This window comes from Heterocephalus glaber, unplaced genomic scaffold (genome assembly GCF_053883595.1).
Source record: "Heterocephalus glaber isolate CG9 unplaced genomic scaffold, H.glaber_assembly_v1.0 deba00001429, whole genome shotgun sequence".
NCBI classification, from domain to species: domain Eukaryota; kingdom Metazoa; phylum Chordata; class Mammalia; order Rodentia; family Bathyergidae; genus Heterocephalus; species Heterocephalus glaber.
The window spans coordinates 10,791,204-10,852,151 of record NW_028258294.1 but is presented as its reverse complement, the minus strand read 5'-3'; the positions used below and the strand labels follow the sequence as shown (position 1 = coordinate 10,852,151).

Below are 60,948 nucleotides of genomic sequence, written 5' to 3'. Positions count from 1 at the left end.
CTTCTCTTGGATCACTTGAACAGCCTTCAGTCCTGTTGCAAACCACATTCTCTCCATCCTCCATTCACATGCTGGAGTGTTCTTTCTAAAATGCAAACCTAATCATGTCAGTGTCTTCTTTACACCTTTCCATGCATTCCTGCTGCCCCCAGGAAATTGTTCAAATTGTTGGCATGACCTATGAGGCCCTCATGTTAAGGCCCTTATATCCCTCTCCAGCTCTCTCTCCACTCATCTTGCATGACACGCTGCTCACCTGCATGCCTGTGAATAGACTATGAGTCCTTTTCAATGGAATTCTCCATATTCTACCCCCTTCTTCTTCCTCCTCCTCCTCCTTCTTGTCCTCCTCCATAAACTGTCTCCTGATGGTCTGTCAGGACTGAGTTGAGGCGTCACATACTCTGGTAAGACTTCCCTGACCCTCCAAACTGGATAATGCACCTTATATTTTACTATGGTGGCACTTATCAGCCCACTTTCTAATTGTTTATCCACAAGTTCGGCCTATGTATTTGTAGTTCAAGGGGATATGGAAACTGATGCCTAATGCCCCTAGAAATATCCCAAACTGAGACGTGTCTGGAGTTTCCACTTGAGGCTGACAGAGAAAAGAGGACTTTGATGGGAGGGGTCTGTCCTCCAGGGTTTGAGTGGGACAAAGGGGCAGGCTTTTCCCTGGGACCAAGTGGACAGTGTGGAAAGAATCTGGGCTCGAGTCCTGTACTGGGGTGTTAGCCCAAAGGCACTGCTCAGCAGGGAGAGATGAGACAGTAAAAAGAGCCCACACCAGCTACCTTAGAAAGAAGAGTTAAGGGTGTAGCTACCAGTAGTCAACAAATTATCGCATCTCTTACTCCAGACATTGCCATGGTGGGAGATTTATACAGGGGTCTCTAAAAACCTCATATACAGGAAAAGAAAAGCAATTACGCACTGCCAGAACTTGCCCAAGATCTCACAGAGACAAAGCTGGGTTTAGATCCTGATTCCAGAACACAAAGTCTTAACGACAAGGTCAGGCAGGTGCATGGCAGGGAAGGGTGACTGAGAGAGACGTCACAGTAACAGTGAAAACAGGTGAGTAAGATTTCTGGGGGAGGTAGGTGGGAGACTGAAAAACAGCAAGGCTAATAGTAATACCCCTTACAGGTACAACTTCTAACTCCTCTTGGCAGAAAGCTCAACTGTTCCCCTAAGGGGGCCCAGAGTGAACTTCCTCATATCCTCTGATTCTTCAGTCCATCAAGGGAACTATTCTAAAGAGTTTCCTTGCAAAACAAATTTCCCCAGTTGCGTTGCTGGGGACTTTCAAAGAGTAGTAACTTGGACGTCTCTGTCTCTATTTCATCGCTTGCCTTGTTCCCGGATCCACCAGGATGACTTTGCCCACCTCAGTACTGAAACTATGCCAAGCTTGCTGCTGAGGTGGAAACAAACAGAATTGATCCTTGCTACTGAAGGAGGAGACTCAGCCGGACCGAGGCTTGCAGTTGGCCCCACTTGATTCCGACTCACCTCCCTAGGTGCTTCTGCCCACTTCCTTTAACCAGAGGCTCAGCAGAAACCCAGAGACCGTGTGCTAGAGAAGTACACGGGGCTGGGCGTGGGAACAGCAGCCGCGCGCCTGGCACGGTGCGCGGAGCCAGGCTTGTCAGCCCCAGCGCGTCACTGTCGCCGCAAGAGACGCTGCGCTGCCCAATAGGCAGAGGCCCCCCGCTAGTACCGGGTGGGAGCAGAGATATAAAAGTGCGGAAAGAAACCCATAGCGCGAGGACGGACGCAGGACTCCTCGGTCCCGGACCCTACGGCGCGACAGCCGGCGCGCCCTGCTCCCCGCGCCCGACCGAGCGCGCACCGAGACCGGTGGGGACATCTGGACAGCACGCTGCGGGGATCCGGGCTCCGGGCTGTGGCGCGATGTTCCCTTCCTGCTTGCTGCTCTTCCTCCTCCACTCGGTGCGAGCCGCCGAGCGCCCCGAGAGCCAGGCCCACGAGCAGAGCCTGGAGGCTGCCCTGGCGACCCCCAACGCCTCGCGCTTCTTCTCCTGGAACAACTACACCTTCTCCGACTGGCAGAACTTCGTGGGCCGGAGGCGCTACGGGGCGGAGTCCCAGAAGCCCACCGTGAAAGCTCTGCTCGTCGTAGCTTACTCCTTCATCATCATCTTCTCGCTCTTCGGCAACGTCCTGGTCTGTCATGTCATCTTCAAGAACCAGCGAATGCACTCGGCCACCAGCCTCTTCATCGTCAACCTGGCGGTGGCCGACATCATGATCACACTGCTCAACACCCCCTTCACTTTGGTAAGCCCTGCCCTGGCCTTCTTCTGTCCTCTCTCAATACTCCAAAACTTTCCCTCCTGCCACACCCCACCCCGTGTGGATGCCCCCCACCCCCAGTCTCCCATCCCTACTACTCTTCCTCATTCCTGTGACCTCTGCCCATCTTAAAGTCTCTTTGCTCTGTTGTCACTCATCTCTAATTTCTCATCCCTCAACTCTCTCCTGTTTTTCTTTGTCTGATGTCTGTTTCTTCCCCCCCTCCCCCCTCCCCCCTCCCCCTCTCCCCCTCTCCCCCTCTCCCCCTCTCCCCCTCTCCCCCTCTCCCCCTTTATCTTCTTTTCTTCTTGTAACTCTTTCTGCAGTTTCTCTCTCTCCCCACATCCCATACTACACCCATTCCCTCTCTCCCCTTTTTTTTTTTTTGGTACTGGGGATTGAACTTGGGTCCTTGCACTTGCGCAGCATGCGGCAAAACCAGCTAAATCCCCGGCGCCCCCGTCTTTCTTCTTTACCCTTCTTTACCAATTTTACTTTCTAAGCCAGATCTTCTGCAGCTTATGGCACTGGGTCAATGATTTGAGAATCGGCAGCCCCCTGTGGGTGACCATCTGCTGTTTAATCCCATTGGATATGGGCTTTTTTTCTATTATCAAACAGTAGCTCTGAAATGTTAGCAGAGATTAGGGCACTGACCCCCACTTAAGTGCAGCTTATGAAATTCCTTTCCCCACCCACAGGGCACTGCTTTGTGTTACAATTGACATAGCAGAGAATTGCTAATCGTTAATGGATCCTTAAGTGCCTTTCCCCAGACCGCTTATTCAAGTTGCATTTCTCTTCTGTGCTTTGACAGTGAGGCTGTGTATGAGGTCTATGCTGGGGAGCAGTGAGAGTGAAGTGGACTTGGACGTCAGACCGGGGGCAGGTCTGGGGCACTGCACACTGGTGGTGGGTGGCTTCCTCCCCAGTCCCTCGCTGCCTGATACTGGTGCCATTTCTGTCCCTCTGTGACCTAGGAGTGCAGTTCTCATGGATGAATTGGAACTGTGAGGACTGACTGAATAATTATAATGCAGTTATATAGCATGTTTCTTTAACCTGAGCTAATTTTTTCAATTTATTGATTAACTTTATTGTTATTTGAGTTAATACAAAAGCAGATTATTTATTCTCTCTGTCTCTTTCCCCTCTCAACACACACACACACACACACACACACACACACACACACACACACATACGGGGGGAGGGGGATAAAAAGAAGTGGATGAAACCCTGCAAGCCCATCTCCCTGCCTGTGTGGATGTCCTTCCAAACCTTACATCTTACAAGTAATTTTACATTCCTGCTCTTATTCTCTCTTATGAGAACATTAATCACATTCTACAGATAAGGAAACTAAGGCACAGAGAGGTTCAACCCCTTGTCCAAGGCTACCTGACTAGTAATAGGCAGAGCCAGGATGAGAACTTTGTCCCCTATCTCAGGTCCAGAGGTCTGTACAGGAGACAGCCATGGGAGTGGAGGACTCTCTGGACCATGTCAGCTTCTACTGCTCAAAATCATGGATTTTTCCTGCTCTTCTTCCAGCCTATATCTTTTTTTTTTTTTTTGGTACCAGGGATTGAACTCAGGTCCTTGCACTTGTGCAGCAGGCGATGAAACGACTGAGCTAAATTCCCGGCCCTCCAGCCTATATCTTGATGACCACTATGAATTGTCTAGGCACTAACCAAGGAAAAAGGGGCTTCCAAGTCACACCCACTCTGGTGCCTTGATGCATGAGAAAGCAGATCTCTGGCTGTACTTGGCTCCTTCCTTGATTTCTGACCTGAGAATGGGCAGTGCTGAGGTGGGGCTGGGCCACCCAGGATGGGAACCAGAAGGCCCCCAGGTATGGCTTGCTGCTTGTTTCTAGAGCCAGGCTGCAGTGCTAGATCTTCCTCAGACACAAGACGTTTGAGGAGACCCTCAACCCTCAACAAGCCATAGCTGAGAGTTGGAAACCTCGCCTCAGAGGATTTCCCACAAGAGAGGATGTCAAGGTCCTGAAAACTCAGCACACAGCCTTCTACCCGCCCCCACCCCTCAACAAGGATGAGCCAAAGCATCTTGGCTTTGAATTAAACCCATGGAACTGCCCATTCCAAACTCTTCCTAGAATTTAAAAAGTGATGGTAACCAGGGAGAGGGAGGGGTCGGGGTGGTCTTCTCACCCTTCAGCCTGCTCAGCACACATTCTGAAGTGGGTTAAGACATCTGCCTTCAGCTGCCTGGTGACAGTGCCCACCCTCCCTGGTCTCCCTTCCTAGTCACTTCACACTGCAGTCAGCATGAAGCTCAGCTCTGATCATTGAGAGAACAGTGAACAAGAGACATACATAGAACACAGTGGAGCCTGGAGGAGGAAACCTTTTATTCTGATTCCCCAGAGTCCCATGAGAGGGTCAAAGGAGACTTTGCAAAGACCATGACATTTTCAATGGGGCCTGAATGAGTTGGAATTTCCCAGGTTGAGATGAATGTTCAGTGTAGCCAAGGGCTGCAACAAACAAAGGCAAGGAGGCCTTCAAGTTCATGATATGTTGAGGGAATATTGAGTGGCTCAGTTTGGCTGGAGCAGAGACAAAAAGCACAGAGGAGGTTTGGGCAAGAAAAGACAGGCCAGCCAGGGAGGCTGGGACCGGGTTTGCATGGCTGGATGTTCCTGAGGCATCTGCCTGTGTCCTGAGAGCATAATGATGTTTAGCTGGAAGCTGGCAACAATCTGATTTTTCAGTTAAGAAACACATCAGGCTGAATTATAAGGGATCAAGACTGGAGAACAGGGAAAGCTGCTAGGAGGCTATAACAGGGCCATTGCTTTGGGACTGAAGAAGAGGAACTAGGTTTGAAATCTGTTTGAGGTTTGGATTTGGTCACTGCAGGGAGAGATGCAGGAGTAGCTGAAAACATCTAGCTCTTAATGTTGCTGAATTGTTCAAAAGCCTCAAATGGCTCCTCTCTGATCCCCCACCTCCATCCTGCAACAAATAAAGCCTGCGGTCTGCTGTCGTCAGTTCATGATCCTGGCCAGACTTGTCCCCACTCTCATGCACACATTGCAGCCAAACCAACACATTCCTCATTCCCCAAGCAGGTCCTGGGATTTCTGACCCAGCAACAATGCCTTTTGTTCTGATATCCACATGTATAAATCCTTCCTCATCTCAGTGTTCTCTGTGCTGTCACAATGTCACAATGGCCACCTCCTTAGTATGTACTCTGTCTTGTTTGATTTTCACAAGAACCCTGTGAAAAAGTAGCCCTGTTTTACAGATGAGGACAGTGATGCTCAGAGGGCTCATGTGCCCTGCCCAAGGTGACAGTGTAAGTGGCAAAAACTCTGCTGTAAATCTCTACACCATACTCTTCTATTGGACTGACTTTCCCTGTCTCTATATCTATCATCACTCTCTTCCTCTGCCCACTCCCACCCCACCCAGTGACCCATTGTCCTCTGGGCCTATGTAAGGCATTGCCTACTTTCCATCTTTCTGTCAAGTTATCTGAGTGCTTCTCTGCCTGGGTTGGAAGCCCTTGATCAGAATCAGACTTTATCTCTCCTGGGCAAGAGACATTACTCATAGAAGCTGCTCAAGTACTAATTGCATGAGCCAATAACCCTAGATGCTTCGGAGGAGGACTAGACTGGCTCCTAGAGCCCTAGCTCTCCCCATTCTGAGCCATGCCTCTCTAACCCCCTGGGTGTCCTTCTCAGATTAAGAGTTGCAAAATTGGCTTAGCCTAAATTTCTTAGCACAGCTCACACACTGTGGCTTTTCAGGTATGTTTTCTCACTAGACTGAACTCTCTGGGGCCAAAAATGAATTTTATTATTACACATAAAATACCTATTACTGATTTCTAATAATGGCCCTCTAACAATTTGCCAGATGTTTTTTCCACCTTTTGCAGACTTTATACTAAGCCTATAAGATAGAGACTTTGAAGCTTTTTTGTTTTTGCAAATGAAGAAGGTAAGGTTCAGAGAGGTTACATATATTGCCTAAGGTTGTGCATCAATAAACTACTACAGGGAGGAAGCTCAACTCTAAACAAAACCCATGTCATTCTGAATCTCTTCTGACACTTAATAGCCTTAAAAGCATGATTAAGGTGTGTTTAATTGAAGAATGAAAATAAGAATGAGAATGCTGGAGAAAAATCACATGTGATTCACAATTGGCACTGTAGATGGAAAGAAAGGAGGAGGTGGTAGAGCTGGAGAATCCTCCTGAGGGTCAGCTCCTCAAAGATAGATCACTGAGGAGTGGAGGTGGGTGTCAGAGTCAAGGCCTTCCTGTCTCCTAACCTCTGTTTGCTGGTCTCCAGGTCCGTTTTGTGAACAGCACATGGGTGTTTGGGAAAGGCATGTGCCATGTTAGCCGCTTCGCCCAATACTGCTCCCTGCATGTCTCAGCCCTCACGCTGACCGCCATTGCTGTGGATCGCCACCAGGTAAAGACACCTGCACCCAACACTCGTTCTTTCCTGCTCTGGCCTTGCTTTCTTGGAGCCTGTGGGAAACACTCTCAAGATAGTGTCTTAGCCCAGTTTTCAATGATGGTATTTGTGTTGTTATTGATCAGCATAAGCATGTAGATTAGGGATATCAAACCCTTTTTCCTGCTAGTTGCAAAAAGTTATTTCCAGTTGGTTGTTCTAATAACTTGCTGATGGCATTTTTCTGCCTCAGAAATTGACAAATTTGTTTTTGAGAAGCAAACCTGGAAAATCACAGTTGAAGAGTGCAGGAAATGATTGTAGGTCAGAGATAAGGCTTTTGAGTAGGAGATGGATATTCACTGTCCCAGAGTTTTGAGAAGAAAAATAAGCCAGGATGTCCAGATGGCAGGAACAAGCATCATAATGGCACTGAGGTGAGGACCTCAGAAACACATGGGTGGATATGATGGTGGGCATCCAAAGAGGACCCAAGGGTGACCGTCTTGGAAGAGTATGTCTCCATGCCAGGTGCCTCACCCATACTAACTCAATGTACCTGTATTTTATGCTTAGAATATGCTAAATCAAAGAGAAGAGGCTCAGAAAAGTGCATGCATGGCTTTCTCAAGATCAGATGACTGTGAGTGATGAAGCAAGAATAAGGGCTGGCTCTGAGCTCATGCAGTGATCACTAGACTACCCTGCTCTAAGAAGACTCAAAGGAACCTACAAGGCCAAAGTCATCAGGGTTACCAGGACAAAGTGAAATGAGATTTGCCCTGAGTAGAACCAAGAGGTACAACAAAGACCAAGGGATAGGGGACTTCAAAGATGCAGACACAAAGGTGTAGTTCAATGTGAAAAATGATTTCCTAATAGAAATGTCCAAAGATGCAAAGCTATCTGGGAGGTAGCAAGTTTCATGTCACCAGCCGTAGCTAAGTGAAGTCTGGATGACAACTTGACAGGAATGTCTTCAAAGGGATTCAGGCGTATGATAAGCTATTGGATTTTATAAATTTTGTGATCTCTAGAATTCCAAAATGCTTTTATTTTGTAAAAATCAACTCTTCATATATTTGTAGGTATTTCAGAACAAAGTGTGAAGATTTGAATACAAATGTTTCTTGCTTTTTCTTAATCACCACTAATTCAGTAAGAGCTCTGAGTTAGTTTTACCTGGCCTACTTTTAACTCTGTTTAACACAGCTAAGTGAGAGTAGACCCATGGCCTAAGAGTGGGTCTGAGGATCAATATTATTCATGCTGACTATGTTGCTGTGACGTATACTCAGACATAGAGGCTAGACCGAAAGCCAGTGGAGTCGTTGATCAGTGTTTGGGGTCTCTGGCTCAGACTGCCACTTTCCATAGTGCCTGAACCCAGGAGTAAGAAGGACAGGGATGGCACCTGATGCCTCCACACATCATCCTCCCATAAAACTGTGAAAATATTGGGGGGAAAATCCCTGAGGACACATCCAGAATGTCATATATTTTGGAATGCCATCCTGAGGGAACAGAAGCTCTGTGTGACTCCTCTCCTCACTCCTTGGACTCACCTATTCCCAAATTTTTTTTTTTAAGAAGTAATAACTCTCATCTTGCAATGAGGATGCTTTAAAATTCCCAAGTCTTGGGCCGGGGATTTAGCTCAGTGGTTCCGACACCTGCCTTGCAAGCGCAAAGACCCGAGTTCGATCCCTGGTACAAAAAAAAAAAAAATCCCAAGTCTTTATTTAAACCTTTGAGAGGAACTGATTGACATACAGTAGCAATTTCAAAATGCATTTCAGCCTGAAGCCTGTAACGTTGGCTTTATTATAGGCACATGAAAGTTGGGCTCTATGCAATTTTAGCAACAGCTTTCAGAAATAGTGTTATGAGCTCCCAAATAAGTGTCAGTGCTGCTTTCCATGATAGGTACTGAGAGCTTGCTTTTCATGTCCACCAGGCTCAAACCTTTTCAGAGCCCTTCAGTCGCTTGGGGCTGTAGAGTCTCAGGAAGATGAGATCTGGAGGAGGTGGAGGCTGAGCATGGGCTTGTCCTCTGCCAGCTTTGCTGAGGGAGCCATGCAAGCAGAGCTCTTCCCCAGCCCCTCCCACTGCAGCAAGAGGCATGTGAACAGCCAACTCTTTTTCAACCCTGGAGGTGGGCTGTGTGTAGGGCATACCAGCACTGGGGGCTCAACAATGAACAGAAAGGATCTTAACTTTATGAACAGGACCTGCCTTATGTGAAAAACGAGCTGTGTCATCTGGATTCTTATTTGCTTCGGTCTTCTTCAACTAATGATGCAATTTGCTTGTTTTCCAGGTCATTATGCATCCATTAAAGCCCCGGATCTCAGTCACAAAGGGTATCGTCTACATTGCTGTGATTTGGATCATGGCTACGTTCTTTTCACTCCCTCATGCTATCTGCCAGAAATTGTTTACCTTCAAGTACAGGTGAGAGGAATTTGTAAGAGCAGCCTGGGACTCAGAGGAACTTGCCCATCTCTGCCTTCTCCCAGCTGACTGGGACCTTGGCAAAGGACTGCTGGAGTCCTCTCTGGATACACGATTCTCAGAGTTATGAGTACCTGGCTCGCTGAGCTATGCTCCTTACCCTTCTCCCATCTCTTGAGCTTTAGCCCACGCTCATTATCTGCATTTTTCTGCTCTTTTTCTTTTTTCTTCTCAACAATTTTACTTTCCTCCTTGCTCTTTCCAGTTTGTCTGCAAGGACAAGGTGGCTTCTGCCACCAGGGGGCATGTGCTCGCACGGATTGAGTTGGGAATCCGCAGGAGCAGGGTTTAAACTCTCAACTGACTTAGAAACAAAATACATATGTGTATTTGTGCTGGAGGGAGGATTATCTACCTCTTCCTACCTTTCATTCATGTTTATCATGTGCTCTCATCAAGTAAGGATTTCTTTCATTTAAACACTTACCTTTTAAACAGTTAAGCTAGTTCACTTATTCCTAAATCCCTCTAGATTGTAAATTTAGAAAGAGTTGGCTGCATTTTGGATTTGCTACCTCAGTGATTCCAACACCTTGATTAACTTCTCTGCATATCAAGCCCTAAATCTACATTTACTGAATGAAGGAAGCAAGGAAGGATTGTAGAGTTATTTAAAACATTTTATGGTTGTTTTAGGTGAGGTTCTTTAAAAATTAGTTCTGAGATAAAGACAGGTACACATGGAAGTGGTTTATGAAGGCTACAATCCCAGGAACGATGGGAGAGGGGGTGGGGAGGCAGGGCAGGATGGGATGGGGCAGAGACCACCCAGGGTTTGATTTCAGGGATATCACAGGGGCTCTGGAGCAATCTGATCAGCAGTGGAGCTGGGCTTTCACATTCTTTATTTGTTAATCATCTGCTCTAGGCACTCCTGAGCACTTCTAGCTCTAGGTAAATCTGTGGGAAGTGGTCTGAGAATAGTTCTAGGAACCTAGAAAATTACAGGTGCCAGCCAGCTGCTTCTGGCTCTGTGGGCAGGAGTTGGGGGCTGGTACTGTGTCCGGTAAGGGATCGCTGGGAATTGAGGCCAGTGCACTGCCAGTATCACCATTTGCTGTACTCCAGCACATTCACTCATGCTCCTGTGACAAAAGCAGAGTCAAGAGAAACAGGCTCTGAAGGCTGATTTCAACTAGCTTATAAATGAATCCTAGGATAGTGGAATGAATCACACACTCAGACCTCCAACATTCAGTTTCCCTACCTCCCTTTATACATGGAAACCTTTTTTTCTAACAAAAGCAAAGGGATTTTTCTCTTCTTTTGTTAGTGACGGTCACCAGCACATATCACAAGAGCACCAAGCCACATGGACATCCCTAAACAGCACGAAGAGGACCAAGGTACATCCTATGAACTAGATCCTTGTTAATGAGTAGCTGAAGGAATAGGAACACAGCACCATGGAAAATTCTAAGATTTCCTCAAGGATGATTCTATTCAGAGTAGGAACTTTACTACTGTTGTATTCATTAAACAAATATCTATTGGATCTCTACTATGGGCAGGAATCATGCAAGGGTAAGAGGATACAGAGAGGTTTGAGTGTCTTCCTTATCTTTAGGAACTCCTAGACTTGTGGGAAACCAGAAACATGATCAGATTATTAGGCTATGGCATCAAAGGTTCAGAAAGAGACAGGTGTGCCTGGAGCCCAAGGGAGGGATGAAGCTTTTCCACACCCATATCTCTTCCCTGTCCTGCTCTTTCTCTCTCCCTCCTCCCTGCCCTCAGTGAGGACGTCGTGCGTTCCTTGTGCCTACCAGACTTCCCCGAGCCAGCTGACCTCTTTTGGAAGTACTTGGACTTGGCCACCTTCATCCTGCTTTATATCCTCCCTCTCCTCATCATCTCTGTGGCCTATGCCCGTGTGGCCAAGAAGCTGTGGCTGTGCAACACGATTGGAGATGTGACCACCGAGCAGTACCTTGCCCTGCGGCGCAAGAAGAAGAAGACCATCAAGATGCTGATGCTGGTGGTGGTCCTCTTTGCCCTCTGCTGGTTCCCTCTCAACTGCTATGTCCTCCTCCTGTCCAGCAAGGTCATCCACACTAACAACGCCCTCTATTTTGCCTTCCACTGGTTTGCTATGAGTAGCACCTGCTACAACCCTTTTATCTACTGCTGGCTGAATGAGAATTTCAGGGTTGAGCTGAAGACATTACTGAGCATGTGCCAAAGGCCACTCAAGCCTCAGGAGGACAGGCCACCCTCCCCAGTCCCTACTTTCAGAGTGGCTTGGACAGAAAAAAGCAATGGTCAGAGGGCTCTGCCAGCCAATAACCTCTTGCCTTCCCCTCAACTCCACTCTGGGAAGATGGATCTATTATCTGTGGAGCCCTTTGTGGCAGTGAGTTAGAGGAGGTTGGGAAGGGGCAGCAGGAGGGATCTATCTCTAGCTGAGACTGGAAAATAACCTGTCCTCTAACACAGGACCTGTACAATGCTGTAAACAAGCTCCTGCAGAAGCAGTAGGACTCCCGATTTCCTGGGAAAATTCCCAGCCTCCCAGCTCCATTTGATGTGAAAACTAAAACACAGCTATCAACGAGACATCTGTTTATAAATTCCTACTTGGGAGATGCTGTGAGCTGTCACACCCTGTATCCTTGAGCAAGAGAACCAAGGGCAACCCCCACTCCAATGGGGGTAGAATCAGTCAGCTGCTGGGCAGCTGTCTTCAACCCTTCCTTCTGCCTACTGAGCATTCACAGAGGAAACTTGAGTCATGCTTTGAGTGTGGCTGACCCAAAAGCACCGCGCTCTGCTGAAAACAAGTTCACTGGTCATTGAGATGTTAGCAAGCCAGAGTGGACACAGAGGTTTTTCTACCTTGCCTTCCAGAGTCCTTGGAACTAAGATGAGTCATTAGTCTAACAGTCTGGCCCTACACAAAACATGAAAGAACCATTTAGTCTCCTTACACTATTATTACCTATTGTTAGCACTTTGAAACATGCAGAAAAACAAAAAGAACAGAATTAAAATTGCCCCCTTATCTCATTGATTTGTGATAACTTCCGTTAACATGCTTTGGATTTCTTTGCAGCTTTTTCCTTTGTGTGTGTGTGTGTGTGTGTGTGTGTGTGTGTGTGTGTGCACTTTTTAAAAAAAAGTTGTAAGCCACACTTTACTGTTAAATTGTAATTATCAGCAAGAAACAGAGGTGTAGCTGAGTACTTCTGAACCTTTCTCCAAGGAACAGTGTCCACCACAAGCATTAAGGAAGAGGTGACAGAAGAACTTAAGATGAAGACTGTCATGAAGTGGACAGAATCTGCCTGTCAGTGGTGGACAGAGCCTGGCTGAAGTCCCTGCCTTCATTTGGAGGCCATCTTGATGAGCCAGGGAACAAGACTCAGCCACAGGGTATAACTCCTTTTTTTCCTGCAATTATACAAAAACAAGATGGGGTGGAACATGAGGAGATGAGGAAGCAGGCTTTCCAATGTGCTGGAAATAATTGTGCTTAGGCACCACATCAACCCAAGCTGTCTAGATAGGCCACTTTTCCATGTTGTCTGAATAATGAGATTTTTTTCACACCAGTTCCTGAAAGGAGACTCACTATCAACATCACCTTAGCAATTCACGTGTCACTTCCAAAATCTATGGAATCCTTAAAGAAACATTTTTTCTTCAGGGCTCACTTGCCAGAGAAATCTCATTCCAGAGACTGAATGTTTTCATCACTTTCCATCTGGTCCTGAGTGACTCATGGTGTCACCCAGAGAGATAGACGTGTCAGGAAGAAAGGAGCTTAATTCCCCAGCCTAGAGCAATTGCTTTTGTTGTGTTGGGCTATTTTCCTTCTGGCCCTGCAGAGATCTGGAAAGCAAAGCATGCATTTGTAGCTGAGTAGGAAACTGAGGTTCGGAGGAGATGGAGTTTGTACAGTATTTAACTAGATTTCTTGGCTGTTAGTTGAAACTGAACTTGGTTGCATTGTCTTTCTCTTTAATAAACAATAGGAGTTCCTTACACTAGTCTGTTAGAGGCTATTAGAAAATTTTCAAGATAGAAAAAATTTTAAATTACCTATTGAACTGTGAATTAAAAGAAATTACTTTCATGGGACAGAGAGCATTTTCTCAGTTCAAAGGGATTTCCCAAATGGGATTTTCAGGCCAAATGGCTCATGTGCCTATCCTTGTTGTCTTTGTGATGTCAAGAAGTAGCTATTATTTTTTTATCTTGATGCTGCCATAGAAACTCTATAAACCAAAATGAGAACAGGCCAGCAGGGATGCTGAAAACTGTCCTGTCCTGGGACTTATAGGGAAAGGTTCTTTTTCTCTACTATGAGGGCATCTACAAATACTGCCAACTCACAGTGGAAACCCTCAGGTCTGGGCCTCCGGCTGGTACCTGTCTGCTGCCTTTCCCATGTTCCCTATGTAACTCAGAGCAAAAATGACTTGTAATTGTGAATGTGAAATCTGTAAATCTTAAGTTTTTCCAATGTGCTGCAAAGAATGCATTGTTGTCAATTGTTCTAGTCACAATAAAAGATCCTTTGGATGTACGGACTGTGCCTGTTGGACTTGTGACTATCATCGTTTGATACTTTCAGCAGGAATGGAATGGAGTACTTGAAGGGAGCATTGAGATTATCTGCCTATAGCCTGGAAATTCAGATGACAAAAACTTAAGCATTAAGAGGGTAAATAACCAATTGAGAAACCTCTGATTCCTTATCCAGAGGCTTTCCCCCCAAATTTACTGCCAAGTCCCATCTTTTGTGGTGATAAATCTGTGCTGCATGTTTGAACCCTGAGCTCCATCTGCTCCTTTGTAACTCAGGAGGAAGTAAAGCTGCCACTTGAGCTTGGCAAGCCATTTGTCACTTGTAGTGTGTGATGATCATCACCTTCCGTGTGTTTTCCATGATTTCTGCCATACCAGGCTGGAGATTCCAGCAGGTAAAGCTGGGTGGGAGTTTTCACTGCATACATAAGTACCCTGATGCCATCTAGAGCATCTGTAAAATCAGTTTTAAACAATTTCATAAGCAGTTGTAAATAGGAGTGATTTGCTGAGCTTGGAGGAAAATTTGAAAGAAAAATGAAAGGCAAATGAGACAGAAAGAACAAGATCTGTTGGCAGTTTCTGTGTGCAGTTCTGTGCTAAATGCTTCTGAGCTCATTATCTCATTCATCCTCCCAGCAGTCCTCCAAGGGAGGACAATGTTGTTTCTACTTTTTAGATAAGGAAACTGAGGCTCAGCAAACTTAGATGACTTGCTAAAAATCATACATCTAAATATTACCCTCTTAGAGTAGAGATTAGATTCTGAGAAAGTGTGTAGAAAAGAATCTTACTATAAAAATATTCCATGGTTCTCCACATTTTTTTGATTGTGAGATTTTTTTTTTTGATAAAATCTGTTATCTTCCTGAAAATCCACTGGTGCTTGAAATACATATTTTGGGAAATGCTTGACTACATGAGTTCCAAAGGGCCTTGCAGCTCAGTGATCAATGGATCCATGGTTCTACCTCAGGCAGAATCGTGTGGCTGCCTTGTCAGCTCAGTTCTGGTTAGAACTGTTTTCAAACAAGCTTCTCAATTATTCTCACATTGCTGGTTCCTACTTGACTGACCATGCTAGGTTGCTAAGGTAAATATCCATCCTGTAGTCAGCAGAGACCTCAAGATCATCAGGTAGCAAAGGCGCAAATCAGCTAACCCCTCATTGTTCCCAAGCTTATCGTGACAGGACACTACAGCCTCTATGGTGTTGAGAGCCCTTTGTGTATCTGGGACCAGGAAGGAATTTGAGAAGACTGGTACGCTTGAAGCATCCATGGGGAAACACACTTTTCTTACAGTGTAGTCCGAAGAGGGTAGTCATGTGCTACCAGCTTTCTGCTGCTGTGATGGCTGATGATTAGCATCTTGCTTCAGCATCTCTGTGCACTCATTCCCTGCCAATTCTCTTTCATTTCAAAGGACAGTTAGGGAAGGGGGAAAAAAGTAAATACATGCAATACTAAATGCATTTGGAAAAACAAAACAAAAACCAGCAATATTTAATGTCAGAAAACCCTGGGCCTAGTCTTCTCCTTCCTGAGGTATCAAACTATGTTGCAGAGAATAAGCTCTTTGCTGTTTCATGGGAACAAAGTGCTTGAGCTTAACAGCTTCTCCTCTACTCATGTTTCTAGTACATCAGGTCTTCAGATTGGTCACAAATTTAAGATGCACAGTTTAAATATGAGAGAAGGAAAGGAATCATGAAGATGGGATGTAGTATATTATCGCAGGAAGGGGAGAAGGGATAACAGGTTGGTGTGAGATTAGGTGGGGACCACAGGATTAAATATAATTGTCCAAGTTTGAGCTTTTGTTTTGGACAGTGAGATCATGGGTGCTGATTACATATTACATGTAACTAATCATCCAGATAACTAAAAGAATTTCATATACAGACCAAACAACATTAAGAGTGCCGTAAACCAAAGATTATAATTAAGCCAATGTTGTATCCCTGTAGTCTATAAACAAATCTAAACAATAAATCAATGGAAATGGAGATCTAAAGATCCAAGCCTTCACTTTTCTTCCCTGCCCACTTCCAGTCAAGTCATACATAGATCTGTATTCTTAAAACATGCAAATACAGTTCACTGCCAGGACAACCGGGATATGACAATTACTTGTCCTTTTCAAAAAAACCTTGTTTTTCTGGAGTAAAAACTTGACTGTTTGTTTCTTGACTTAATTTTCTTTTCTTTTTTTTCTTTTTTGGTACTGGGGATTGAACTCAGGACCTTGTGCTTTTGAGGCAGGTGGCAGCCCCGCTGAGCTAAACCCCCAACTTGACTTAATTTTCTATATTACATCTCTAATTTTTCCTCAGTTTTCAAAATTTGACACTGCACATGTACCATGTGTTTTGCCACCCGCTGTGTTGCACCCCCACTGAACTCCTGAGCTATCTGTGTGGCTCTGCTCTGGGCTGGTTGCTCCACTTGTAAATGCCTATTCTCCTAGGACTTTTCTGCCACCCTTTCCAAGGTTAGAGTTAGTTCAATTTTCTAGAGCCCTGTCTGCTTCATTTTTGACTTACTCTCTTACTTTGGAAGATCATATCTTTCAGTGGTTTCTCAAGAAAAGGTACATAAGAACATATTTCTTTGGAGGCCTTAACTATCTGAAATGTGTTTAATTTAAACTCATAATCAGTAGTATGTTTGAATATAGGATAATGGATTGAAAATAAATTTCTCTCAAAATTTTGAAGACATTTGTAGTAGCTTTATATTACTGCCATGACAAATTACCACAGTCAAAAATTGCTTAACAGGGGCTGGGGATTTAGCTCAGTGGTTCTGGCACCAGCCTTGCAAGCGCAAGGTCCTGAATTTGATCTCCGGTACCAAAAAAATATTGCTTAACAGTTCTACAGGTGATCAGAAGTCTGACACAGAAGGGTTGTGTTCCTTTCCATTGACTCTGGGTAGGACCTGTTTCCTGACCTTACAGCTTCTATAGGCCATCCACATTCCTTGGCTCTTACTTTCATTCCTCTAGCTTTAAAACTAGCAGTACTGCATCTGAGCTTCTTCCATAGTCAAATTTTCTGCTGAGAAATTGGATTCTTTTCTGATTCCCAGTCTTATGAATGTGACTTGAGACCCATCTATTTTTGGTTGAGGCCAAACCGGTGAGTTGAATGGGCTATAAGAGGAATCACAAGTTCTATTCCTGTCAAGAATTAATGTTGACACCAGCCTCAGTGATGCTTTTAAGTATGTAATGCTGCTTTTGTTTCACTATCTTCCCATTGAGGAGGTAGTTCAGGGCTTCCACTTGACACTACTCTACTATAACTGTTCTCTAATTCAACCACTTGTTAAGTATTCTAACTCTATACTTAACAACTCAGGATTTAATCACAGAATAGACTCATGGACCCACAATGAGTGGGACATTAGCTCAAATGCCATTTATTACTGGACAGCCCCCCCCCAAAGTTCGTGGGAATGTAAAATGATATGTGCTTAGTCACTGTATGCTACGGAATACCCGTACCTCATCCTGCAATGATTACCAGATTCTCATTGCCCTCAAACCCTATGTGAGAAGATAACTAATTAGATTCCCATTTCCTTGAAAGTCTGTGGCTTGCCACCATTCATGGAACAAATTCTTTATCAATCAGGGTCCCCTGACGTAGAAAACAAGCCAATCTATCCAGTTAAAGTCTAAAAGCATTTTATTACAGAGAGATTTATTACAGAGCAATTTATTAGAGAGAGAGTACAACGTTCTCAGGATTACTAGGGCACAAGTTTGGATGTTTACAAGCAGAAACCATGTAGCCAAGAGAAATGCCCAGTTATCCTCTGGGACTTTGCTAGAAGAAAGGCGAATTGGACATCTTGCAACACTTAGAATCTCTGCCAGAGCTGCCACAAGTGAGCCAGATATACCTCCCACTCAGTGTGCACTGGAAGATATCTTTGACTTTGATGTGGCTTGTTTCCCATAGCTCACTTTGCCTTCTAAATCTCTTTTTTTTTCCCCATTAAGTTTATTGGTACATTTTAGGCATAAAATGCCATTACATTCATCATTGGGATCTTGTACCATTACATGAGTCTCTTGGTTCTTATTTTTTTCCCCTTCCCCTCCCCTCCCCTCACCCCCTCCACACCTCCTCACTTGCAAAGATCCCGTTTCCATTTTTTTCTTTTCTCATATTTTTTCCCCTTTCCCCTCTGCCCTCCCACCTCCCCCAGCCCCCTAGACCTTTTCTTCCTGTTACACAATATCAATTATACATTTTTAAAATTAAAATATCAAGACCTAGGCCACATTACCACAGATTTTACAGAATTTAAAAGGATATAGAAAGCATATTTGAAAAATCTCTTTTGAAATAAATTTGACAACTTCTAAGAAGTACCTTGGAAGACAAATTAATGAAACTAACTCTGGAAGAAATAAAAAATTTGAATAGCACCTAATAAAGAAAGTATATTCCTAGCTTGAAAACCTACTTATATGACAACAGCAGGCTCATATACATTTTAACTGATAAATTACATCAAACATTTAAAGCAGAAAAAAGAAGGAACACTTCTCCCCTTATTTTAGGAACTCAACATTGTGCGAATCCTAAAACTGGATAAAGATAATAGAAGAAAAAAGTATGAACATAGATAGAAATTTGTTTAACAAAACACACTATTAGAAGTCAGATCTGGCAGTATGTAAAAAGTGGTTTTGTTATAGGGATGGCAGTGTTGGTTCAGCATTGGAAGATCCACCTCCAAAAGTCATCATTTTATTTATTTATTTATTAATTTTTTATGTTTTTTTCCTGTGATAAACCTAATTTATTTATTTATTTATTTTTTAAAATGTATTAAATTCTTTTATTGGTACATTGTAGGTATACAACACAATTACATTTCTCATTGGGAATTGTACCTTTACATAATGCAACTTGGTTCTTATTTTTTCCCCATTCCTAGCCCTCCCTTCATGCCCTCCACCCTTCCCTATTTACAAAGACTTTATTTCCATTTTTTCCATTTCTCATCATTTTTCCTTTCCCTTCTTTCCTTTCCCCTGCCCCTCCCACTACCCCTACCCCTTTGGACCTTTTCTTCCTATTTTACATTATCGATTATTCATTCTAATCATTGGTACATTTTAGGTATACAATATAATGACATTCATCATTGGAAATTTGCACCTTTACATAGTCTTTCTTGGTTCTTATTTTTCACCCTTGCCCAGCCCTCCCTTCAACCCCTCCAGTCCTCCCTATTTACAAAGATTTTGTTCCTATTTTTCCATTTTCTCATATTAATCCCATTTCCTTCTACCCTTTCCCCTACCCCTCCCACTTCCTTCCCCTTTGCCCCTTTTCTTCCTATTTCACATGACCTATTATACATTTAGTCCTTATTTACACTTTCAGTTTCTCACACCAGAGAAACTATTTGGTATTTATACATGTGTGTCCTATTTATTTCACTTAAGAGTATCGCCTCAATGTGCATCCACTTAGCTATAAATGTCTGTAATTTCTCATTTTTTATGGCTGAGTAGTACACCATTTTATAAAAAAACCACATTTTCTTTATCCAGTCTCCAGTTGATGGGCATTTGGGCTATTTCCAAGTTTTAGCTATTACAAACTGTGCTGCTATGAACATTGGTGCACATATATCACTGTGGTATGATTCTTTTAATTCTTTGGGGAAGATCCCTAGCAGTGGAATAGTGGGGTCAAATGGGACTTCCAGTCCTAGTTCTTTGAGGCATCTCCATACTGATTTCCACAGTGGTTGCACCAGTCTACACTCCCACCAGCAGTGGAGCAGGGTTCCTCTTTCCCCACAGCCCCACCAGCATTTGTTATTGGTTGCTTTCATGATAGCAGCCATTCTTTCTGGAGTGAGGTGGAATCTCAGTGTTGTTTTCATTTGCATCTCTTGAATGACCAGTGATGTTGAACATTTTTTCATGTATTTATTTGCTATTTCTACTCCTTTGTCAGAGAAATGTCTGTTCATTTCAGATGCCCATTTTCAGATTGGGTCTTTAAATTTGGGAGGTGTGATCTTTTTAAGTTCTTTATAGATTCAAGATAGTAGACCTTTGTCTGAGGAAGAGCAGGTGAAGATTTTCTCTCACATTGTGGGTTGTCTCTTCCCACTGCTGGTGGTTTCTCTTGCTGTGCAGAAGCCTTTTAATAAGAAGAGATCCCATTTGTTGACTGTTTGTGCTAGTTCACGGGCAACTGAGGTTTTGTTCATAAAATCTTTTCCTACACCGATGTCTTCAAGGGTTCTACCTAACCTCTGTTCCAACTGGTTCAGAGGTTCTATTTTAATATTTAGATCTTTAATCCATTTTGATTTTAGTTTAGTGCATGGCAAGACATATAGGTCTAGTTTTAATCTTTGGCAAGTTGAAGCCCAATTTTTCCAGCACCATTTATTAAAGAGGCTATCTTTCCTCCAGTGAGGGTGTTTGGCTCCTTTATTGAAGATGAGATGGCTGAGTGTGTCTGGAGTTGTTTCAGCATCTTCTAATCTGTTCCACTGGTCCTCAAGTCTGTTTCTTTGCCAGTACCATGCTGTTTTTATCATAGTAGCTTTGTAGTATAGCTGCAGGTTGGGGATTGTGATACCCCCTGCCATGTCTCTGTTACCTAGAATTGCTTTTGCTATTCTGGGTCTCTTCTTGCTCCAAATGAATTTTTGGATTGTTTTCTCAAGATCTATGAAGTATGCTGCTGGGATCTCAATTGGGATTGCACTGAATCTATCTATCTAGCAGTTTTGGAAGTATGGCCATTTTCACTATATTAATCCTTCCTACCCAGGAACAGGGGATGTCTGTCCATTTTCTGATATCATCTCCAATCTCTCTTTTCAGAGTGCTATAGTTTTCAGAGAAGAGGTCTTTGATTTCTTTCATTAGGAAGATTCCTAGGTATTTCAGTTTTTTGGATGCTATTGTGAAAGGAATTATTTGCCCTGTTTCTCTCTCAGTGAGTCTGTCATTGGTGTAGAGGAAAGCTATTGATTTTTGTGTGTTGCCCTTGTAACCAGTTACTTGACTGAATTTGGTTATTAAGTCTAGAAGACTTTTGGTGGAGTTCTTGGGGTCTTCTATATAGAGTATTATGTCATCTGCAAGTAATGACAATTTGATTTCTTCATTACCTATCTTTATTCCTTTTATTTGTTTCTCTTGCCTAATTGCCGTGGCTAATGTTTCCAGAACTATACTGAACAAGACTGGTGACAGTGGACATCCTTGTCTTGTTCCTGATTTTAGTGTGAAGGATTTCAGTTTTTGACCATTTAGTATGATATTGGCTGTTGGTTTTTCATAGATGGCTTCTATCAGTTTGAGTTAGAGACCATCTATTCCAATTTTTTGTAGGGTTTTTTTTTATCATAAATGCATGTTGGATTTTGTCAAATGCTTTTTCTGCATCTATGGAGATAATCATATGGTTTTTATCCTTAGCTCTATTGATATAGTGTATTACATTGATTGATTTGTGTATATTGAACCATCCCTGCATCCCTGGGATGAATCCCACTTGATCAGGGTGTATGATCTTCTTGATGATCTTCTGCATTCTGTTTGCCAGTATCTTAGTAAGGATTTTTGCATCTATGTTCATTAGTGAGATTGGCCTATAGTTCTCTTTTTCAGTTGGGTCTTTCTCTTCTTTGGGGATCAAGGTGATGCTTGCTTCCAGGAATGAATTTGGGAGTATTGCTTCCCTTTCAATTTCATTGAAGAGTTTCAACAGTAGTGGCAGCAGTTCCTCTTTAAATGTCTTGTAGAATTCAGCAGTGAAGCCATCAGGGCCCGGGCTTTTCTTAGTTGATAAGTTTTTAATTATCTTTTCAATTTCATTGGTTGATATTGGGTTGTTCAGAATTTTTAGGTCTTCTTCGTTCAACTTTGGTAATTCATATGTATCTAGGAATCTGTCCATTTCTTCTGTGTTTTCCATCTTATTGGCGTATAGGTTCTGGAAATAGGTATTGATGATCCTCTGGATTTCTGCTGGGTCTGTTGTAATTTCACCCTTTTCATTCCTAATTGCATGGATTTGGGCCTTTTCTTTCCTTTTTCTGACAAGGTTGGCTAAAGGTTTGTCAATTTTGTTGATTCTTTTGAAGAACCAACTCTTGGCTTCATTGATTTTTTGTACTGTTCTCTTAGTCTCCATTGCATTGATCTCTCCTCTGATCTTTATAATTTCCTCCCTTGTATGAGCTCTGGGGTTGTCCTGCTCTTCTTTTGCTAGAAGCTTGAGGTTAAGCATCAGGTTGTTTAATTGGGCTCCTTCTATTTTCCTAATATATGTATTCACTGCTATGAATTTCCCTCATAAGACTGCTTTCATCGTGTCCCATAGATTCCGATATGTTGTGTTGTCATTGTCATTTAATTGAAGGAACTGTCTGATTTCTTCTTTAATTTCCTCTGTGACCCATTGGTTATCCAGAAGTGTGCTGTTCAATTTCCACATGTTTATGAAATTTTTTGAGTTTCTTTTGCTATGGATCTCCAATTTCGTCACACTATGGTCTGATAATATACAGGGGATAACTTCAATTCCTTTGCACTTACTTAAACATGTTCTATGTGTGAGTATGTGGTCTATTTTGGAGAATGACTCATGTGCAGCTGAGAGGAATGTGTATTCTGATTTTGTGGGGTGGAAGACTCTGTAAACATCTGTTAAGTTCATTTGTTCAAAAGTTCGATTGAGTTCTAGTATTTCATTACTTATTTTTAGTCTAGTTGATCTATCTATTTGTGACAGTGGGGTGTTGAGGTCCCCCACTACAATTGTATTAGTGCATATATGACTTTTCATGTCCATTAGTATTTGTTTTATATAGTTGGGTGCACTAGTGTTTGGTGCATAGATATTTATGATTGTCATCTCTTCCTCTTGGATTCTTCCCTTTACAAGGATGTAGTGTCCTTCTTCATCTCTCTTAATTAGTGTTGGTTTGAAATCTATTTGATCTGCCAAGAGGATAGCTACTCCTGCTTTTTTGGGGGTTCCTGTCACATGGAGTATTGTTTTCCACCCTTTAACTTTCAGTCTATGAGTTTCCTTTTGAATTAAGTGTGTTTCTTGTATGTAGCATATTGTTGGATTTTGCTTCTTGACCCATTCTGCCAGTCTATTTCTTTTGATTGGTGAATTGAGACCATTAACATTGATGGTTATAACTGAAATATATTGACTTGTCATTGCCATGACTTTTTATTTTTGTTGGGTTCTCCCCCTTTACATTTAATTTCTTGTCATCCCAGATGGGTTCATTCTGCTTTGCTTCCTGGAGTTGTTATCCTCAATGTCTGTTCCTAGGATATTGTGTAAAATTCTTTGGAGTGCTGGTTTGGTGTTCACAAAGTTCCTAAGGTGCTCTTTGTCATGAAAGTATCTTATTTCTCCATCAATTCTGAAAGATAGTTTTGCAGGGTACATCAATCTGGGTTGGAGGCTGTTTTCTTTTAGGGCTTGGAATATGTCACTCCAAGCTCTTCTTGCCTTGATGGTTTGTGTTGAGAAGTCTGCTGTGATTCTGATGGGCTTTCCTTTGTATGTGATTTGTTTCTTTTCTCTGACTGCTTGGAGAACTTTGTTCTTCTGTTGTGTTTCTGGAATCTTAACAATATGCCTATGTGTAGATTTTTTTTGATCAAGGCTATTTGGAGTCCTATATGCCTCACTTATCTGTATGTCAAGCTCTTTTCCCCTGCTTGGGAAGTTTTCTGCCATTATTTCTGTGAAGAGATTTTTTATGTCATCTGCACTCTCTCCTGTTTCTTCATTGAGCCCTATCAGTCTTATGTTATTCTTCTTTGCATCATCTAGCAGCTGCTGGATTGATTTCTCATGTTCCCTTATAATTTTGAAGCACTTTTTCTTTTCCTGGTCACTAATTGCAATCTTATCTTCTATATCTGAAATTCTTTCCTCACATTCGCTCATTCTGCTGTGTAGACTTTCAATGGAGTTTTTCATGTCCTGGAAATCTATTTGCATCTGTTTTATGGATTCCATTTGTTTCTCATGTTGGGATTCCATCATGTTCCTGAGCTCCTCTCTAGATTTATTAATCATGCCTTGCACTAGGGGCACAATTTCTCCTGTTATCTGAGAAATTATTTCTGATTTCATTTTTTCCAGATCCCCTTTTGTTGACAGTTCAATGGGTCCAGGTGGTTCAGTATCAGAATGGTCCATCTCATTTCCCTTTGGGGTTGCTGTAGGTGATCTGGAAGTCTGGTTTTGAGACTTATTTATGTGCTTTCTCATTTAGACTGGGGCGGGGGGCTGTTAGCACCTGCACAGATTACCTCCTCTGAGCTGGGTGAGGTGGGACAGGGGCCGGGAGCAGCGGTAGGGATGGTGACCCAAAAGCCCTTTCCTGTGGGCTGGGAGCAGCGGGAGGGATGGTGGCCTGGAAGCCCCTTCCTCTGGACCAGGAGCAGTGGGAGGACAGCTCAGAAGCCCCTCCCTCTGGGCCGGGAACAGCAGGACTCAGTACCTTGGTCTGGTGGTCTGGTGTCCTCTGCATCTTTGTAGTGAGGAACCAGGTGGCTGCCTGTCTGCAGAGGGGTGATTCGGTGTCTTCTGCGTGACTGGGGACCTCGGTAGGGCGTGGGCAGACCTGCCTGTCTGCAGCAGGCTGATTCGGCTTGCTCTGTGCGACTCATGACCCCAGCAGGGCGTGCAAAGACCTCCCAGTCTGCAGCGGGCTGATTCGGCGTGTTCTCTGAGACTCAGGACCTCGGCAGGGCGTGGGCAGACCTGCCTGTCTGCAGCAGGGTGATTCGGGGTCTTCTGCATGACTCAGGACCTCGGTAGGGCGTGCACAGAAGTTTCTGTGTGCAGAGGGCTGATTCGGCATAGTCCGTGCTACTTGGGACCTCGGTAGGGCATGGGCAGACCTGCCTGTCTGCAGCGGGGTGATTTGGCATCTTCCGTGTGACTCAAAAGTCATCATTTTAACAGAGGAAAAGAAAAAGCCATATGATCCTGTTACTAGTTGGAGAAAAAGTATTGGACTAAATTCTACAGCTGTTCATGGTAAAAGTTATCAGGAGACTAGAAGTAGAACGGAAACTTCTCAACAGATCAACGACATGTACTCCATACTTTCAGCAAAAATGCCTTAAATGAATGGAAAAGATACTATGCTTTCTCCCTAAGGGGGGGAACAAGGACAGATATGCCTACTTTTCATCTGTCCATTAAACTTTGAAACAGGCCCAACCAAAATAGTCTGGCAATAAAACGACACAATTAGGATAGGATTGGCAAGGTAGAAGTAAAATCTTTATATGTAGATGAAATGATCATCTACAGAGAAAATACTATGAAATCTCTAGGAGCCCCTAGAACTTGTATTTGACTTTAGCGGGATTAGAAAACCACAAGGTATATATAAAAATTCAGGTCTGTGTATACTTGCTAAAAATGAAGAATTGGATATTGAAATTTAAAAGTTATGTAGGAGTACAAAGGACCTAGAAAAGTAAAAAGAAAAAGAAAAAAAAAACAGTATTGGAAGACATTTAGTACCTAATTTTAAGACTGCCTCTAAAGCTGCAGTAATCAAGACAGTGTTGGTGTAAGGAAAGACATATAGATCAATGGAATAAAACAGAGAATCTAGAAATAGAACCACACATATATGGTCCACTGAGTTTTGAAAGATTATTTAACATTAACATTTTATAGAACATAAGCTCAATTCAAGAGCCGAGGAAAAGATAGTGTTTTCAGCAAATGGCACTACAATACCTGGTATCCATATGTAAAAAATTAACCTCAACCCTTTATTTCCATGCATAAAAATAACTTGCAAGGATCTATGAACCTAAATATGAATGACTAAAACTGTAACACTTTGGGAAGAAATTATAAGTGAAAATGTTCATGAATTTAGGGTAGGCAAGAATTTCCTAGGATACACAAAACATGATGTATAAAAAGAAAGAAATTGATAAATGACACTCCATCAAAATTTAGAACTTTAAATGACATCATTAAGAAAATGAAAAGTAATCCTTAAACAGACCATATTTATAGTATATATAACCTAAGACCAGAATATATAAAGAGCTCTTACAGCTCCTTAATAGACAACCCAATTAAAAAGTAGACACAAGATGATAGCCAGTATAGATACATATTGACTTATCATTTTCATGACTTTTCTTTTTGTTGGATTCTCCCCTTTATGTTTAATTTTTTGTTATGCCCAATAGATTAATTCTCCTGGGCTTCCTGGGGTCATGATCCTCATTATCTTTTCCTAGGATTTTGTGTAAAATTTTTGGAGTGCTGGTTTGGTATTCATGAAGTTCCTAAGGTGCTCTTTGTCATGAAAGTATCTTATTTCACCATCAATTCTGAAAGATAGTTTTGCAGGGTACATCAATCTGGGTTGGAGGCTGTTTTCCTTTAGGGCTTGAAATATGTCACTCCAAGCTCTTCTAGCCTTGAGGGTTTGTGTTGAGAAGTCTGCTGTGATTCTGATGGGCTTTCCTTTGTATGTGATTTGTTTCTTTTCTCTGACTGCTTGGAGAACTTTGTTCTTCTGTTGTGTTTCTGGAATCTTAACTATTATATGCCTATGTGTGGATTTTTTTTTGATCAAGGCTAGTTGGAGTCCTATAGGCCTCACTTGTCTGTATGTCAAGTTCTTTTCCCCTGCTTGGGAAGTTTTCTGCCATCACTTCTGTGAAGTTTTTTATGTCATCTGCACTCTCTCCTGTTTCTTCACTGACTCTGATCAGTCTTAGGTTATTCTTCTTTGCATCATCTAGCAGCTGCTGGGTTGATTTCTTTTGTTCTCTTACTATTTTAAAGCAATTTTTCTTTTCCTCATCACTAATTGCAATCTTATCTTCTATGTCTGAAATTCTGCCCTGACATTGGCTCATTCTGCTGCATAAGCTTTCAGTGGAGTTTTTAATCTCCTGGAAATCTACTTTTATCTGTTTTATGGATTCCATTTGTTTCCTATGTTGGGATTCCATCATGTTCCTCGGTTCCTCTATTTTTTAATCTGAGCCTTCTCTAGATTTATTAATCATGTCTTGCACTATGGGCACAATCTCTGCTGTTATCTGAGAAATTATTTCTGATTTCATTTTTTCCAGATCTTCTTTTGTTGCCAATTCAGGGAGGCCAGGTGGTTGAGTATCAGAGTGTTCCATCTCCTTTCCCTTTGGGGTTGCTTTAGGTGATCTGGAAGTCTGGTTTTGAGACTTGTTTACATGTCTTCTCATTTTGATGGGGTGGGGGGTGTTGCTGGCACCCATGTGGCTCACCTCCTGTGTGCTGAGGGGGGTGATACGGTGGCCTGGAAGCCTCCTCCTGGGTGCTGGGAGTGGCTCACCTCCTGTGTGACTTCTACTGAGTTTTAAGAGCAATAGCCATATCAGGTTGATAATGAAATAATACCAGTTGTGAAAATTCAGAAAAACGTGTTGGTAAAATTTCCTAAAAGACCAAATTGTTGTTCTTGGTCAAAACTTATTGAGAAATACTGCAAAAGTCCAAATCTGCACCTGATGATTTAAGATTGTGATTTGTACAAGTTTTGGGATGGATGTATTTCTTTAACACCAGGAATATTTTTCATTAATTCCAACCACCAAAATATTTGGTAAATATATTAATGCTGTGAATGAAGAAAGAATTTAGGTTGAAATATATTCCCACAAGTACTTAATCTGAGAAAATAAACCACAGACTGATGTCAAATGGACAAAAGCTTAAAAAAAATGGTGTGAAAAATCAATAGCTTTCCTCTACATGAACAATAGACTCACTGAGAGAGAAATAGGGCAAACAATTGCTTACACAAGAGCATCCAAAAAACTGGAATACCTAGAAATCAACCTAACAAAAGAAATCAAAGACCTCTTCTCTGAAAACTATAGCACTCTGAAAAGAGAGATTGGAGATGATATCAGAAAATGGAAAGACATCCCCTGCTCCTAGGTAAGAAGGATCAATACAGTGAAAATGGCCATACTTCCAAAAGTGCTATATGGATTCAATGCAATCCCAATTGAAATCTCAGCAGCATACTTCACGGACCTTGAGAAAACAATCCAAAAATTCATTTGGAACAAGAAGAGACCCAGAATAGCAAAAGCAATTCTAGGTAACAGAGATATGGCAGGAGGTATCACAATCCCAAAGTTGAAACTATACTACAAAGCTACTGTGATTAAAAACAGCATGGTACTGGCAAATACACAGACCTGAGGAGCAGTGGAACAGATTAGAAGATGCAGAAACAACTCCAGACACACTCAGTCATCTCATCTTTGATAAAGGAGCCAAACACCCCCACTGGAGGAAAGATAGCCTCTTTAATAAATGGTGCTGGAGAAATTGGGTTTCAACTTGCCAAAGATTAAAACTAGATCTATATTTCTCACCATGCACTAAACTAAAATTGAAATGGATTAAGGATCTAAATATTAAAATAGAAACGCTGAACTGGCTGGAACAGAGGTTAGGTAGAATTCTTGAAGTCATTGGTGTAGGAAAAGATTTTATGAACAAAACCTCAGTTGCCTGTGAACTAGAAGAAACAATCAACAAATGGGATCTCTTCTCATTAAAAGCTTCTGCACAGCAAGAGAAACCACCAACAGTGTGAAGAGACAACCCACAATGTGGGAAAAAATTCTTCACCTGCTGTTCCTCGAAGGTCTACTATCTAGAATCTATAAAGTACTTAAAAAAATCAGACCTCCCAAATTTAAAAACGCAATCCAAAAATGGGCCTCTGAAATGAACAGACATTTCTACTTCTTCTACAAAGAAATAGAAATACCAAAAAACATATGAAAAAATGGTCAACATCACTAGTCATTTGAGAGATGCAAATGAATACAATGATGAGATTCTACTTCACCCCAGAAAGAATGGCTGCTATCGCAAAATCAACCAATAACAAGTGCTGGCAGGGCTGTGGGGAAAGAGGAACCCTGCTCCACTGCTGGTGGGAGTGTAGACTGGTGCAACCACTGTGGAAATCAGTATGGAGATGCCTCAAAGAACTAGGACTGGAAGTCCCATTTGACCTGGCTATTCCCCTGCTGAGTATCTTCCCCAAAGACTTAAAAGAATCATACCACAGTGATATATGCGCACCCATGTTCATAGCAGCACAATTTGTAATAGTTAAAACTTGGAAGCAGCCCAAATGCCCATCAACTGGAGAGTGGATAAAGAAAATGTGGGGTTTTTTTGTTGTTGTTGTTATAAAATGGAGTACTACTCAGGCACAAAAACCGAGAAATTAGAGACATTTATAGCTAAATGGATGCACATTGAGGCAATACTCTTAAGTGAAATAAACAGGACACACATGTGTAAATACCGAATAGTTTCTCTAGTGTGAGAAACTGAAAGTGTAAATAAGGACTAAAAGGTATAATAGAAAATGTGAAATAGGAAGAAAAGGGGCAATGGGGAAGGGGAAGTGGGAGGGGTAGGGGAAAGGAAAGAAGGCAATGGAATTAATATGAGAAATTGAAAAAATGGAAACAAAGTCTTTGCAAATCGGGAGGGATGGAGGGGTTGAAGGGAGGGCAGGGGAAGGGGGAAAAATAAGAACCCAGAGAGATTACGTAAAGGTGCAAATTTCCAGTGATGAATGTCATTATATTGTATACCTAAATTGTACCAGTAAAATAAAATTTTTTTTAAAATGGTGTGAAAAAGATAACTAATCACATCGGGCGCAGGGAAGCGTGGGGGGGGGCACAATGAAGGAGTATAAAAAAATTCCACATGGCTTTGGCTTTCGAATATTTTTACACTCATTTTTATTTTGGAACGGATATTGGAAAAGTATCTGAAATACACGCAAACTATTTGAAATCCCCCAGGGCAAGTTCAAACATGTCGCAACTCTTCTCCAGCTGTTTGCTAAGGGAAGTGAAGAAGCCTGGTCCGTCCGCGTCCGCGAGGAGGCTCATCGAACCCCGGGTCCTCCCAATTCTCAACCTAGTGGGCAAGCCCGAGGTCTGTGCACTAATCGTACACGACACAGTGTGACCCTTGAAAGGGTGACCGTGGAATTTCCACTGGGGGGGGGGGGGACGACAATCCAGCATTAGTCTTTCCAGATAGTCAGGAGAACTTTGATTGCTCGCTTCCCTCTTACGTCAAAGGAAACTTCCCAATCTTAGAATATTTGGCGACTGTAGGTACATAAACCTGTTCTGTTCTTTAAGTCTTGCCTCTGCTCAAACCTGCCCACCAGTCTGCCTAATCTTCCTCTGACCCAGACACCTCCTCAAGGTCTCTTGGTGCAGCACTGCGGGCCGCCACTCCTCCTCCAAGATAACCCACCCATTTGGGCACCGACTGCCTCTTGCACCGTGTCCTCCCCTCTTCCCGGAGCCAGTGGCACGCCGCGGCGCCTTAAAGCCCTGATGGGCACAGATCTGCCCCTGCTTGGCGTCCAAGTCCTTGCTAGAAGCTGCTCCTGCGGTCGCTCCTCCTGCTTGTGCTGCCGCGAGAGAGGGCTAGGGCGACTGAGGGCGCAGCGCTGCTTGACTAGGGCTCGGCTGGGTGCTAGTGGGCGGGGGCGGGGAGCTGGTGGGCGGGGCAGGGTGGTAAACTGGGCTCCCACTTGGGGCGGCAGGCCTAGGCGTCACCAGGCTGGGGCTGTACGCACTCGCCGCCGGCCGGGTCCCAGGTCCCTTCAACTGCTTGCTGAGTCACCACCAGGGGAACAAAGGCGCAGGGGAGCTTCCAGCCTCTGGGACTCATATCAAGTGGGCCCCTGTACCTGGAGGCTCTTAATTCTTGAAAACATTTTTCCACGCAGAGTTTAAAAACATTCTTTAGTATGTCCCCTACTAGTCTTAAAGTTGTCCTTTTTACAGTATTTATTTATGTGAGTGATGTGAGATAGACTATTGGCCTTATTTTTTCCAAACGTAAAACACAAAAACAAATCCGCCCATACCAGCACCAACATCACTTCCGGGCAAGTCCGTCCCCCACCGCATGTGTTTGCAGCCTTCGTTACATACAGATTCCCTCAAATACTTGTGCCTGTGTCCAGCTGGTATGATTTGTCCCCGAAAAGGTTTGTGTGCTGGAAGCTTCTCCCTACTGGCGATGTGGAGGTGTGGGACCTTGAAGTCCCAATTAGGGAAAGAAAATTAGGAACTTTGACATCAGGAGGTGGGGGTCCTAGGGAAGATAATGAGGTCATGGGGCCTGCCCCCGTGAAGAGATTATTGCTGTTTCATGGGAGTGGGTCATGCCTGGTAGGAGTGAATTATTGCACAGCCAAGTGGGTTGCTATGAAAAGATCCAAAGTGGCTCCTGCCTGGTTTCTACTTCCTGTCTTGTCATATGCTCTCTTCCTCTGGAATATGCAGCTCCATTGTGAGGTCATCTGCCTCGAGGCCCTTACTAGAGCCAGACCCCGTGCTCTTGAACCTCCAGATCTGAGAACTAAATAAATCTCTTTTTTAATAAAGGACCAAGCCCAAGGAATTTGCTGTGGCAACCTAAAATGGACCAAGACACTGGCTTCTATCTATCTATCATCTATCTATCTATCTATCTATCTATCTATCTATCTATCTATCTATCTATCTATCTATCTATCTATCTGTCTTCTATCTATCCATTTCAGCTCAAATATCAAGTTTGATATCAAGAGAAATTGTTATTAGGTAGTTCTTTTTGAAATGGCTCACCAATCAAGTGTTTCAAGTCCTGGGCTGAGGATTTAGCTCAGTGGCTCCACTGCCTGCCTTGCAGGAGCGAGGTCCCGAGTTCGATCCCTGGTACCAAAAAATAAAAATGTATTTCAGGTCCTTCTCATCTCATACAATGAATTGGATGAGACAAGCCAAAAATGATGCAACAGTTTATTTGAAAAGTACAGAATGAATTGGTATGGGAGAAACCAGCTCTGCAGAGCAAACTTGGGCCAAACAGAGAGAAAAAAGAGGGTAAAAGCAAAAATAAAAGTACAGGCTGCGTCTGAGAAACGAGGCACAGGCTATGTGGGAACTCAGGATAGCGGGCTTCTGTGATGGCCTGTCTGCTTTCATGCAGTCCCCATCTCCTGGGAGCTCGGGAGAAGTTCTACATTCGGGGTCCTGGCGTTGCCCTTGTAATTGACAGGTCCTGCTCATTTTCTGGCCAGCTTTGCCACACTACTGCCCTACTCCTATATCAAAATCACCTACCTTTGTTCTTTCTTTTATTTCTCCTCTTTTTCCTCCTCCTCCCTGTTCCCCTCCTCCTCCTTCTTAACCAGGAATCATTTTAGACAGACTTTTTTTTTTTTCCAGCACTGGGATCGAACTCAGGACCTTGGCTTGCCAGGTAGGCACGGTGCCACTGAGCTAAATTCCCACTCACCCCCACCCCCACCCCCCTTTTTTGAGACAGAGTCTCACCCTGTAGTTTAGGCTGGCCTTGAACTCACTCTGTAGTCCTAGCTGGCCTCGAACTAGTGGAGATCTCCTGTCTCAATCTCCCAAGTGCTGGGATTACAGGCGTGCACCCCCACGCCCAGCTGCAGAGTTTTGTTTGAATGTCTAACTCTAATAATTCCCCCTGTCAATGAATCAGTTCCTCATGGAACAGTATCAATGTGAAAGAAAACACACAAAATCCATTAGAATAGACAACTATGACACTATGTAAAATTATACAGTGGTTTCAATAGTGAGCCAAGTTTCAATTCATTTATTTAGAATTCCACCAGAAAATGTTGTCTTTTCTCTCCAAGTTTACTTAATTCCGCCATTTATTTCAATGGTAAGACCTCATAGATATTTATTTCATATGTACTTTGAAGTACTCTGACGTCTAATCTTGTCAATTGAGTAGGTTTAAGAGAGATTAGCAAAGCCCAACTTGTGGCTGTATCAGGGTGGGTCTTGGAGGTGAAGTTTGGGGACCTTTGCTCTCTGGCCCTTTCCTTCTTGTATGCTTCCTGGCCACCAAGAGTTGAACGGCTTTCCTAAGTACCCTTCCACCGTGATGTTTCTATTCCAAGCCGCCAACTGTGTGACAGTGTGAATCAAAACAAATCTTTCCTTCTCTAAATTGTGTATGTCAGGTGATTTGTTCCAGCAATGACCAACATAAGTATTAAAAAAAGGCCTTAATTTCCTTATACTTTTACTCAGCTTCTTCATTAGTTGATTGCTAGGAACTGTTTCTGTTGGTTCAGTTAAATCCAATCAGTAGTTTTGTTTGTTTCTACTTACTGTACCCATATTTTCAGCACTACAAGCTGCCCCAGGCTTATTCTGTTTCCTGCCAAGTTCAGGAAATTTATTAAAATAAATGCTGCTAGTACTTTTTCTTTAAAATAATTGGATTTCAGTTTTATTATTTTTAACATTGTCTATGTTTTTCTCTTTTGTTTATCATCCTATCACTTTTATATAACATTTTCTTTTCCATTAGTCCATTTTCTATGGTTTTGGTTTGTTTTCACCAACTACTTGAGTTGAGCCTAAAAGTCAGTAGAATGTGGATGTTAATTTTCAAGTAAATATTGTTAGATTGTGTTTTATTGTTAGTTTCCAATTTTACTTCATTCTGGTTCAGATTGTGCTCAGTTTATTGATTCTATGGAATTTTCATTAGTATTTGTTGTGTAGTCTTGTATCGGTAAGCTTATGTGCTTTGTTTGAACTGAGAAGCATTTTTCATTTGCTTTGTGGTTATTGCAGGTTATATCAAGTTGTTAACTATATTGTTCAAACTTCTATAGCATTATTAATTTTCTTTTATGTTATATTGGTTTCTGAAAAAATGGTGTTAAAAAGCCAAAAGCTCCTAGCATCACACATTTAGTCTACAACTCTTAAACTTGGCTTTCTTTCTCATTTGTGTGTGTGTATGTGTGTGTGTCTGTGTGTGCACATGCATGCAGGCCTCACACATGCTAGACAAGTGCTCTACCAATGAGCTACATGCCAGATGCCACCTCCCCCTCCCTTTTTTAAGAAGTAGTTTCCTTAAATTGTCCCTGGCCTGGAATTGGTGATATGTCTGCCTCAGTGTTATGGCTTGTATCTCCTCATGGGGTCATAGTGGGGCTTTTCTTCCCCCCAGTACCAGGAATTGAACTCATGACCTTGCGCTTGCCAGGCAGGCATGGTGTCAGTGACACTGATCTAAATTCCTGACCCTAAGGGGCTTTTTAGGAGGTTGTTGTATGAAGTGTGTGATGCTGGGATTAAGGATGTGATACTGGGATGGATTAGTGGTGGGATGATAGGATTAAGGGTGCCCCACCCTGGGTGTGAGTGCTGCCTGCCCTGAGGATGGGTAGCCTGGACAGAATATAAGAGACAGAAAGAAGGCTGCTATTGTTGCTTGCTGCTGCTCCTTTGCTGCTTTGCTGCTTTGCTGTCTTGCTACTTTGCTGCTTTGCTGCCTTGCTGCCTTCTACTTGAAGTGTTTCTCCTCTGTGATGGTGTTCTGCTATGCTATCCTGCCTTGGAGCCAGCCAGCTATGAACTGAAACCTCTGCAAACCGTGAGTCAAAATAATCTTTTCCTACTTTTTATCTCAGCAGTGAGAAAAGTGACTATGACACTCAGCCTTTCCTCCTATGTTGTCTGAGCAAGGAGAGAAGTAACTAAGACACTCCACCTCCCAAGTAGCTGGAAATACAGGAATGTGCCACCGTGCCTGGCTTAGTGTTTGTTTTCTATCTTCACTGCTGTGTGGCTAAGTGTACAAAGCTCATCCTTGTCATATATTCCTAGGAAGTTTTTCTTTTCAATAACTACAGAATGTCCCTGATGGTTCTATAACATATTCATTACTTATGAATTGCTACTTTGGCTTCCTTTGTTTAATATTTGCCTATCTTGTCTTTTCTCACCCCTTGATTTTCAGCTCCTTAGTTCAGTTTGATTTAATTGACATTAAGAAAGTGAGAGGCATGGGGCCAGGGATTTAACTCAATGGTTCTGCCGCCTCCCTCGAAAGCCCAAGGACCTGAGTTCAATCCCCGGTACAAAGAAAGAGAGAGAGAGAGAGAGAGAATAAGTGGATTAAGTGGGAAGAGAAACGAGGAATTAAACCCCATGATTATATTCTGTGGACACTGATTAAATCAGAATGTTGTCTGGGTATAAATCCAGGATACTCCCTGCCAAGGGAAACCTTTTCTGAGTGTGCAGGAGTGTCTTCAGAGGGACCAGGATTTTGTTGCTGGAAAGTAGAACCCTTCGCTGTTCTGTTGGACCAGGTTGGAATATTTATACTTTTGAAAAAAATTACTACCACTAAATTGTTTACAAGAATCAATTCCACAAGCCTGGCATAGTGGCACATTGATGTAATCCCAGCACTTCAGAGGTTGAGGCAGGAGGGATTCTGTGAGTTCATGGCCATCCTAACCACATAGGAAGACTCTGTCAAAAAAAAAAAAAGAATTAATTATACATAAAAAATAAATAACACAGTAAGAACAGTAAAAAGTCTCTAGTAAATTTTTAGCTATTTCCCCTACTTTTATCACCACCGTAACTTGTTTTTTCTACATTTTTTCTTCATACTTCATGTTTTTTCTCTTCTAATAGTCTTTAATCAGGATTTTTGTTGGTGTTGTTTGCTCATCATTCCTACTGAGTGTTAGATTTTTAAATCTTGAGACAGGGTTTTGCTAAGTACATAAATTATTCAGGCTGGGATTAAATCTTTGATCCTCCTACCTCATGCTCTAGATTGCTGGTGTGACAGACATACATCATTGCACTTGGCTATTTAATTTCAAACCTGGGTTCTTCCTGTGTTGCCCACTATGGGCTGAAATTATCCTTTCTCCCGCCTTAATCCCTGCAAAATCCCCACAGGGACCATCAAGACAGCTTTTCAATTCCACAATTTTCCTTTCATGTTAATTCATCTAACTTCAAGACTTGAGTGGGTAAACACTTCTTTGAAGACTTGCTTATTTTATTTCTACTTTAGTTCAGATAGTTTTTCTATTTCCTGGTCACCATTTGACATTAAAATTGGACATAAAGCAACTTCAGTATTGATTGGTATAGTATTAATACAGTAGTTCTTTTGTTTTGCATGTATTTTAAGTTACCCTGTATTTTCTTTAGGTTTAGAGGTTAGTTCTTCTTGACAAGACTTCTGCTATGGAAAAACCAGGAGCTGCTGGCTCACATAAGCTTCAGCATCAGAAAGAGCCTGCAAGAGAGGGAAACCTTTAGTGAGAACTTCACTGAGCTACAGGGCAAGCCAAGTTCTGGCAGAGAAAAGAAGAAAACAAAGGGGAAAAAAGCATTTATTCCAGAAAACACCCCCAAAACGTTGATCTGGGTGGTGCTTACATTGCAGGGATGAAGCCTGAGCATTCTTGTTCCCTGAATCCAGGTTCCACAGTCATGACCTTCAGGCCAACCATGGAGGAGTTTGCAGATTTCAGCAAATACATTGCTTCCATGGAATCCCAGGGTGCACACAGAGCTGGCTTAGCTAAAGTCATTCCTCCCAAGGGATGGAGAGCCAGAGACTCCTATGACAACATCAGTGACCTCATGATAGCCACTCCACTGCAGCAGGTGGTCTCTGGGAGGGCAGGTGTGTTTACTCAATACCATAAAAGAAAGAAAGGCATGACGGTCAGGGAGTACCACCACCTGGCCAACAGTGAAAAGTACCAGACTCCTCCATACCAGAGTTTTAAAGATTTGGAGAGAAAATACTGGAAGAATCACCTCTGTGGTTCCCCCATTTATGGTGCTGACATCAGCGGCTCCTTGTTTGATGAAAACACAAAGCAGTGGAACCTTGGGCGCCTGGCAACCATTCTGGATCTGTTGGAGCCAGAATGTGAAGTTGTCATCGAGGGAGTCAACACACCCTACCTGTACTTTGGCATGTGGAAGACCACGTTCGCTTGGCACACGGAGGACATGGACCTCTATAGCATCAACTACCTGCACTTTGGGGAGCCCAAAACTTGGTATGTGGTGCCCCCAGAGCATGGCAGGCGCCTGGAGCTCCTAGCCAGGGAGCTTTTCCCAGGCAGCTCCAGGGGCTGTGGGGCTTTCCTGAGGCACAAGGTGGCTCTCATCTCACCCACAGTGCTCAGGGACAATGGGATCCCCTTCAGCTGTGTGACTCAGGAGGCTGGGGAGTTCGTGGTCACGTTTCCCTATGGCTATCATGCTGGCTTCAAACATGGGTTCAACTGTGCAGAGGCCATCAATTTTGCCACCCCTTGGTGGATCGATTATGGTAAAGTGGCATCTCAGTGCAGCTGTGGGGAGGCAAGGGTCAGCTTTTCCATGGATGCTTTTGTGTGCATCCTTCAACCTGAGCAATATGAGCTGTGGAAACAGGGTCAAGACCGGGCAGTAGTGGACCACAGGAAACTCATACCTCCCCAGAAGCAGCACCTGATCACCTGGAAGGATGTCCATGCAGCCAGGAGAGCTTCACTGGGTTTGAGCCACTTCAGGCTTAGACAGGCTCTGCAACCCCCTCTGCCTGTGGCTTCCTGCAGTGAGACCTGCTGTGGCAGGAATGTGCATCGTGGTCATCGTCGTTGTGCATCTGGGCAACCACCTGCCGGAGATGCTGCTGCCAGGTCCAGGGCCACAGCCTACAGCTCCCAAGAGCTCAGCCGAGCCCCACTGGCCTCCCAGCGTCTGTCTGTCCCAGATACCCACTTGTCAGCTGGCAGACCTCGTCGTGGCCGTCCTCCCCGGCAACTAAGGGTTCAAGAGCCTATCCACCAGGGTCTAGCCAAGAAGCATAGGTTGGTGGTCACGGAGCACACAGCTCTGGATTCAGAGCTTCAGTTCCAACCTGTGCATGGAGCAACCTTGTACCTAAGAGCCCTGGACTTCAATATCTTCCTACAGCTTCTGAATGTAACTTAACCTCTGATCCCTAAACTCAGGGGCTGCCTTCATAGCCCACTACTCTGCAGTCTGGAGGCTTGCTGAGACCTCTCATAGGTAACTCACTGAACTTTGAGCCACTTTGTAGGACATTGATCAAGCATAAGTGAACTGTGATGCCTCCAGATGCTGCTCAATCCAGTGGTAATTATTAAATTCACCATATTTGTCCTTCCTCCTAGATCTTGGGATATTTTTCAACTTTGGTAACTTCTGCGTCTTAGCTGAAGTTTCATCCACTGGACACTATGTCTCAGAACTAGGTTCCACTAAGATTGCTGGGAACCTGAACTTTGCGGGTCTCTCATCCTCTGGACCAACTGTGGAGGGTGCTGTACTTTCAGGGCTTTGGTTCTCCTTTACTTTCCTTCCATTTTCTCCCTCACTCTTACCTATTTCTTGCAAACTGAGGCACTTTTGACTGATTAGTTTAACAGAGTCACAGAAAGGTTTGACCTTTGTAAGTTACTGATGTATTTAAAATGTGTTGTTATCAAGTATTTGTTCATAGATAAATAAATTTAAATGTTAAAATTTGACTATTTCTAATATTACAGTTTCAAATAGTGAGGCAGGGACAGAGGTTATTCTTTCATGAATTTTCTTAATTGTTTCAAAAACACTTGAATTTATTTTTATGGGCTGGCTACATTGTTTGCAAGAGTGAATAATAAGTTTGGGGGATGCAAGTTGGGTTCTGGCTATATCACTGGCTTGGGGTATTTGATTTTTACAGTTTTGCTTTGAGGGTGACATGGAGGATCTAAGGATGGGCAGTAGGAACTAAGTTGCTGGGAGAAAAAAGCAAGTATAGAAAAGAAGTGTCATCACCTGAGTATTTTCAAGTCTTCATGGACTTTTGCAAACCATAGATACATTTTACATTCATTTATTCAGCACAATCCACATGCCTACAAATTAATGAACAAGACAGTTTCAATTAGTAAAATGTGCTGTGAAGGAACTAAAGTAAGATTGGACAATGGTGCAAAATGGGAAGGTGCTGGCCTGTGTGCCTGGTCAGGGAAGGTTTCACAGAGCAGGATACCTTTTTGAAGACCACTTGACACAAATGGAAGATTCAAAATGGTGTTTTGCACTTGAAGGGATCTAACAGAACTCCTAACATGGAGCTTGGTGATTCTGCTTTTCCAAACAGCAAGAGAGCTTATTTGTGTCTGGGACATAGAGAGGAAGTAGGGAGGAAGGGAGAGCACGTGGGCCTGATATCTCATGTTAACTACTTGTTGCCATCACCTCAAAAGGCAAAGCCATGGGAAGTTTAGAACAGTAGCAGACATCACGTGATGTGCATATTTAAATATTTGCTAAACTGTATGGAAAATGGGGAGACAGGAGAATTGCCTGGACCATCTATATAAAACAAATGAGACTGAGTTATTTAGACAAAACATTTAATGTTGAAAATAAACAAAATGGGGAAATTAAGAATATATTTTGAGAAATGATAGTTTGTATACAGAAAGACATTTCTGAAAAGCAAGGTACCCCACTGCAAACCACCCTACCTTTCTCCCACCGACAAAATTTCAATGAGGCTCTGAAATGTGAAGCACCAGGCAAAACTGAAAGCAGGAGTGAAATAACATATACATATATGTATATATGTGAGTGTCTCTTTAAATTTCTGAATAAGGAGTACCAATATCCTCTTCATCTTTATGCTGTGTGGCTAGCTGAACACCCCTGTCTTTCCTAGTGGACATGGAAGCTTATTCCGTAGAAAAAGAAGCTGTGAGACTGAGCTCAGGGACTGCAGGCAGAGAAGGATGGGAGTGAGATGCCTCACTGATAGGAAGATTAAGTTAATATGGAAATGGTGGAACCACAAGCTAGAACCACATTGAATTCACTTGGGAGAGAGCAGCCCTACAGAGCTGCTGGACCCACAGTAGATCTTGCATGAGCAAGGAATAAACTGGTTGTATGATAAATGACTGAGACCTTGAGACCTTTGGCCATTAGTTAAAGTCTTAGTGCCTTTGGCACGCAGGAAGAGGACAGCCTTAAGCTGTCAGATGCCTTCAGTACCTCACCCAAAGCCATGCCTCTTCCCAGTTTGGGCCATGTCCAGTGACTGCTTAATACTGGGCCATAAAAGTTGGGCCATCTCTGCTCAACTTGGGACAACTCTGAAGAGCCACTTCCACACTAGGACTCCCTGTAGTATTGGCTGGAACCATCTTTGAGACTGAATCCAGTTAAATTTTGCCCTTGGCTTTTTTCCTTTTTTTTGGTACCAGGGATCGAACTCGGGACCTTGCCTTGCGAGGCAGGTGGCAGAACCACTGAGCTAAATCCCTGGCCAAATTTTCCCCTTTGCTGAAACCTGCTACCTTCCCCTTCCTTTCTCAGATGTGGATCTTAAAAGCACTTACAAAATAAACATCCTGAGTGCTGAACACTTATAGTCTGCTCCTTGGGAACCCACACTGCAGCACTACTCTAAGTCTCCATGGTGTGGTGGAGCATCCTTTCCTTGAGAAAATGAAGATAGGTTACACTGTTGACATCATAATCCTTTGCACGATTGTTCAGGGATGTGGGGAGATGGAAATGTCCAGATGATAAACTCAGCATCAGGCTTATGGAATTATTGATTCTGTAACCCATGGTGAAAACATGTCTCCTTGAACATCAGAAATTACCAGAACAAGAAACGATTATCTTGTTCTTGGCATTGATATAGGAGAAATATAACTCCCAACATGCTAGATGTCAGATGTGCTTGGTTTGTGTCCTCTGAAATTAAAGATTGAATTCCAAGGAACAAGGAAGGTCAAGAATAGGAAAGGTTTATTGAGAGAGAGCTCCTGAGAGACAGGAGGAGTCCCAAGTGCGTTGCCACCGAGGCCCTTTGTCAAGGGTAATTTACACAGCAAAGTCACAATGGGAGTACAATGTGGATCAAAGTATAATCAACCAGTAGGATTACAAAGAAAGCTGCTTAACTAATATTGACCCAATAGGGAAACAAGTCACGTAGGAAGGGTACATGGAAAGAACGAAGGCATTTTTGAGAAGGGATGGGTCCAGATGCTGTGGTCACCCACCTGGGCGACTGATGCCTATTTGCACTCACTGGACCAGGTGGTGCTAATTACAGAATAATTCCAAATTACTGCTTATCCCTTAGGGAGGCATGTAGGCTTGGCCATTGTATCTTTATTTTGAGGCCTGGCCTTCTTCAGATCCACCTCCAGCCGCAATTTTTGTATCTTTATTTTTCACTGACTTCTTTGAGGGCCCAGTCTCTCTCTGACTGTATATTGATTTCTAGCTAACTTAGCTTCCTACAATAGCATGATATATATTCCCCTCCAGCATAACCCTTGCTTTACTGCAAACATGTATTCTGGCTCCGAGAGGAACTATAGCATGGTGACAGCATTTGACATTCACACAGGGTGCTTGTGGGAATGTAAAATCATGAACGCCTTTGAAAAACTGTTTTGCAGTGTCTTAAAACAATGAAACATTTTTCCAAAGCCATGCTAATCCTAGGTATTTACTCATTCATAATAATAAAAAGCTGAGGAATGCATGTCTCTGAACAGATGAGTGGAAAAATAATAGTTACAAGATATAAGCATGTTGGTATATATAGATCAAAGTGACTGGACAGAGTTTGCTAGATCTGTATTGAAAAGTAGATCATTCCACAGTTTTATAACCTCAAACACTACCTTGCTAAGCATCTTTGTACATAGAAATAAAATTGTTGGGTTGCATTATGTTTATTTCAACTTTTCTAGTGACAGCTAGATTGGGCTCCAAACTCCATTAGCACTGTAGGAAAGTTTTGGTTTCTTCATTTTGATCTTGTCCAGCTTTTTCATTTTTTTTCCCAATGCAAATCAGTGAGAAATAGTATCTCATATTTCTCCAATAAATACAGATCTTTCACATCTCTCTTCAAATTCATTGGCCCTCCAGATTTCCCTTTGTGAGTTTTCTTTTTTCTCAGGTGTCTCCCACTTCTCTACATTGGCTATTTTGTTTAATTGACCTGTAGGCATTTTTTTTTTTTTTGGTACAGGGAATCGAACTCGAGTCCTTGTGCTTGCGCAGCAGGTGGCAAAACCACTGAGCAAAATCCTCGGCCCCTGTAGACATTTTTGTATAGGAACTTATTACTCTTTTATGTTTTCTTTTATGTAGGACAAAAACCTTTCCCTAGCCTGTATCTTTTTTCTTTTAGTAATACTGGGGATCAAGCCCAAGGCCTTACTCATACTAACTGGTCTCTTTTTTCTTTTTTCCTAGCTTGTATCTTCTCTTTTACTTTGTGAGTGTGTGTGTGTGTGTGTGTGTGTGTGTGTGTGTCTGTCATTATTACATTAGAGTCAGTTTAGTATTTCAAGGATCGTCCCTTTGGTTTGCATTTTTATTTGATGTTTCCAAATATAAAAATGTAAAGCACCTTATATGAATTATCTGAAGTGTGACCATGCAAATCAAGTCAATAAGTGCAACAATCACTCTTTCCCTTCAGTGTTTCTGCTTTATACAGCATTGTCATTGACAGAAAATTGGATAACATGCTTGGTTGCAAAATGTCATCTATTTACAGAAACAACATGCAGAATGATTTCTGCTTTGACTGCAAGTCAATTTACAATTCTTTATTTTCAGTTTTTTACTTAGGAGGTACATGGAACTGAAAAATTTAGCTGTCCAACTTTGTTCAGCTACCTCAAAAGTAAGCAAAATGACAGTCTCAATACTGCAAACTTTGGAGGGTTGAGATAGTAGACAGTATTTTATTCTTTAATAGGTTCCACTGTTTAGCCAGAAAGTGTTGGGTTTTTCTTTAAAAGAAAGAAATTGTGGCTTTTCCTCTACTTTTATGAGACTGGGTTCCAGAGGAATAGTAAAGAAGCCCTAACGTGAAATTTAAAAGTGTGAAAACTGTGTTCCATTGCATTATAGAAAGTTTTGCTCATGGCATAGACTAAAGACAGTTGATTTGCTGAATGGCAGTGAAGACTATCCTAATCTAAGTGGCTGTAATTATCCTAAACGTTTTACATAGCTGAACACTATAAGTTCCTATATTATTACCTCTAAGAATATTGTGTGCAAGAGAAATCCTCTTTCTCCAAGTATTTATGATAGCATTTCTATTGGAAGCAGTCCTATCTAATAACGATCCAGTTTCTCTGCTGTTTTAAACATAGAACTTAAGGAAATTTCAGAGATTATTGAACAAGAGCTTACCTCTTTTGGTGATTGATAGAGTCAACTTGTAGGGTTCAAAATATTTCCTTTAAAAAAACACTCAGAATATAGACCATCTATGCAAAGAAAAATATAAATATTCTGGGTAATCATATTTGATTATATCACATAATTTAGAACCAAAATCACTGGTTCCGAATTTTCTATTTTACTAATTCCTCTGACACTATTTCTCAACTAATGTTTATATTTGATTCAGCTGTATTTATGGCATCCCATAAGTCCAACTTCCAATGCAGCACAAAGTTTCCTGAAGTCTAAGGACTCTATTTTAGGGGTTATTATTTCTTTAAAGGGCTTACAAAGCAAATCTTTTAACTATACTTTTTCTTTTTTCTTTTTTTTCTTTTTGGCACTGGGGATTGAACTTGGGACCTTGTGCTTGCGAGGCAGGTGCCAGAACCACTGAGCTAAATCCCCGGCCCTTAACTATACTTTTCATATATTGTACTCACCAGTTACAATGTTGTTTTGTGTTTTTTTTACTTGAATAAATTTTCTTTTCTTTTACTCCATTCCCCATTTAAGCCCCCTCCCCTCCCAATGTACAAAAGCTTTGTTTCCATTTTTTCTTCTATTTTCACTTTTTTCTTGTCCCTTTCTTTCTCCCTTCCTCCTCCCTTGCTCCCCTTCCCATTTTACAATATTTTAAAAAGGCTATTGTCTACATAAAAAGTGGCCTTTCACTTTCTCCACCCCATACCTTAGTCAAAGGTTTTTTTCTCCCCTCTCATTTCACACCTCGAGGAAGTACAAGGTGTTTCAGACCAGGCGCTTAGGTATTTTACATGGAATGCTTGATTTTAAGTGAGTGTCAGACAAGACAAAATAAGTCCTAGTTCAGGTATATTCCATTGCTCCCTAAAGTAGTTTTGTGACAAACAGTAGTTATTTACAACTTAGAAAAGATGAGACATTTGAAGGAGCCTGGACAATAGTAAGCCCATAACAGCTGAACAGCAAGAAGGCCATTTCACTGCACTGTGAGCAACCACTGCTGACTAGCAGGGGGGATTAGACTCTAACCTCCTTACCATGTTGGTAAACATGGCAGCTTCACTGAAGTGTCACTAAGTTACACAACTGAAAATGTTTTAAGAGGAATTTACATTGAAGAAAATATGGTTGCAAAGTATTCTACATTTTAGTTATTTGGTCTTTCTTTTCCTTCTCTTTCTTTCTTTCTTTCTTTCTTTCTTTCTTTTCTTTCTTTTCTTTCTTTCCTTTCCTTCTTGTAGTACTGGTGCTTCAACCCATGCCCTCTGCACTGAGTCACATCTCCAGCTTTTATTTTTTTTCATATTGAGACAGTTTTGTTTTGTTTTGTTATATTTTTTTTGGTACCAGGGATCGAACTTGGGTCCTTGTGCTAGTTTTATTAAGTTTTTCAGTCTTTCCTGGAACTTGGGATCCTCCTTCCTTGGCCTCCCAGACTACTAAGATTACCAGTGTGTGCCACCATGCCCCTTTGTAAATTATTTTACTGAAAAAGGGATTTTAGATGAAGGAAATTGGTAACTGAGCATACTAAATAAACTCCCAAAATATAGTAGTTTTCATTATGAGATATATTTACCACATGCATTTTGACAAAAATATTTCCCTAAACCAGGTGTAGTGGTGCATGCCTGTAATCTCAGCACTCCAGAGGTTGAGCATGAGGCCAGGCGGGGCTACATAGTGAGTCCAAGGACAGCCTGAACTACATAGTAAGACTCTGTCTCAAAATAAAAAATCCCTAAAATCATCAGCTTCATAAAGTTATATTTTGTGTTAAAATACTACTGAGGTTTTTTTTTCATTAAGTTTATTGGTACATTTTAGGTATAAAATACAGTTACATTCATCATTGGGATCTTGTACCTTTACATGATGTATCTTCATTCTTATTTTTTTCCCCTTCCCCACCCTAACTTCACCCCCTCCACCCTTCCCTTTTTGCAAAAACTTTGTTTCCTTTTTTTTCCTTTTCTCATATTTTTTTCTTTTCCCTTCTTTCCTTTCCCCTACCAGTCCCACTTCCCCTGCTCCTTTAGACCTTTTCTTCCTATTACACAATATCAATTATACATTTTAAAAATTACAATACCAAAATTTACATGACATTACCACAGATTTTATAGAATTTAAAAGGATAGAGAAAGCATATTACAAAAATCTTTTTAAAAATAAATTTGACAACTTCTAAGAAGTACCTTGGAAGACAAATTAATGAAACTAACTCTGGAGGAAACATAAAATTTGAATAACACCTAATAAAGAAAGTATATTCCTAGCTTGGAAACCTACCTATATGACAACAGCAGGCTCATATACATTTTAACTGATAAATTATATCAAACATTTAAAGCTGAAGAAAGGAGGAACACTTCTCCCCTGGAAAGGGGAGATTTTAGGAAATCAACATTGTGCTAATCCTAAAAGTGGATACAGATAATAGAAGAAACAAGTATGAACATAGAAAAAAATTTGTTTAAGAAAAGAAACTATTAGAAGTCAGATCTGGCAGTATGTAGAAAGTGGTTTGATTATAGGGATGGCAGTGTTGGCTCAGCATTGGAAGATCCACCCCCATAAGTCATAATTTTAACAGAGGAAAGGAAAAAGCCATATGATCCTGTCACTAGTTGGAGAAAAATTATTGGACTAAATTCTACAGCTGTTCATGGTCAAAGCTATCAGGAGACTAGAAGTAGAACAGAACCTTCTTAACGGATAAGACATGTACCCCATACTTTCATCAAAAATGCCTTATATGAATGGAAAAGATACTATGCTTTCTCTCTAAGTGGGGGAACAAGGGCAGATATGCCTACTTTTCATCTGTCTATTAAACTTTGAAATCTAGTCCCCACCAAAATAGTCTGGCAATAAAATGACACAATTAGGATAGGATTGGCATGGCAGAAGCAAAATCTTTATATGTAGATGAAATGATCATCTACAGAGAAAATACTATGAAATCTCTAGGAGCCCCTAGGACTTGTATTTGACTTTAGCAGGATTAGAAAACACAAGGTATATATAAAAATTCAGGTCTGTGTATACTTGCTATAAATGAAGAATTGGATATTGAAATTTAAAAGTTATGTAGGAGTACAAAGGACCTAGAAAAGTAAAGAGAAAAAGAAAAAAAACAGTGTTGGAAGACGTTTAGTACCTAATTTTAAGACTGCCTCTAAAGCTGCAGTAATCAAGACAGTGTTGGTGTAAGGAAAGACATATAGATCAATGGAATAAAACAGAGAATCTAGAAATAGAACCACACATATATGGTCCACTGAGTTTTGAAAGATTATTTAACATTAACATTTTATAGAACATAAACTCAATTCAAGAGCCGAGGAAAAGATAGTGTTTTCAGCAAATGGCACTAGAACACCTGGTATCCGTATGTAAAAAATTAACCTCAACCCTTTATTTCCATGCATAAAAATAACTTGCAAGGATCTATGAACCTAAATATGAAAGACTAAAACGGTAACACTTTGGGAAGAAATTATAAGTGAAAATGTTCATGAATTTAGGGTAGGCAAGAATTTCCTAGGATACACAAAACATGATGTATAAAAGAAAGAAATTGATAAATGACATTCCATCAAAATTTAGAACTTTAATTGTCATCATTAAGAAAATGAAAAGTAATCCTTAAACAGACCATATTTATAGTATATATAACCTAAGACCAGAATATATAAAGAGCTCTTACAGCTCCTTAACAGGCAACCCAATTAAAAAGTAGACACAAGAAGATGATAAATAGCCAGTACAGATACGTATTGACTTATCATTTTCATGACTTTTCTTTTTGTTGGATTCTCCCCTTTGCATTTAATTTCTTGTCATGCCCAATAGATTAATTCTCCTGGGCTTCCTGGGGTTGTGATCCTCATTATCTTTTCCTAGGATTTTGTGTAAAATTTTTGGAGTGCTGGTTTGGTATTCATGGAGTTCCTAAGGTGCTCTTTGTCATGAAAATATCTTATTTCACCATCAATTCTGAAAGAGTTTTGCAGGGTACATCAATCTGGGTTGGAAGCTGTTTTCTTTTAGGGCTTGGAATATGTCACTCCAAGCTCTTCTTGCCTTGATGGTTTGTGTTGAGAAGTCTGCTGTGATTCTGATGGGCTTTCCTTTGTATGTGATTTGTTTCTTTTCTCTGACTGCTTGGAGAACTTTGTTCTTCTGTTGAGTTTCTGGAATCTTAACAATTATATGCCTATGTGTAGATGTTTTTTGATCAAGGCTTTTTAGAGTCCTATATGCCTCACTTATCTGTATGTCAAGTTCTTTTCCCCTGCTTGGGAAGTTTTCTTCCATTACTTTTGTGAAGAGTTTTTTATGTCATCTGCACTCTCTCCTGTTTCTTCATTGACTCTAATCAGTCTCATGTTATTCTTCTTTGGATCATCTAGCAGCTGCTGGATTGATTTCTCATGTTCCCTTATAATTTTGAAGCAATTTTTCTTTTCCTGGTCATTAATTGCGATCGTATCTTCTATATCTGAAATTCTGCCCTCACATTGGCTCATTCTGCTGTGTAGACTTTCAGTGGAGTTTTTCATGTCCTGGAAATCTATTTGTATCTGTTTTCTGGATTCCATTTGTTTCCTATGCTGGGATTCCATCATGTTCCTGAGCTCCTCTCTAGATTTATCAATCATGTCTTGCACTAGGAGCACAATTTCTCCTGTTATCTGAGAAATTATTTCTAATTTCTTTTTTTCCAGATCCTCTTTCGTCGCCAGTTCAGGGAGTCCATGTGATTGAGTGTCAGAGTGTTCCATCTCGTTTCCATTTGGGGTTGCTTTAGGTGATCTGTGAGTCTGGTTTTGAGACTTGTTTATGTGTCTTCTCATTTCGATGGGGGGGGAGGGGAGGTGATGCTGGCGTCTGCATGTGTCACCTCCTGTGTGCTGGTGGGTGTGGTGTGGTGGCCCTGAGCGCTCCTCTTTTGCGATCGGAGTGGCTCACCTCCTGTCTGCTTGTCAGGGTGTTGCAGTGGCCAGGAAGCCTCCTCTTATGCAATGGGAGCTGCTCACCTCCTCTATGCTGGCTACCTTCTAAATTTCTATGTGTATCTTGCTAGATCATATGTTATATACAGATCACTAAGTGTAAAAAGGTCTAGGAATTTTTTTTCATTCCAATCTTTGTAATATAAGGAAGAAATTGAAATGACTATCACATGAACCCATCTGATTTATCTGCAATAGAAAAGATTCATAGGAAGTGATCTCTTTTAGTCTTTGAAAATCAATAACCTTTATTACACCCTCACTCTGCAATGATTGTTTAGCTGCACTATGGTTTGGATAAGTGTTCACCAAGGCACATGTGTTAAAGGCTTTGTCCCCAGCCCATAGTGCTCTTGGGAGGTGGTGGAACCTTTAGGAGGTAAAGATGAGTGGAAGAAAGTTGTCTTATTAAAAGTGTTCCCTTGAAGGGGGTACTGGGGCCCTGTCCCCTCCTCTTCTTCTCTCTCTTTTCTTCCCAGCCATCACAAGGTGAGCAGCTTTGCTCTACAACATGCTCTACACCACAACTAGCCACAGGTACAAAAGCCATGGGGCCAATTAACAACGGACTGCAACTTCTGAAACTTCAGGCAAAAATAAACCTTACCTCCATATAAAAGTTTACAATTTCAGGTATTTTGTTACAGTAAGAGAAACCTGACTAAAAAAAATTTTGTAGAGAACAGCAGCAGACTGTTATTGTCCATTAACACTATTGTCTCTGGCATCTGTTGTTAGTAATGAGGCATCTGGTGATTGGCTTTCCTTTGTAGGAAGCTTTTTATTTCCCAGTCTAATTAAGGAACAATTGATACATAAAAATTGTATATATTTATGGTATTTAATATGATGTTTTGATCTATGTGTACATTGTGAAATGATTAAATAATGCTACATCACTGCATATAATTATCATTTATTTGTGGTGAAATATTTCAGATCTACTCTTTTAGCAATTTTCCAGTATAAGGAACATTATTATTAAGTGAAGTCACCATGCTATATATAGATTCCCAGAACTTATTCGCTCTGCCTTACTGAAACTTTGCATGGACCCTTTGATCAACATCTCCCAATTTCTCTCACCACACTCCTCATAGTCTCAGCCCCTGGTACCTATTTGCTCTTTACTGCCACAAGTTTAGCACTTTAGATTCCAATATGAGTGAGATTAAATGTTATTTTTTTCTGTGCCTAGTTTATTTCACTTAACATGAAAGTCCTCCATTTGTAGGTAGTTTTTAAGATTTTCTCTTTATCTTTGACAACTTTAGCTTTTACTACTAAGTATTTGTGTATGTATTTTTGGTTTTTTTTTAGAACTCTGTATAATCCTTCAATCTAAGTATTTACATCTTTTTTATTTCTGAAAAGTAAAGATCTCTTAATTCATTACTTCTCTCTTAGCAGAACCTATTCAACTATTTACTATATTTAAAAATTTTAAATGACAATTTTCTCATATTCCCAATGTCTTGTCTGGTCTCTCTCCTTTTTGTATAGAAAAATTCTCTTTGTCCCTTTAAACAGCTTAATCATTCTGTATTTAAGTTCCTCAGATTGAGCTCATATCTGTCATTCCTTGGCTATAAAATTTTCCTGTTCTTTGTACCTGCTAACTCTCTTTCATGAGTGTGGATTTCTGTGTGTGTTTTGTAATTTTGTCTTATGACTCATATTTGGCAGAAATTATTTTCTGTAGCAGTTCTGTGGAAACACCATTTATATGTAGAGGTAGTCTGATAAATGACTAAACATTTAGGGCTTTTTAATTTTAGATGAATTATTTTGTAGTTTAACAAAAATTTATTTTTTTAAATTTTTATTTTTACTATACATGTTTTCAGTACATAACAAGCTTAAATTTTTTACTCCAATCATAATTTCCCTAATACCTAGATGGAAGCTTGAACAGGCTCTGATTGTTTTAAGATAAACTTTTAAAATAATTTTAGATTTACAGAAGATTGTGAAGTACTGTTACTGTGGTGCTATTTACCCAGATTCTTCTATCCCAAAGAATTGGACAAGACACATAGAAAAGGTAGTGGAAATGTCCATTTATTGATGGCAGAAAAGACGTATGGTTTGCAGCCTGAGAGGGAGCCAGTGACAAGACTCACAGTGGCCCCAAATCTAGGAAAAAGGGCTCTTTATTGGAATGTTATTAATATTGTAATAATGGGCTGTAGTTCTGATATGTTGTACTGGAATTATTGTTTGATTCTAGGAATTGTCTTATTTCTTCTTTGATTTCATCTGTGATTTATGGATTAATCAGGTGTATTGTTTAATCTACAAGTGTTTGCATAATTTCTGTGGTTTCTTTTGTCATTGATATCTAGTTTTATTCCACTATAATCTAATAATTTGCATGAAATAATTTTGATTCTTGTGTATTTACTTAAGCATACTTTATGGGTTACCATGTGGTCTATTTTGGAGAAAGTTATGTTTGCTGCTGAGAAAAATGTGTATTCTGTTGTTGTTAGGTGGAACACATTGTAGATATCTATAAACTCCATCTGGTCAAAGGTTTGGCTGAACTCTGATGTTTCACTATTGATTTTTTTGACTAGTTGATTTGTCTATTTGTGACAGTGGGGTATTGAGGCTCTTCACTGTAATTAGCTCAATGTTTAACTGATTTTTTATGTCTGGTACTGTTTGCTTTATGAAGTTGAGTACACCAGTATTCAATGCATATATATTTATCATTGTTATCTTTTTGTGTTGAATTTGTGTTAACCAATATATAGTGACTTCCTTTGCTTCATATGATCAGTTTTGGTTTGAAGTTCAGTTTGTTTAAAAATAAAGTCGCTACTCCTGCTTGATTAGGGGCTTCTGTTATGTGGAATATGGTTTTCCATCCATTGTTTTTGCTCTACAATTTATTTCTTAGACTAAATATATGCCCTGTGGAGCTGCCCCCAGTGCTAAGGAGGAGCCTTCTGGGCTGCCATAACACTACCCCCAGCAGTGAAGAGCAGAGCTGCCCTCAGCACTGAGGAGGTGAGCCTCCTGGGCACCAGCAGCACAACCTCCCACACCCCACCCCCATGAAAATGAGAAGACACATAAACAAGTCTAAAAACCAGACTTCCAGATCACCTAAAGCAACCCCAAAAGGAAAAGAGATGGAATAATCTGATGCTCAACCACCTGTACTCCCTGAACAGGCAAAAGAGGATCTGAAAAAATGAAATCAGAAATAATTTCTCAGATAACAGTAGAGATTGTGCCCATAGTTAATCTAGAGAGGACTCAGATAAAAAAATACAGGAGCTGAGAAACATGATGGAATCCTAAAACAGTAAACAAATGGAATCCATAAAACAGATACAAACAGATTTCCAGGAGATTAAACACTCCATTGAAAGTTTACACAGCAGAATGAGCCACTCTGAGGACAGAATTCCAGATATAGAAGATAAGATTGCAATTAGTGAACAGGAAAAAAAACCTCTTTAAAATAGTAAGGGACCATAAGAAATCAATCCAGCAGCTGCTAGATGATGCAAAGAAGAATAACATAAGACTGATTGGAGTCAATAAAGAAACAAGAGAGAGTGCAGACAACATAAAAAAAATTGTTCACAGAAAACCTCCCAACCAGGGGAAAAGAACTTGACATACAGATAAGTGAGGCATATAGGACTCCAGCTAGCCTGAATAAAAAAATATCTACACATAGGCATATAATAGTTAGGATTCCAGAAACCCAACAAAAGAACAAAATTGTATAAGCAGTAAGAGAAAAGAAACAAATCACATACAAAGGAAAGCCCATCAGAATCACAGCAGATTTCTCAACACAAACCTTCAAGGCAAGAAGAGCTTGGAGTGATGTATTTCAAGTCCCAAAGGAAAACAGCCTCCAAGCCAGGTTGATGAACGCTGCAAAACTATCTTTCAAAATGGATGGTGAAATAAGATACTTTCATGACAAAGAGCACCTCAGGAACTTCATGAATACCACACTAGCACTCCAAAAACATTTAGACAATATCCTAGGAAAAGACAAGGAGGATCACAACCCCAGGAATTCCAGCAGAATGAATCCATTGGGCACAAGAAGAAATTAAATGCAAAGGGGAAGAATCCAACAAAAAGAAAAAGTCATAACAATGATAAGTCAATATGCATCAGTTATAACTATCAATGTTAATGGTCTCAATTCACCAATCAAAAGAAATAGACTGGCAGAATGGGTCAAGAAGGAAGATCCAACAATATGCTGCATAGAAGACACACACTTAATTCAAAAAGAAACTCATAGACTGAAAGTTAAAGGATGGAAAACAATACTCCATGTGACAGGAACCTGAAAAAAAGCAGGAGAAGCTATCCTCTTTGCAGATCAAGTGGATTTCAAACCAACACTTATTAAGAGAGACGAAGAAGGACATGACATCCTCATAAAGGAAACAATCCAAGAGGAAGAGATGACAATCATAAATATCTATGCACCAAACACTAGTGCACTCAACTTTATAAAACAAATATTAATGGACATGAAAAATCAAATAAGCACTAATACAATAGTAGTGGGGTATCTCAATACCCCACTGTCACAAATAGATAGAGCAATTAGACAAAAAATAAGCAACAAAATACTTAAACTTAATCAAACTCTTGAACAAATGAACTTAACAGATGTTTACAGAGTCTTCCACCCCACAAAATAAGAATACATATTCTTTTCAGCTGCACATGGGTCATTCTCCAAAATAGACCACATACTCACACATAGAACATGTTTAAGAAAATGCAAAGGAATTGAAGTTATCCCCTGTATATAAGACCGTACTGCAATGAAACTGGAGCTCAATAGCAAAAGAGGCCACAAGAATTTAATATACACATGAAAATTGAACAACACACTGCTGAATAACCAATGGTTCACAGAGGAAATTAAAGAAGAAATCAGACAGTTCCTTCAATTAAATGACAATGACAATACAACATATCGGAATCTATGGGATACAATGCAAGCAGTCTTATGAGGGGAATTCATGGCAGTGAATATGCATATTAGGAAAACAGAGAGAACTCAATTAAACAACCTGATGCTGAACCTCAACGTTCTAGAAAAAGAAGAGCAAGACAAACCCAAAGCTCATAGAAGGGAGGAAATTATAAAGATCAGAGGAGAAATCAATGCAATGGAGACTAAGAGAATGATATAAAAAATCAATGAAGCCAAGAGTTGGTTTTTCAAAAGAATCAACAAAATTGACAAACCTTTAGCCAACCTTGTCAGAAAAAGGAAAGAAAAGGCCCAAATCCATGCAATTAGGAATGAAAAGGGTGAAATTACAACAGACCCAGCAGAAATCCAGAGGATCATCAATACCTACTTCCAGAACCTATACACCAATAAGATGGACAACCCAGAAGAAATGGACAGATTCCTAGATACATATGAATTACCAAAGTTGAACGAAGAAGACCTAAAAATTCTGAACAACCCAATATCAACCAATGAAATTGAAAATGTAATTAAAAGCTTATCAACTAAGAAAAGCCCGGGCCCTGACGTCTTCACTGCTGAATTCTACAAGACATTTAGAGAGGAACTGCTGCCACTACTGTTGAAACTCTTCAGTGAAATTGAAAGGGAAGCAATACTCCCAAATTCTTTCCTGGAAGCAAGCATCATGTTGATCTCCAAAGCAGAGAAAGACCCAACCGAAAAAGAGAACTATAGGCCAATCTCACTAATGAATGAAGATGCAAAAATCCTTAATAAGATACTGGCAAACAGAATGCAGAAGATCATCAAGAAGATCATACACCCTGATCAAGTGGGATTCATCCCAGGGATGCAGGGATGGTTCAATATACGAAAATCAATTAATGTAATACACTATATCAATAGAGCTAAGGACAAAAACCATATGATTATCTCCATAGATGCAGAAAAAGCATTTGACAAAATCCAACATGCATTTATGATAAAAACCCTACAAAAAATTGGAATAGATGGTCTCTACCTCAAACTGATAGAAGCCATCTATGACAAACCAACAGCCAATATCATACTAAATGGTCAAAAACTGAAATCCTTCGCACTAAAATCAGGAACAAGACAAGGATGTCCACTATCACCACTCTTGTTCAATACAGTTCTGGAAACATTAGCCACGGCAATTAGACAAGAGAAAGAAATAAAAGGAATAAAGATAGGTAATGAAGAAGTCAAATTGTCATTATTTACAGATGACATGATACTCTATATAGAAGACCCCAAGAACTCCACCAAAAGTCTTCTAGACTTAATAACCAAATTCAGTCAAGTAGCTGGTTACAAGGTCAACACACAAAAATCAATAGCTTTCCTCTACACCAATGACAGACTCACTGAGAGAGAAACAGGGCAAATAATTCCTTTCACAATAGCATCCAAAAAACTGAAATACCTAGGAATCATCCTAATGAAAGAAATCAAATGCCTCTTCTCTGAAAACTATGGCACTCTGAAAAGAGAGGTTGAAGATGATATCAGAAAATGGACAGGCATCCCCTGCTCCTGGGTAGGAAGGATTAATATAGTGAAAATGGCCATACTTCCAAAACTGCTAGATAGATAGATTCAGTGCAATCCCAATTGAGATCCCAGCAGCATACTTCATAGACCTTGAGAGAACAATCCAAAAATTCATTTAGAATCATAAGAGACCTAGAATAGCAAAAGCAATTCTAGACAACAGAGACATAGCAAGGGGTATCACAATTCCCAACCTGAAACTATACTACAATGCTACTGTGATAAAAACAGCATGGTACTGGCAAAGAAACAGACTTGAGGACCAGTGGAACAGATTAGAAGATGCAGAAACAACACCAGACACACTCAGCCATCTCATCTTCCACAAAGGAGCCAAACACCCTCACTGGAGGAAAGATAACCTCTTTAATAAATGGTGCTAGAAAAATTGGGCTTTAACTTGCCTAAGATTAAAACTAGACCCATATCTCTCACCATGCACTAAACTAAAATCAAAATGGATTAAAGATCTAAATATTAAAATAGAAACTCTGAACCAGTTGGAACAGAGGTTAGGTAGAACCCTTGAAGACATCGGTGTAGGAAAAGATTTTATGAACAAAACCTCAGTTGCCCATGAACTAGCACAAACAATCAACAAATGGGATCTCTTCTTATTAAAAAGCTTCTGCACAGCAAGAGAAACCACCAGCAGTGGGAAGAGACAACCCACAATGTGAGAAAAAATCTTCACCTGCTCTTCCTCAGACAAAGGTCTACTATCTCGAATCTATAAAGAACTTAAAAAGATCAGACCTCCCAAATTTAAAGACCCAATCCAAAAATGGGCATCTGAAATGAACAGACATTTCTCACACAAAGAAGTAGAAATAGCAAATAAATACATGAAAAAATGTTCAACATCACTGGTCATTCGAGAGATGCAAATAAAAACAACACAGAGATTCCACCTCACTCCAGAAAGAATAGCTGCTATCATGAAAGCAACCAATAACAAATACTGGCAGAGCTGTGGGGAAAGAGGAACCCTGGTCCACTCCTCGTGGGAGTGTAGACTGGTGCAACCACTGTGGAAATCAGTATTGAGATACCTCAAAGAACTAGGACTGGAAGTCCCATTTTACCCTGCTATTCCACTGCTAGGGATCTTCCCCAAAGAATTAAAAGAATCATACCACAGTGATATATGTGCACCCATGTTCATAGCAGCACAGCTTGTAATAGCTAAAACTTGGAAACAGCCCAAATGCCCATCAACTGGAGACTGGATAAAGAAAATGTGGTTTTTTAACAAAATGGAGTACTACTCAGCCATAAAAAGTGAGGAATTAGAGACATTTATAGCTAAGTGGATGCACATTGAGGCAATACTCTTAAGTGAAATAAATAGGGCACACTTGTGTGAATACCGAATAGTTTCTCTGGTGTGAGAAACTGAAAGTGTAAATAAGGACTAAATATATAATAGGTAATGTGAAATAGGAAGAAAAGGGGCAAAGGGGAAGGAAGTGGGAGGGCTAGGGGAAAGGATAGAAGGGAATGGGATTAATATGAGAAAATGGAAAAATAGGAGCAAAATCTTTGTAAATAGGGAGGACTGGAGGGGTTGAAGGGAGGGCTGGGCAAGGGCGAAAAATAAGAACCAAGAGAGACTATGTAAAGGTGCAAATTTCCAATGATGAATGTCATTATATTGTATACCTAAAATGTACCAATTATTAGAAATTTTTTTTTTTTTTTTGGTACTGGCGATCAAACTCTGGCCCTTGCACTTGCGCAGCAGGCGGCAAAACCACTGAGCTAAATCCCCAGCCCAACCAATCATTAGAATGAATAATCGATAATGTAAAATAGGAAGAAAAGGTCCAAAGGGGTAGGTGTAGTGGGAGGGGCAGAGGAAAGGAAAGAAGGGAAAGGAAAAAATGATGAGAAATGGAAAAAATGATGAGAAATGGAAAAAATGGAAATAAAGTCTTTGTAAATAGGGAAGGGTGGAGGGTGTGAAGGGAGGGCTAGGAAAGGGGAAAAAATAAGAACCAAGATGCATTATGTAAAGGTACAATTCCCAATGAGAAATGTAATTGTGTTGTATACCTACCATGTACCAATAAAAGAATTTAATACAAAAAAAATAGTAAGTCAGCCATAAGCCCCCATAATCCAATCACCTTTCAAAATCCCCACCTTTGAGCGCAAGAGTCTTTCAGGGGATATATACATATATAAACCATAACAATTTCCTGTAGGTACCTGGAGAGATACACTGTGGTACATCCATAAAATGGAATATTATTCATCACTACAACGAAATGAGCTATCATGCCATGAAAACACATGGAAGAATCTTAAATGCATATTACTAAGTGAAAGAAGTCAATTGGAAAAGAATACATACTGTTCTAACTATATGACATTCTAAAAAAGTGAAACTATGGAGAGAGTACTTTCTAGGCAATATCAAGAAGGAAAGGACAAATAAGGACACAGAAGACTTTTAGTACAGAAAAATTATTCTATATGATTATAATGGAGAATACATGTTATTATAAATTTGTATCCATGAAATGTACAACACTAAGGGTGAACCTTAATTTTAACTATGGACTTAGGTAACAATGGTGAGTTAGTGTAGGTTCATGAATTCTGACAGAAGTACTACTTTTGTTGGGGATGTTGATAATGGGGCAGGTTATGACTTTGTGAGGCAGAATGTATATGGGAGAGCATTATACCTTCCATTCAATTATTCTATAGTCTAAGACTGCTCTAAAAATAAATATTAAAAAAACAAAATAAAAAGCCATAAGTAATTACTTGCTTACATTCCTCAGCTTGCTCATTTTTCCAGATTCTTTTCCTAAACTCCACTTCCTATTTTGATTGGTTGAATAATCATCTTAAGTCTATCTAGTGGCATATTAGTCTGCTCAGATTGACATAACAAAAACCACAGACTATCTTGCTTAAACAATGGAAGTTTATTTTCTCACAGTTCTGGGAGCTGGGAGTCTAAGGTGAAGGTATTAGCATTGGTGTCTGATGAAGTCTCTCTTTTCAGAGTATAGACATTTGCCTTCAGTTTGTATCCTCACATGGCCTTTACTCTATGTGCATGCAGAGAAGGACTTCTGATGTCTCTCCCTCATCCTATGAGGACACTAATCCTATTAACTTAGGGCCTCACTCTTAATATTGCATTGGACTGTAATTGTCTGCCTAAAGGCCCTGCCACCAAATATAGTCACATTGAAAGTTAGGGCTTCAACACATCAATGGGGGGGGGCACAATTCAGTCTATAACAGGAATCATTACAGATAATTTGCTTAAATTTCCTTTTATGTTTTGTCACCTTTATACCATTTTGTTTTCATTGTCCATCTTGAGAAAATCATCAATGTGCCTTCCTACACTTACTTCTTTCTTTTTCTTTTTTTTTTAGTACTGGGGATCAAACTTGGATCTTTGCGATTTTGAGGCAGGTGGTAGAACCACTGAACTAAATCCCTGGCTCCCTACACTTACTTCTGTAAGAGGAAGTCATCGTGATTGGCTAGAGATTGGACATTTAAGTTACTTTAAAGAGGGCAATGTTAGAGAGGACTCAGTTTATGATATAAACAGGCACAATCTATGCAAAATGAAAAAATTAAAGTATTTTGTGGTACTTTCAGTGAATGTCCAGTCAGTCCCAAAGTGCTTCATAAGAGGAAGGTAAAACTTGGGTAAAAATGAAAATTCATTTTGTGAAGTTGTGGACAGGAAAATCATGACTTTTAATGAAAATGTAATTTGGAGGGCAATCAGGAACTAGTGTAGATATTTTTACATGTGTCATTTAGAGAGATTTGTCAAAGTCCTGGGGCTACCCTTTGAAAACATCAAGGATCTACTGTTTTGTGTCAGTGAGAGTGAGCAACTTGCTTTTCTTCATTTGAAGGTAAAATAATGAAAGTTCATTATATGTTGTTTGGCATTGGAACTATAGTGCTAGAGAAAAACCATCTGAGGAGATGTGGAATGTAAGGTTACCCTCTAACAACAACATGAAAAAAGGCATCCATGCCAGAACCATCCTGCGAACACCAGCAGCAGCCCCATAAGATCACATCTTGAGGGCTGAGTGGTATCTGAATCTGCACAGCAGAGGCACCAGGGGGGTCATGAAGGCCATGGTGATGAGCCCCAGAAGATAGATCAGAAGTGAACAACAGAGAGGGACTCTCTGAGGCACCTCAATGAAAATTGAAGCCCACTGGGAAAGTGAAGAAAATCTCTTCAAGAAAAACACACTGGACCATCATGGTTGGTAAGTTGGTGGGACCAGCACCTCCCATAGAAACCCAGACTGGATTCACTTAGTGGGGAGGAGAGCTGGAACCTGCAGTAGAACCTTGCAGAGTTTAATCCTACAGGAGGACAGGGAACTCAGCTTGGACCTTGCAGCCAGAAATCAGCCTGAATCTCAGTAGCCTACAGCTGGCTTGCTGAGACTAATCAACTTAGACCCACACACTGATGTCCACATTGTCTATCAGGACAGCAGAGACATATCATGAGGGAGACCTTTTTTTTCTATATATATATATATTTTTTTCTTTATATATATATTTTTCCTTTATATATATTTTTTTCCTTTATATATATATATATTTTTTTCTCTCTCTCTCTCCCTTCTGGCTCTATATTTATTTCTCTCCTTCTTTGTTTCTGTTCCTGTCCCATTGTTGAATTGTTTCTCTCTCTCTATCCTCTCGACTGTCACTATTATAGGAAGATGAATACAATGTCTTGCTTCTCTATTGATGTCAGTTTGTTCTGCACATGTCTCTCTTCTTTCACTCTGTCTTTTCCTCCTGTCTTCAACAGATTCCCCACAATTTGCATGATCTTCCTGTGTCCTCTAGTCTCACCTCTAACCTTCCCCTCCCTCCCCAACCCCTTCTAAATCTTTATCCCGAAGGGTAAATTTGGCATATTGAAAGGTTTACTTACTATAAACATATATTGGGCTGGCCCTAGATTTTGATCTAGCTCGTCCATGGTTAAAGGTGACAGATTAATTGCCACCACAAATTGTTATTTTCTAAGCTGTGTTTTATGTTATTGTTGATGCTGGTTGTGTCAATTGGGCTAAGGTGTTATGATTGATCTCATAAATTGTCCTCCCTGGTATACTGAAAACAAGATTGCCTAAGAGTCATTAGAGACTCAAAGCCTAAAGAGTCCAGCTATACCTGGAACATATCTCTGAGAAGCAATCACTCCATAGGGGCCCTAAACACCAGTAATAAAAACACAATAAGAAATATTGAAGTATCAGCCCAAGAATTAAAGCAAAAAACAGCACCAACAACAGAATTAAAAATGAGAAGATACTGTGGGAGGACACAAAACCAGACTTCCAGCTCACCGAAGGCAAATTCTGGAGGAAACGAGGTGGAAAAAATATGATAATCAACCACCTGGACACCCTGAACTGATAGCACAGGAAGTAACAAAACAGATGAATGAGGCTCTAGAAAAATTTGTAATAGAAAAAATATCCCAGATAACTACAGAGATCTTGAGCAGACTGAAAGACATGGTTAGAGACTCTAGAACAGAAACAGAAAAATAGATGAGCTCAGGACCATGCTGGAAGCCATGAATGCCCAGCATAAGAAAGAAATGGAAACCATGAACACCCAACATAGGAAAGAAATGGAATCCATGAAACAGATTCAAACAGATATCCAGGAGATTAAAAACCCCATTGAAAGTATTCACAGCAGATTGAGCAAATGTGAAGATAGAAAATCAGAGATAGAAGATAGGATGGTGGTTAGTATCCAAAAAGCAGGAGAAAGTACAAATGACATAAAAAACTGTTCACAGAAGTAATAGTAGAAAACTTCCCAGACAGAGGTAGAGAATTTGACAACAGATAAGTAAGGCATATAGAACTCCAACTAGCCATGATAAAAAAAAAATTCACCTAGACATATAATACTCAAGATCCCAGAAACCCAACAGAAGAGAACAAAATCCTACAAGCAGTTAGAGAAAAGAAATAAATCACCTACAAAAGAAAGCCCATCAGAATCACAGTAGACTTCTCAACACAAACCCTCAAGTCAAGGAGAGCCTGGAGTGAAATATTTCAAGCCCTAAAAGAAAATAACTTCCAACCTAGACTGTTGTATCCTGCAAAATTATCTTTCAAAATTAACGGGGAAATTAGATACTTTCATGACAAAAACACCTGAGAAATTTCATGAAGAGCAAACCATCACTCCAAACAATTCTGAACAATATCCTAGAAAAAGACAATGAAGGTCACAATGCCATGAGATCCAACAGAGGGAAGCCACCAGGCCAGGCAAGAAACTAAAGGGAATGAGGAA

General features: G+C 40.9%; 2 protein-coding genes across 2 annotated transcripts; both read left to right on the top strand.

Annotated features, from left to right (window-relative positions):
- Positions 1-1,108: 1,108 nt before the first annotated feature.
- On the top strand, positions 1,109-13,814 carry Gpr83 (G protein-coupled receptor 83). Its single transcript, XM_004838046.3, has 4 exons — positions 1,109-2,307; positions 6,661-6,786; positions 9,092-9,225; positions 11,023-13,814. The coding sequence occupies exons 1-4, from the start codon at positions 1,921-1,923 to the stop codon at positions 11,645-11,647; spliced, it is 1,272 nt and encodes a 423-aa protein (XP_004838103.2). The 5' UTR covers positions 1,109-1,920; the 3' UTR covers positions 11,648-13,814.
- A 22,356-nt stretch (positions 13,815-36,170) lies between these two features.
- LOC101698784 (lysine-specific demethylase 4D) lies at positions 36,171-38,304 on the top strand. The gene is given in 2 exon segments (XM_087212288.1): positions 36,171-37,693; positions 37,696-38,304. Coding segments are annotated over 2 exon segments (1,560 nt in total). The 5' UTR covers positions 36,171-36,201; the 3' UTR covers positions 37,764-38,304.
- The last annotated feature ends 22,644 nt before the right edge of the window (positions 38,305-60,948 follow it).

Coding starts and splice junctions, on each gene's coding strand:
- Gpr83 (XM_004838046.3), top strand. CDS start 1,921: ATGTTCCCTTCCTGCTTGCTGCTCTTCCTCCTCCACTCGGTGCGAGCC. Junction 2,308..6,660: donor TCAACACCCCCTTCACTTTG/GTAAGCCCTGCC, acceptor GCTGGTCTCCAG/GTCCGTTTTGTGAACAGCAC. Junction 6,787..9,091: donor TTGCTGTGGATCGCCACCAG/GTAAAGACACCT, acceptor CTTGTTTTCCAG/GTCATTATGCATCCATTAAA.